The sequence below is a fragment of the Amblyomma maculatum genome, chromosome 7 (assembly GCF_055883805.1).
Source record: "Amblyomma maculatum isolate TAMU_Amacu chromosome 7, ASM5588380v1, whole genome shotgun sequence".
In the NCBI taxonomy this organism is placed as follows: domain Eukaryota; kingdom Metazoa; phylum Arthropoda; class Arachnida; order Ixodida; family Ixodidae; genus Amblyomma; species Amblyomma maculatum.
In genome coordinates, this window is record NC_139350.1 from 96,199,469 (window position 1) to 96,271,557 (window position 72,089).

Consider the following 72,089-nt stretch of genomic DNA (forward strand, 5'->3'; position numbering starts at 1 on the left):
TTTTTCGAATTCAACATAGTTGCGATGCAGACATGTACTGAATTCAGTAAAGACTCAGGAGTAGAACGCCTTTTTCACAACAGCCGATCCCAAACGAAACACACATGCTTGCGTCAGGGCGTCCGGAGAGGTCGCATGGTAGAGCTTCATGCTGAATCAGGCTGTAGAGACAATAAGCCATATGAGCATCTGCTGATTTTTGTGTACTACGCTGACTCGCGCCTAGGCCCACTCTGGCGATTGATTGACTTCACGAAAAAGTAGAGCCTTGGAATGATATAAAAACACATGACGTGCGTAGTGAGCTAATAGTGGTGCTCCTCACATCCAACTGAGCTTCCTTTCTTCGTTTTCAAGAGGCCTATGAGATCTATCATGTTGTCGTGATGATGACGTCTGCCACTGAAGCAATTGCACCCTCAAGAAAGGAAACCAAGTTAAAAGCTGCAGAGATGGGTATAAGTCAGCCAAAATTGTTCTGCATAGTGAATTCAATGCAGTCACTTTCTGCTTCGTGCTGCGATGTAAGAATCAATGCTTCCTACTCAGTGCACTTCAACGGCATGACTCACATTTTGGCAACGTAGCCACTTCTATAACGAAGTAGTCTGCAGTCGCTCCTCGTTGAGGCATAGTCGAGATCACTTCCAGCGAAAATCTGGGTGTGCTCTGTGCCCTCAGCTGCCGCTTCTCTCTTTAATTCACTAAGCATTTGCCTCTGATATACCGCTCCAGTGGGTGTCCCTGGATAGCAGCGCTGCCTTGTCGAATAGACTTGCCTTCAGAAACGCTGATCAATGTAACTAGGCTCTCAGTGAGCATCAGGAAGCCCTTAAATATAAACAATATATGCATGGCATATCCATCCAGGTTGTTCCCGGCCGTCAAATGTGACACACGGGGCTTGATTTTAGAAGCAGCCCTGCATCGGCGCTCTGCACGAATAATAAAAATCGCTGACCACGTAACTTTGTGGACGGAATGAGTGCTCCATTGCCTTCGTGAATCCGTGAGCGAATTCAGCGTTGCATAGGACAAGGAGCACGTATCACGAGCGTGTCAGCTTATCATTCTCAATGAGTGAGTGACACGTAGGACATTGCGCTAGACGAGAAATCCACGTGCCTCGTGGTTAAGACTTCGCATCCCTTAATTATGTCTCGGACAATCCAACATCACCAAATATAACTTGGATCCCAGTCGAAAAAACTGCAAAATTTTTTCTGATGTTACGACAGAATTTCTGTGCGGTTTTTGACGGGAAACCTGTTGTGACAACAGAACATTCTATAGTAACATTAAAAATTTCTGTAGTTACAACAAAGAAGTACTACAGAACTACAGACAACAGAAATATACTACAGAAAAACTACAGAACTACAAAAAAATGTGACGGTTACGACAGAACTACAGGATATTTTGTCGTATTTTTGACACAGTTCTGTAGTTTTCTTCGACGGGGATATACCAGAAAGAGCTACGAGTTTGCACGCTCAGTGACAAAAGAGTATCGGGCTTGTTGACAAGCGATGCCTGCAAATGAACTCAGTGAACTAGTTTGACAAAGCGTCATGTTAAAGCTGCAGAGATGGGTATAAGTCAGCCAAAATTGCTCTGCATAGTGAATTCAATGCAGTCACTTTCTGCTTCGTGCTGCAATGTAAGAATCAATGCTTCGTACTCAGTGCACTTCAACGGCATGACTCAGATTTTGGCAACGTAGCCACTTTTGTAACGAAGTAGTCTGCAGTCGCTCGTCGTTGAGGCATAGTCGAGATCACTTCCAACTAAAAGCTGTGTGTGCTCTGTGCCCTCAGCTGCTGCTTCTCTCTTTAATTCACTAAGCATTTGCCTCTGAGATACCGCTGCATCGGATGTCCCTGGATTCAAGAGAGTATTCAAGGTTGCTTCAACCGCGTTCCTCTTTTCTGGTGAGCGAACTGAAAAACACTTATGCAACTCATGGTCGCAAGGAACTGCTTGGGGGTTGGGTGGTCATTGCAAGCGCTGCACCAACTATCCCAAATATGTTCTCCAAGAACTCTTGACTTAGCCTTGCTGCCATTAGGTACCTGTAACCTAAGGTTGTCATGATGTAGTCCAACAAAAGGATAGGGCTTTTCATAGTAACATTTAGCCTAATGGCAGTACACTGCCCTATAAACCCTATATCAGAGTGTTTGTGTGCGCCTTCCATTCTGCAAGGTAAGCGAGGAATGCCGAAAGACAGTCAGTAGCCAGTGAGTTGCTCCGCTGCGCGTCCCTTGAGTGACGTGCAGACATGACTGCGACGACGGTGTTGACCATCCTGCATGGAGAAAGAAAACAGCAAGTGCGTCATTATGTCTTCTCGAAAAGTGTCCTTCCAGTAATATGCCTTTTGCAATATCGAAAACTAAGCTGTGTCTATTACCTACACAAATGTCCCTCTAGAGCGTTTGGCGCAAATGAGGCCGAAAGTGTTCCTTTGCCTGTATACGTACTGAAGCATATATATATATATATATATATATATATATATATATATATATATATATATATATATATATATATATGTATGTATATATGAGATCGTCGATGTGCTCTCAGTTTTATCCTGACCAGTGCCGCGTCGTATCCGTCATTTCACGTGTTGTGACACGGTCTGCTAATGACGTAATGACGCGTAAACTGCCTGGCTTGTTTTGAAAAAAAAAACTCACCAAGCTTCACTAAGCTCATTCTGTATCCCACGAATGCACAAACCTCAGGCGAAGACCGAGATGTTTCGTCGCATGCATTCAAAAACGTATTCCCGATTTACTTAAATATACGGTCACTGCGTTTATTTTATATATTTACTCGAAAACTGCAGGATGTGGCGAATACTGTCTTTCTTTCTCTGAAGAAACAAAGCCCATGTATGACTTGTGGGCCGAACAGCTGGTAGGCCATGCGCATCTTCTCGAAGTTGTTCGGGTTTAGATGGGTTTCGGTTATGCCGTGCATGACTCTCAGGGTCACCGCGCTACCGTCTATCTCGTGCACCCTCCTGCGTTTATCTTTGCGTACTAGCGTTCACATCATTTTGACTGTAATGCATTTTCCAAGGCGTTCTTATCGAAAGAATAAAGAGCACGAAATCCTTGTCAGCTGCGGAATGTTCTAATTAAGGTCGGCCGTACAGAATACGCACACACAAAAAAAAACATGGTGTATATATATGAGGTTAACGTCCCCAAGTGACTCAGGCTACATGGCACACGTCGTAGTAGAGGGCTCCGGAAGTTTCGGCGACATGGGGTTCTTTAACATGCAATAACATCGCACAACTGGGCGCGTTGCGGTAAAAACATATGACTGACGGAGGTAAACTTCAGTGATCTTAGCAGAACTCGAAAGTACCGAATTTTATCCTGCTCTGACAGCTACGGCGCCTAATATATTCTAACTTTTCTTATTTCAGACAAACGTAACAGTATGCTTTCCCCACAGCAATTGCATAGCAATCGTGCATGCCCGGCGCCTTTTTGTTTTGTAACGTGGCCCCGTACTTTTTCCTCCGATGAGAAACAAATCTAAAGTTAGGAAAGAAATACAGATATCAAAACCCAACCAAGCCATCGGGTGTATTGCAATTATGTGAGAGGGGGTTGTTGCGCGTGCACTTCACCAAGAGGGGGAAATCAGACACGAAGGGCAGGAAGCGACCGCTGTCTGTTGGATGCCTGATCCTACCTGTAATTGAGGTAGCCGTCATGCAGATTCACAGAAATGTTCACGATATTTCGATTCCACGATGCCCCGTCACACGTGACGAAGTCAACGTGGAGGCCTGCCTCATCTGCAAGTATCACGGCTTCGGCAAGAATCTTTACCAGAACTTCCCCTTTCACATTTCCATGTGTGCCGAACACAACAATCACTTGCGTTCACTTTCCAGTGAGGGGTAAAAACATAATAACCATGCCGTGGTCACGCAGCTGCTCTCGTTCACTGAGTGGCTTAAAGGGACCTAAATAAACCATGCCTTCGACGCGGCCTAATGATTTGGCCGACAACTGCTCTCAAAGTTTGAGTTCGTCCACAGAAAGGCCTCAATGTCTTTGAAAAACCTGCATCGTTCTTGTTTTTTCCTTCAAGGCGCTAAATAGATTATTCCATAAATCCTAAACTATATTTCTAGCACACTAATACTTCCGCAATGTGTTTTGACATTTCAAAACCAAAAGTTGATTTCTTCTCGTATTGTTATATAATTTAGGACTTGATTTTCATAACAACGCACTCGAGTAGCGAATTCTTACTGCACTCCATCTCACGACTGCTTTTCCTCTTTGCTGCTCTCTAGAATTGCAGCGCGGCTTCGCGGGAAGACCCACCATCCTGTTTTGAAATATCTTTTCGCTTAGGTTGCGGGCCTTTTCCGCCATTGTTCTGACTTTCTTCCCCTAATTCACCCCCTGAGCCCTGAGCCTTCGCTGTTGCTGATGCAAGTTTTTCTTTTGCTGTGGCTGTTTAGGGCGCTCTATACGGTGGCGTATGCTATCTTAATTCAGCTTGTACTTCTTTCTTATCAGAAAGATTCTTGCCTCTGTGCATGGGTGGGCACTGGGCACGTGAAACGCAACAATTACCGCCACGTTTACAACACTTTGTAAAACTTACTTTGCAGATCCGTAAATACTATGGCAGGCACATGTACTTCACTTGCTGTTTTCTATATCAAATAAAAGCATTGCAATAGGCAGCAATACCAGAAGCGTGTACGAAAACAGATGACAGCGAATTTGCACTGTAGCAAATATGAAAATATCGATATGGGAGACAAAAAATAGGTTTCCTCAACGAATTAGTAACGCCGGTAAAGAAGCTATAAGGAAGCTGCATGAACTCGCCTACTTCGATCGTGGTTGCTGCGTCATCAATAGCGTGTATCTGGTTTCTGCAGAAATGCACATCGAATCTGCCTGCATATCCATTAAGACTAGTCGGGCACGTCCATAAGCGTAGGGGGGGAGGGGGGGACGCGGGCCGCCTAATATCAAACTCTCCATTGTTCAGTCGTGTGGCTGTGCGCTAAGCTATACAAATCCACGGCGCTTCGAACTATAACATATGCCGCCTCATTAATATCCCCCCCCCCTTCACCCAAAGAAACAAAAAACACAAAGTCGTGGCTACGTGCATGACAGCCGCCAAATTTTGGGGGTTGGAGGTTGCGGATCAACGAAGACCAATAGTTTTGCTAAATCAGTGTTATAAAATTCGGTAAAAAGCCGAGTATTCTTGCTATGCAGAGCATAACTAGCTGAGTGCTGAGAACCGCGTGGTTCCACTCGGTGAAAAAAGGAAGAATATACAGCAGCCAGTGGAGAGATGTGGTGGTGGTATTGTTGCATAAGCCGTGCAAATGTATGATTTCAGGCAGGCCTTTTGACTCTTGTAGACAGGGATCACCCCCTCTCGTTCTCTTGGCTAAACACTTTTTTTTAATTATCAAAGCATAGCGCATTTAGCCGGCTCAATAGAGGCTTATGAACTGCCTATATTGGGTGCCGACACGAAGTTGTGTATAAGCGTCACAAAAAAGTTTCACGATCTTGCTACTGGGACGACTGGTACGTACACAAGTAGCGGTATAACTCGATCTCGGGTATACATCGCATACGAATTGAACTCGAACCATTTTGATATGTCGATATTCCGGGATATAAAATATGCCAACATATAAACTTCTGTGTAACCCATAAGCGCCAATGTGATGTACCTGGGAAATTAAGCAGCATGCTTCCTGCAGCGATGGACTACCCACCGGCGTACTGGCAGCTCATCCGCGAAGCGCATATGTATGTCAGGCGTCGAAAAGAGGGACGCACTGGGCGCAGTGCCGCTCCGTGGACGTGAGCCTGTCCCCCAAATATTTGATGGGTATAGGTCGATGTGTCGTAGTTCGCGCTGCTCATACCTTGCAGTAGCATCTCGGGCTGTGTGGTACCAGTGCCGTTGGATTTTGCACAAAATCTGCTGCGGACGATGCCTTTCCCCGAGATGCCTACTTCTGTTACTGGGACATCAAAGGGCAGTCATGGACACCTTTAGCAGACCGTGTTACGTTTTGCCATCAGCGTTAGCGGAGTTCGCGATCCCTCCCACCAGCAGTGCGAACGCGCTTCAATGGCCGTGACGCGTGGCAGCGTGACGCGTGGCAGATGGCGCTAGTAGCTCGTCAAATTAGCGCTTGCCCATCACGTCAGGACCAATCAATGCGGGATCACAGCCGGTGGGACGAATTTCGGAACTCTAGTAACACTGAAAACACGCAATACGAACTGCTAAAGGTGTCAAATAACTCAATTAAAATAAAGTGTAGTTGATCTCTCAGTGTTCTTCGGCAGCAAAGCAGAACAAGCGAGAGCCGTCGCAAGCCTTCGGCCTCTTGGCTGGCTTCACCGCATAGTACCTTGTGCCCTGAATGCCAGCTTCCCCGTAAGAGAGCAGTGTCGCGCTGAAAACAAGCGCAAAAGACCGCAGGCAACTTTCAAGCAGACTCGACGTCCACCTTACCAGGCGGTTTTACAGCGTTAGCGTTGCCATCAGGTGCCGAAGGCTGCCCAGCCGACTCTGATCACACAACAAAAATCGCTCAGCTCAATTAGGAGAAAGGATGTTGCAAGGCTACGGCACGAACTTCGATATATACAATAATTTTTCACTGAACAGGAGTTCGATAAACTCCAAACAACGTTCCTATGCTTTTGCATGAAGTTTTAATGGGATACTCTGAGAGTTAGCTATATGTAATATTCAACTGTACTTTGGCCTGTCGCTCAAACCGGTGCGCAAATCCGGCTATAACACCTAAACACGGTTCTTAGAAGCAATCTTTCACATCCTGTTTGCCTTCAGCTTACAGCTTATTTGTTTCGAGCTACTTTTGTAATGGCGGCCAAAGTATTATCATTTCAGCGCTATGGACTAGTAAATAAACAGTAAATGCTGGGAAAACGGCCAGACAGACTCTCAGCAATGGTGAATTCTCGAGTGCAGGTTGAATGAGGATTTGAAGTACTTCGAGAACATTTATGTACGTGTGGTTGGTGAACGAAAGCTTTTTTTTTAAAAGAATCCTCTCCAATAGCGCAACAAACTCTGCTTTCGGATAATGCAGTCCACTAGGACCTTGCCCACGCAGAAGAGTGCAAAGCGGGCTGCTTCTTTCGCTAGGGAGAAGAAGGATAGTGCAAGCGTTACACCCGAAGACACTGCTTAACTTACCAACGTAGCCAGCGACATAAGCTACACCGGAATATGTGACAATGGGTAATGGGATGACACGAGATGCAATCACTTCCTTCAGCTCCTCGGTTAGTCATTGCAGCAGAGCAGAAATGATTTTTTTCGGCGTCGACGCGAAGTGCCTTGATTTTGCTCCAAGATGAAACGTCCGTCTTGACAATGTGGTCAAGTGTCGCTGTTATGGCCCTCGTATCTAGCGTGTCGTTCTCTTCCGCACATTAGCCTTACTTTCCCGAAGAGAGCCTTTATGGGGTCGCTATTGAGTTTTTTAGTGAGAACGGAGCCGACATATCTCCGCAGGAGGTATTCTGTCACTTATACAGTAGACTTCGTGATTAAATGCAGTGCCTGAAATGTTTCTTCAGTTAAAGTGTCATTGTTTAAAGCTTTGGAAGTTACTTGGATGCTTGCGATATAGCAGGTGAACACATTTGTTAGCCACTGCAATCGAGTATCACCTGCATTATTTATTGGCCTCCTTTTGCCGCTTCCAGCACAAGTAGCGTCATGAATATCAAACCATCCTTTGATTTTTTTTCTAATAAACATAATATCATGAAAAGATTTTTTTAAAACAAAGTTTGTTTGAAATTAAAATAATGTTAATAATACAAAACTATTGCTCATTATAAATTAAAATAACAGTAAAAACTCCACCTTACAGCGTTTACACAGAATGTTATAGTAATATTTTATTATCCAAGCATTATGCAACTTGCAATACATTTGCTTAAAGCTATTTTCACCATCAGTGGTTTCCTATGTTCCTATGTGGTTTCGCATCTAGTGCCGAAAGACAGCTTTGCCGTTGCAGACGAGTTGCTGTTATGTTAGCTTAGAAAGAGTTCCGATGTGATCACTTCTCATACAATTTTGTATTCCTATTCTTGTGCAGGCTTGGGAAAAATTCGGATTAAAATGAATAAAAGTAGCTACCATGACTAGTGTGTGTCATATGCTTGTCGAACGTTTGCTGAGCGACAGTTTTTTATATAGTCTCAGCTCATGTCTGTAGTACGCTGACATGCCGCTGCAGCTCCTACCTTCTGTGTACATTTCGGGACTGCACTCAAAACGAAACACGCGGGCGACAGCGCGAAACAAGGTAAAAGCCACCCGCAGCCGCGGAAGCAGATGCGGAACAAACAATGAGCAGGTCGCGCCCCATCCGGAGACGGAGAGCCTAACTCAAGGAGAAAAGTTTCCATTGCATGATACTCTCTAACAGCATGCACTACGAGTGATCTTATTTCCGTTTCCGCTTTTCCGTGATTGCCATCAGAGCTCCTTAATACTACCAGATGCAAAACTTCCCACGGGACCCATGTATAAACAAAAACGGCGGTTTTGATTGGTCAAAATTGAGGTGTTTACGAATGGTGGCGGCACCCGCGGCCATTAAAACAGCGTCTAAATTCCAAACTGTCTGATTTTTGATAAATGCACAACCATAATGGAAAATAAAATTAGTTGAAGACTTGCAGCAGCAAACGTTATTAGGATAACAACCATATAGATAGTTAACGGGGTCGTTCGATGTATTGCCGTTTTATACTTTTTTGAATAATATATAGGCCTGTGATTCTACTCGCAAAGGTTTAGTGCCTAGCGCGAAGCGCATATTACAAAAAAAAAGAAAATGCAATAGAAATCAGAATTCGGAAGCTCTTCCCACCAAGAGCGACGGCAATTTTGAAATGCTCGTGTGACGCCACAAAGTGTATACGGAGGAGCGTATACACTTTATATACACGAGAGCGCCCGATTTCGTCGACCTCTGACTGCCGAATGGTAACCTGAGTTGTGAAGCTTCCGAAGGTAAAGCTGCGTCACCTGCCATCGCTACAATTACTCCCCTGTCCCCATGAGACATGTGAACTGTAACCGGTGAAGGCATTGTACTAGAAGCATTAATTGATACAGGCACTGCTGTTTCCGTCATGCAGCTTCACTTTTACTTACAACTACAAAAAGTGCGAACTCCTTGCACTGGCCTTACATTAGGTGTTGCCAATGGGGAGCATATCAACTCTTCTGCACTGTGCTTAGCCTGAATCACCATTGACGGCATCTTGCACTACATTGAGTTCGCTGTGCTATTATCCTGTACCCATCCACTCATACTCGGCTGGGATTTCTTCCCCTCTTACTCTTCAAGTCATTGAATGCACCACTGCTGCATATTCAGAGCCCGCTTATTCCATCTTGGTTATTGTCGCCGATCACATCCTCTATGCTGGCTGTGAAGTTATTCTTTCTGTGACTTTTGATGCCGTGACTGATGGGGACGTCTTGATTACAACCATCTCCCGTCTCCTGTCAAAGGTTATCATAAGCATCGTGTCACTACTTCGATCCTCCAGTAGTTCTTCTCTTCTCTTCGCCTTCAAAACCACATCGGAGCCCATTTTTCTGCGCCGTCACTCTACTGTTCCTTCAGTCGCTTCCGCAGAGCCTGTCATCCATCTTCTTTTTGCACCTCAGCTCGCTCCGATACATCTCCTATTTTGCTCAGTGCAGAACTTTGCAACATGATGAGCACCGACCTCACAACAGCAAACAGAAGCGCATTGCTCGGTGTATTGACCTCGCACGCAGCATCATTCGACGTGAGGTCTCGAGCATCGGGTCAAACCACTGCAGCAACGCATCGCATCCGCACCTACCGATGGGGCATCGTTTGACGCCGGCCATACCGTGTGTCTTCAACCGAGCGCAAGGTTATCAAGGAAAATATTGATGACATGCTCGCCCGCAACATTATATGCCATACGTCTAGTTCTTGGTCATCACCCGTTGTTTTAGTGAAGGATGACGGCTTGGTTTGATTCTGTGTAGATTACCGTGCTCTCATAGAATGAGCCGTAAGGATTTGTACCCCCTCCCTATAATTGACGACGCCCTCGACTGTCTACAAGGTGCCCAAATTTTCTCCAGCCTTGACTTACGATCAGGATACCTGTAAATCTCCATACATGAAGATGACAAAGAGGAGGCTGTCCTTGTCACTCCGGATGATTTATATGAATACAATGCAATGCCCTTTGGGCTCTGCAAGGCTCCTGCAACTTTCGAGCGCAAGATTGACACAGTTGTACGAGTGCTCAAATAGAAAACGAGTCTGAGTTACTTGGACGACATCGTCATTTTTTCATCGACATTTTCAGATCATCTTACTTGACTTGGCTAAGTTCTGACAGCACTGTCCAAAGCTGGCCTTCAGCTAAAATAATGAAATGCTGTTTTGCGTCAAAATGTATTAAAGTTCTTGGTCACCTCGTAAGCAGCGGCGGAATTAAGATTGACCCTGAAAAACTTGCTGCTGCACTGCACTTCCCACGTCCGACTCGGGTCAAAGATCTACGCAGTTTCCTGGTATTGGCATCCTACTTCCGGCGCTTCATCAGCGATTTCGCCTCTATTGTCTCCCCATTACATGCGTTTCTTCACATGGATACACCCTTCGTCTGGTCTCCTGCTCTGACTTCGAGTCCCGTCCTCTGCCATTTTGACAATAAAGCTCCAACCATTTTGCACACCGATAGTGACGGCATTGGCGGTGTTTTTCTGCAATGCCAAGACAGCTCTACGGAAAACGTTGTTGCCTATGCAAGCCGCGCTCTGAGTCCCGCGGTCTAAAACTATACTATTATGTAGCAGGAATGTCTGGCCGTTAAGACGTTTTGTCCATACCTGTACGGTCGTCACTGACCACCACACCCTATGTTGGTTATCCTCAATGGAAAACTTGTCTGGACGTCTCAGGCATTAGATTCTCAATCTTCAAGAGTACAACTTCACAACTACTTACAAATCGGGCAAGCAGCAGACAGACGCCAATGCTCTCTCTTGTTGCCCACTCCTTCGCCATCAAAATATATGCCTTTGCCTTCCTCACCTGCGCCTTTGAGCCGCGCCGTTCAGAGCCTACAGTAATGCAGCTTTTTATCTCCGCCTCCGTTACTCCCGCGCCAGCAATAGGCTGTCATCACCCTCACCACCTACGTGCTGACCCATACTGTGACAAGCTGGTTGATCGTCCGAGTGGCGTTATCAGAACTCCAAATGCCTGTCTCCGTCTCCAGCTCAAAAATTTAAAGCTAAGGAATGGCAAACTATTTTGGCACAAATACAGCCCGCTAGGCCACGCCTGGGTTTCCGTAATTCCCCGCTCTCCACCTTCTCAAATTCTGCAAGCCTTTCACGACGATCCGAACGCTGGCCATCTTGGCTACATGAAAACCTACGACCGCATCCAGATCCTTTTCGTATTGCCTGGCCTCTCAACCTCTGTATTGAAATACGTCGCGTCTTGCATCCCTTGCTAACAATCCAAATGATCCACGTCACTTCCGGCCGGTCTCTTGCTGCCTCCCCCGTGTCCTTTCACGCCTTTCGAAATGGTTGGAATCGACTTGTATGGACCCCTGCCTTTGACACTAGCGGTCAACCGCTGTGTCGTTACTGCGGTCGACCACCTCACCTGATACGTTTAAACCACAGCTCTTGCTTCCGGCTCTGCTTCTCAAATCGCCAAATTTTTTCTCCCAACCAGACTTCTTCGCCATGGCGTCCCGCGTATCCTCCTCAGTGATAGTGGAAAGTCGTTCCTCTCCTCAGTGCTCGCAGCAGTGCTTCATGCTATGGCACGGTGCACAAAAGTACATCCACTTACTAGCCACAGACCAATGGCCTCACAGAACGCTTTCATCGCACCCTTTCCGACAAGCTGTCCACATACATGCACCCCCGTCACAACAACTGGACCCTACTCCCCTGTAACCTTTGCCTACAACACTGCCGTTCAACGAACCACCACCTATTCTCCGTTTTTTTTGTTTATGGCCGCCCCTACTTTCTTGCTCGAAGCACCTTTCTTCTCAGCTACCACACCTTCTGACGCACCTTCCCCCGAATAATTCGTTTCTCGCATTACTCACAGCCGTGAGCTTGCCCGCCTCCAATCTTAAGCCACTCAAGCTACCAGAAAATGCCCTTAATATTCGACCCCCCTCTGAGTTCCCTCGCATCCGTGGCTTTTGTGCGGAAAATTGATTAGCCGATTTATTACGACGAAATGCATCGAAATGCCTTTAATGCCTCATCGTTGTCGACAGAAGGTTGTCAGCAGAGGTGTCACGCTTTTGAGAGCGAGAGTTAAAAATAAATTAATAAACCTTGTCGCCGCCGGAATCGAACCTCCATTCCTTAGATACCCAGCCGGGCGCTTTACCAATAGCGCCACGCTAGGATTTTTTTTTCAACATTCGAACACATTTTTTATTCGCTCAGTGCTGAGGTAAGTAGTGTCAATCCATTGCGCCACTGATGGTTTTTTTTCCTTGCCACCGTTTTAGTGAAGTTGAGCTAAGTCGTATTCTAGTTGTGTCGTATGTTCCAAAGGGACTTTTCGCCTACAGGCTGATTACTCTGTAAATAATGTATATAACTCTACGCTGAATTTAAAAGCATGTAATAAATATCATGCTGAAAAAAAAATGCGCCACGTTCGGATCGTACACCGCTCTTCATAATTCTCCTTGTCTACCGTGAGGATGAACGCGGGATTTCGCGAGTGACCGATGCTACTGCGACTTTCCTTTCCTGTAAACGAATTATAGAACGCCGGTGAACTTTGATGCGTTTCATTAAATGCTGGTTGTGTTCGACAAGAGAGCGATCGATGTACTGTCACGACACGTCATGATGTCACCGGGTGATTCATGCATATGCAAAGCTGATCCCGCCGGGCGTCCAATCCAGGCGTCCGTGTGGCGCCTTTAATTTGTCGCTTTTTCGGACGCAGCACCACAAAGCTAATAGAAGCAGACCAAGATGTCTAGGAGGCCTTAGTACAGCAGGCATGAGCGACGTTTGAAATTGATTTACAGGATAGAAATGGCGCAGTATCTGTCACAAATCTCCGCTGACACATGTACGACGCCATTAAGGAACGGCGGAAGGTGGGAGTGAAAGAAGAGAGGGAGATAGAAGTGTCGTAGTTTAGGGCTACGATCCACAGCGCTCTAATGGATTTCGCCTCATCGCACTTTATTGGTCCAAAGTGCCCTCTAGAATTGCTTTGGTCCTTACACGGTTCTAAAGCAAACATCACGTGTGAACTATCTAAACGCCCCTGCATCGCCTGTTCGTGACCGTCATATCTAACCGCTGACCATCTGTAACCTGCGACCACAATGATCGCTTTCGTCCGGGAGGGGGAAGAGTGTAAGCACTGTGCGTGCACGTCATCTTCATCTGTACATATTCATCATCATCGTTGGTCATCTCGTCGGAGAGAAGACGAAGCGTGAATGAAACGCTGCTGGTTTGTAGCTGCTGCTTCAGCTGGGCTGGCAATAGAAAAGAGATCATGCCGGTGCTTCCTGCTGTCTCAGAATGTAATAAATTGATGTGGTATATATTTTGAAATTATGCAAATGTAAAAAATAAATAAAAATGACGAAAAATAAAAAAAAGCCGCTGTTGGCTCTATGAAAGCTTCATGCTTCGGTGGTAGACGAGGAAGACATTGCACAGCGCGTGAGGACAGCTTTGGATTCTTGATTCGCCTTGAGTCTGCCGTCATTTGCAGCTTGGGAGTTCTTTAAGCAACAAGTTTGGAACATAGCTATAGAGATTGGTTGAGTCAGGTCTTCAAATTCGGTGAAGGAAAACGGCTGCTGCTGAGCCTTCGTAATTAGCACGAGCTTGAATGTGAGGCTCCTGGCTTATACACTGAGGAAATTCCTATTGTAAATTACCACCTTAAAGAGTTCGATGCAGAGCGCTTTCGAGCGGGCCGAGTGCGGTCTCGTAGCGATCATGCTTTGCAGTCTAAGGAGGCAACTAGACAACCATTGCTTAATGAGCGTCGCCATGCAGCTGTCAAACGAGTGTCTGAATTCTATTGTAGTGGTGGTGGTAGTTTGTGGGGTTTAACGTCAGAAAGCGACTCATGCTATCAGAGACGCCGTAATGAAGGAATCCGGAAATTTCGACCACCTGGGGTTCTTTAACGTGCACTGACATCGTGCAGCACACGGGCGCCTTGCTTTTCGCCCTCATCGAAAAGTGGCCGCCGAGGCCGGAATTCGATCCCGCGTCCTTGGGAACAGTAGTCGAGGTCCGTAACCATTTCGCCACCCAGGCGGGGGTTATTGTAGCGGTGCCTTGCTCACTAATTTTGATGCAATAGTAACCGAGTTTGCAAGTCGCTACACCTGTCTTTCTTCTGCCACTACAGGTAATGGTGTTGATGTTCATGTAGAGTGTCTTGTTTTAATGATTAATCCCCTTCATGAGGATGAATGAAGGCGATAAGTCCTCCATTAACCTTTACTAAAATGGAAGACGCAGTTGACCGTTCGCTGCTTTCCAAAGCTCCGGGTCCTGATTGTCTATCCGGTGAATTTTAGAAAACAAAATCTGCTCTCTGCCCTGCCCTACTCCAAATTTTTGAGACTACCCTACTGAAAAACCAAAAGTTCTACGTGGTAATAACCTCATAAAATCTCATCGAATCGCATAGACTCTACGACGGTGCACATCGTTATAATAAAATATCGTACATAATTTCTGATAATGTACAAGAAGCTATGAGACCTCATGCAATTATATGCGACTTGTACGTGATTTCTTATGAGAATTGAGTGAGATAGTGTGAGAAAATGTGGTTATTGTCTCATACAATTTTTTCAGTAGGGCAGTAATCACCCAAACTTTAAAGACGCTATTTTTAATACAAGGATAGGCCAAGGTACACATCAAACGGGATCACACCTGCTGGCGAAGTCGGGCGATTCGTGCTTGTGTCGGATCAAAGTTGACAACAGGCTTGGTTTTGATCCTTCTAGCCCTGCCCGCGTAGCGTAATGTGCTGAGGGTCTCCTCCAGGTTGCTGTCTGCCGGGCAGATGCAGGCAATCATCACAGTGTGGCTGTTGCCCCCAAAGGAATCTAGAGAAATAAAAATGAACGCGGAAGAGGAAACTCAGTGCTAGGAAGTGACGCATCTGTAACGTAGTTACCATAAACCACGTATAATGCTACCTCCAAAAGATAGGTTGCCTAGCCCACGAACATACAAGGGACATCAAGAACCACGTGTTTAAATTACTTTTAGCAAATATTGTCCTCCAAGTCTTTCTGGCTATATTGGCAATAGTTCAGTGGCAAAAATATAACTGTCGCTCTGAGCAGATCAATCAAGGGGAAATCAGGGTGCTCGTTAATACATGAAGGAAAGAAGCCAACAGTCGGCGAGGCCAAGGAAAGCGTTGGGGATGGTACTTTCTTTTTTAATATTTACTTGGATATATATTTATCCAAGTAAACATTAAAAAAAAAAGTGCCATCCCCAGCGCTTTCCTTGGCCTCGCCGACTGTTGGCTTCTTTCCTTCATGTATTAACGAGCACCCTCATTTCCCCTTGATTGATCTGCTTGTAGCTTACGGGGGTCTCGGTTCTGGCAGTCTTGAGGCCATAGGTAGCGTAAGAGGGTTCTAGCACAGCTTTCGCCCTCGCTCTTGATCACGTTCTACGTGACGCTGGCGGTAACAAAGGACGTCCCACTTCCGCCGCTATGGCTGAGGGTGGCGCTGGTGAACACTCTCAAGGTTTGTATACAGACAAATAAATACCCAAAAAAGTAGCAGGGGGGACAGCGGCCGATGTAGCTCAGTTGGAAGAGCACCGGACGCGTTATTCGGAGGTCGTGGGTTCGGATCCCACCATCGGCACGTTGTTTTTTCTTCTACTTTGTGTCTAATTATCTTTCCCTTAAACAGATTACATTACTAATTTCTGTAATTATCCAAGTAAACATTAAAAAAAAAAGTACCATCCCCAACGCTTTCCTTGGCCTCGCCGACTGTTGGCTTCTGTCGCTCTGAAAGCTAAACCTAGAAATATCCCATAAAAAGCGTCCTTGGAAACCAAAGGACAGACCGCTGCCGTCTAGAACTCAATTTCTGCGCACCATGACCTCGCGTATTCGTTTCTGAATTGTTTATTGACGCATGCATTTTGCTCGTAAAATTGGCTGGCACTATAGTTTCACCGATATCCCTTTTCTTGACTTCTAGCTTTAGAAATCTCCGAATTTGTCAACTGTGACTAGAATTTGGAATTATTTCGACGCAGACCAATGCGTACTAAGCGTCCTTTTAATCACTGTAGAGCCTCCCCACTTTGTAGTCGCCTTATTTTAGTTAAACCCTCGTGGCAATTAAATGCTTGTTATCAGAAATGGTTCCCATTTTTGAGCCAGCTAGGATTTACTTATCCCTTCAAACTTACAATGTGCAAAATGAAGGGGCATAAACAATAAAATATGCTTTATCAGCCATAGTCTAAAACTCACAGCACCTTGTTAGAGGGTCAGAAAACTTTCTGCATATTTCGAACAGTCCCTAATACATCGAGGGAAACATACGTGGTGATCCCATAAAAATGTTACCTGTCCCGTATCAGCCGAAATTTACGGTTGTTTATTGGTACTCAGAGACTCAGACGGCACTAACAAATTGTCTTATCACTGTGCTCTCACCATGGCACGGGTGATGATGCACAGTTTTGCTCCTGAGTGTACTGTCACACACATTAGAGCGTAGCTGATGTGTATACCATGTTTAAGCAACAGCGCAAAATGAGAGAGACGAGTGGAAGGAGGTACACAACGACGGCGGAGGTGCACAAAGCATTTGTGTACATCCTTCCACTCGTCTCTCTCCTTTTGCACTGTTACTTAAACATGGATGATCACCAACTAGCCTTAACCTCCGTTTTTCTACAGCTGATGTGTAACCCCTCCCATATTGATCGCATGCTCAGACTCGCATGATTTTACCATTGCTGTTCGTCGTCTGAAAATTTCTAACACCGGCTTCAACCCTTTCAGAATATAGTGTTTCCTCTTTCTCCGTATACTCAGTCACTGGCAAAACCCTTCCCTGTTACCTTGGTACTTTCGTAATATGCATCTTCTAGGAATGCAATTCCACAAACGCCAAGAGTAGATCGGTGAGCTTTCACCACGGCGCAGCTTTTAGACACACACACAGACAGGCAGCTCTCAGTTGTAAAAAGAGCACATGGTGGGCGCATGGTCAAACCCGCCTAATCTGGAGCAGAACAGTGGAGTTTGCATTGGCGAGTCTCTCATGGACAACACTACCAAGCTGACGTCTCGCACCAGTCAACTGCTATGCCAGTTTGAGAAATACTGTACGCGCACTAATTTAGTATAGGTACTGCCACTTCCCTCACGGCGAAGTGTGAACAATTATAGACATTTAGTATAGTAAACTATTGATTCCGGATCTAAGCGGAAATAGGTTAGTGTACCGTAACTAATCATCCGAGTTTCATCATCCACAATCCCACTATAGTAAACTGGAATATATTAAAGTGAAACTCAGCTCTTATTTTTTATTGCATAAGCGACTCTACATTTTTTCATTTACACTAAAGCCGTTTGTATTTAGACATGAGTATAGTAAAAGGGCACCAAAACAAATACCTCAGGAGATAGGACACCAGGGCTCCAGGGGAGCCCCAAATAACAAAATTTTATTCACCAATATCACGTCAATGTCGTGGGATAAACTTCTGTCTTCCATATTTCCCCTTTATGTGTAGCCCTGCCTGTACGGTGAATATGTTGCTCTCGTCATTCTTACTCTGATTTAGCAATGTGCACATATAAAAATAACTAACAAATCAAATACGCTAAGAGTATGGTGGGGTACAATATAGTCGTAAGCAGCAGAGGTGCAGATTGAATGTTTCCTAATATCATGTGTGTGAATTAACGCCGTTCGAGGAAAATAAAAAGGTTGGGCATTACTATTAGAACACCGTTACTAAACACTGACTAACAATACCTCAATCCCACAACACGCAATTCTCGAAGTACTTTTGAAAATTTTAGATCAGATGTCATTCTAAATTACAAAAACAAAGCTCTATGAGAAAACCTGACACCGACAATATTAAATTCTGGGCAGTTCAATACGGTTGCAGCGCAGCTGATTGCTGCAGAATCGAGAGCTTCTCAATACTTGGGCCAAACTACAGCTATAACCCAAAGCAAGGACACAGCGAAAGATGGTGGTGAAGAAAGCAATTATTGTGCGCATTGCACAGTAAAGTACACAGTATGTGCCACATTCCCAATGCGCAACCGTGCAACCCAGGCATGATCCCAGCCAAAAAATGTTTGTACGTACCCTGAAGCAGCCTCGTCAGTTTAGAGTCTCGGCATGGTACGTGGGGGTCGCCCTCGCATAGAGCGCTGATGACATTGCCAAGTGACGAGTGGCCTCTGTTGATTTTGATTCCTGTGAACAAATTAGGAGTACACACTCATCCATCTTTTGACACTGATAATGAAATGTCAGCTAAGGGACAACCAAACAGCTAAAACCTAAAACACGATATGATTTGATATCAAGCGCTGTATCTTTGAAAATGAAGTACTAAATTACAACCGTGTGCTGTGAGCGCAATGAATAATTTGCTATTACACGTAATTCGCTTATCACAAAAGCCATGTAGGACACTGGTTAAGACGTCCTGAGTCACTTGCGTGAGCAATGAAGTAAAGTATTGAACCTCGTAGAGAAATATTCAACCCAACATGTAGTGTATGAAATCTGGCTTTCAAACCAAATTATCGAAACGTCGGCTATAAAAGCTGCATGGAGAACATTGCGGACTACAAGCTGCACAAAAACTGTACATTCTCGACCAAAAAGTTTGAAATCACTGGATATGTTACGGAGCGTAACAGTAGCGCACCCTCATCTGAACTATTCTGCCGCAGTTTGACTACTGTGCCTTTTTACCTTCCAGCTGCTCGCCCTTTCCCAGCATTAGAGCCATCCACCAACAACTAGTAGCTTAAACATTGAAACGTTGGCAACAAACCTTCCTTGAGCCTTTCGCCAACTGCCTTAGTTTTTCCAGCTCGTTCAAATCCAGCGAGATCCACTATATGGAACTTGGCTAGCCTTATGGAGCCACCATCTCCTTTGTCCCGCTGCTGTACAATCATGGTGGATATTGCGTGAGACCGAGATGACCGCAAGTTCATGTTGGTCGAAGCTGTGCTTCGAGATGCTGAGGCATTCTCGAGGAGCTGGATTGTCTCTTCGGGAGTGGTCACACTTACTTCCGTCAGGTTGGTCGCCTGTTCATACAAGTTGAAACAAAAGCACAGAAAGTGTATCAGCAAGCGTTCGCGCTCAACGTGAAAGCTGAAAATGGGATCAAAAGAAAGAGCGAACATTTCTAGTACCACCTTTTTTTCGTCTGAGAATAAGCATGCAAGGAACATTGCACTGTTTAAAAATACCAAGTATAGAGATTTCATCATTAGGTCAACTTGCGAAACCAAACACGGGCACAAGAAAGGCAACGGGAAGGAGCGCTTCGTCCCGTTGCATTTCTTGTGTCCAAGTGCGTTTTCGCGCCTTTAACATGAACTCTCACCAACTAGCCCGACAAAACGTTATTTCAAGGTAGATATTTGGTCACAGCCCTTTTATAAGTTTAGGAGAAGGAAGAGAATACATTTATTGTGAGGCTGAAATGATTTGCGAAAGGAAAGTGGGGATTCCAAGACGCCATTGGCACCTGCCACTGCTCGAGCTCTCTGGATCCGGGGCCGCTCCTCCAGGTCTGAGCTGGACAGGGCCGCCTTCCAGCCCTCCCTAGTTGGATGTTATAACTGCTATATTTGTGTTTTGCTGGCAAGCCTAGACCATGTGGGATAGGTCAGCATACTGCCCGCAGAATTTGCACCTACCCGTGAATGCCGGATCAACGTACGTAATTTAGTATGGCGAGATTTATAAAACACCCGGTTTGAAGCCGTCTAAGGTGGCATTCCTTATATCTGTCGAGACCCTTGGCGGGTCACGGGAGCTCCCCTCTGCAGAGACGGAAATGAGTTTCAATCTTCGCATGAATTATGAGCGGGATTGTTATAGTTGCTGCGGTGGAACCGGATTATTTTAGCGGAACCACGGGTAGGAAAGCTCGGGAACCGCGCGAGCGGTCTCGTTCCCCTCCACCATCTGGCGACCGTACACCCACATTATCTGTTTTTTTTTTTTACAAGTAGCTGAATCTGAATTGCTCGTATGTGCCAATAATATTCTGCAGGTGTGTGGCGCTATCGTACCCCTCACGTAATTTCGGCAAACCTGTTGCGAGTCCGACATTATAAACGCTGCGTCGGAGTGGGTGGAGGCCAGTGCAATCGCCACTTCCTCCAACATTATCGCGTCACTAGTTTTTACCGAGAGCCCGTTCACCTGTCTTTCTTCGTGCACAACAGTGATAGTGCAGATGCCGTCCTCGCGGCGGACCCGCTGCATCCACGTAATATATGTGCCTCTCTTACTGCCATAGTTATTTTGCATAAATGTGGCTCTGCAGGCTTGCAGCTTCCCCTTATTATGCTCCCAATTCATGTTTTTAGAGAGCGGCTTTACTGTAAAAATATTTTTCACATATCCCAGATGTCCACTTTGTTTTCGATGATGGGGAGATGATGGGGAAAAGCCCGAGAATTAGGTCTCAGAGGTTTTGCCAGCCGATGCTGGTCACGGACAGTTTAGAAATATGCTTTGTTCTGCGGGCCTCAATCTGCTCCCGTATGCTATTATGGATCCCGATTTGGAGCAGGCACTCCGCATAGGTCCTGGCCGGGAGTCCTAGCGCCTTTTTAACCGCCGCCCGAATCACCGCGTCAAGGGTTCCACGGTCGCTCTTCCTCAGCTTGAGGCAGGGCTCCACGTATTCCCCACGAGTGACGCCGAACGCCTAAACCAGGCAAACCGTTTCTTGTTCAAGACGTACACCGTTCTTGCCGGCGATCCTGCCAATCATCCTACTAATTTCTCCGCAGGTGGACTTTCATTTTTCAGGGTCTTGTAAGTGTTACCCAGGTTATCAATTTGCAATCCCAATACCCGAAGTATGTCCATTTCTGGTATCGGATTGCCGCTAACGTAAATGTGTATGTTTTGTCCTAGATCTTTAGGTTTTGCAATGTGCAAGAGTTCTGATTTATTCGGAGCGCACTCCTCTTGGAACGCTCCCACCATCTGCCCTAAGTTACCCATGGAACGACCAGATGGTAACGTCGTACGCGTAGATGGCGTGGCGTACGCCATTCACTGGCGTTTAGCCTCTCTGGGAGCGCTATGAGGGCAACGTTAAAGAACAGCGGAAAAGAACAGCTTCTTGAGGCGTTCCCCGTGTTCCCATATCGATTGGCCCGAATTTTTATTGCCTAAGCAATACTACGCCAGGTTTCAACCCGTAGCGTAAACCTGGCCGGTAGCCACGTCTGACCTTTACAGCGACCGTAGATGGGGCCCTTCTTCAAGCCGTCGGGTAAACCCGGTCGGCAGCCTGGCGCGCCGCGGAAGCAGAAGAAGAAGAAAGAAGAAGGAAGAAGAATAAGAACAGAAAGAGAAGCTACGTCGGCTTTGCTTACGCAACCTACTGGATTGAACTAAAGCTGAACCTCAGCTAATTTTTCTATTGCCCAATCTGATATAGGATTTCTGATTTTCTAAGTTTTTATGTAGCTAAAATATTTCTCGCCGCAATTGTTGCCGTTTGAAATTTTCACTTTTACAATATTTAACGTTTTCAAAGACCATCATCAGGTCCAGGGTCGAAATCGCCCTGTCTCTGAACTCCCTAAAAGGAGATCGATAACTTCCCTATTGATTTGGTGCAGTACATCCTGCGCTGATAAATGTGGCCTGAAGCCGAACATGGAGGGCGGCAGCAGCCCATGTTGTTCCAAATAGTCGGACAGCCTTTGCCTTACTGCCACCTCCATGAGCTTACCGGTGCAGAACGTGAGAGTGATTGGTCTTAAATTTTCTTTTTTATCTTTATGCCCGGCTTTGGGATGAACATTACTATGGATATTTTCCAGTCATTTGGTAACATCCCGAGTCCCAGCAATCATTACTGGCCGTAAAATCGTCCAGGGTTTGATCGTTGAGGTTGGCCAGAAGGCCGACCGTTATCAGGTCTTCTTCCGGTGTCGTATCTCGCCTCATACTCATTAATGCGGTTTTTATTTCTACGACGGGGAATTCTACATCCTAATTGTGGCGTTTTTTCTCTAGTGTATGTTCTAAATTCCTCATCTTCATCTACGGTCGTACATGAGTATGTTTCTTTTAGTTTGCCGGCGAGCTGTGATCCGTGCCTTTGAAGTCATTGAGTACCCTCCTCAAGTTACTGCTTTGTTTGCCTTTGGATTTATTAGGTTCAATGAAGCACCTCCCTACCCTACTGAAATAACTGTATGGGGCAATAACCTCACATTTTCTCACAGAATCTCATTCAGTTCACATAAGAAATCACATACAAGTCGTATATAATTGCATCAGGTCTCACAGCTTGTTCTACATTATCATAAATTATGTAGGATATTTTATGATAATTATGTGAACCGTATGAGAGTCGATGCGATTAGATGAGATTTTATGAGGTTATTGCGACGTAGAATTTTTGGTTTTTCAGTAGGTTACTGAAAACATGTGAGGCAATATCCTCACATTTTCTCACACGATCTCACTTAATTCCATAAACAATCACATACAAGTCGCATATAATTGCATAAGATCTCATAGTCTCTTGTATATTATTATAAATTATGCGAAATATTTTATGATAATGATGTCCACCGTATGAGAGCTTAGGCGATTAGGCGAGATTGTGTGAAACTATTGCCTCGTAGAACTTTTGGTTTTTCCGTAGGGCTGAGAAGGCTCCATGTACTCTTCCTGCTGAGGGTGCCTCAGATGGAATCGCATCTGGATATCCAGATGGTTTTTGCTTGAGATCACGCTTATGTTTGTGCCTGTTTGGTTAGCTGGGAAATTCGAATTTTAAGCTTACAGTTCTGTATTAAGGTTTACGATCGCAGCACAATGCATAAGCACTACATCATTGCTAATGCGGGTACCCCAAAATAGGAGCAGCCTATTATAATCACGTAACTATATAATCATAGCCGACGTACTTCGAGCTGCACGCTCCTAATCATGCTGTTAGCCCAAAACAATTTAATGCACTAGTGAAGTCTTACCCTTATCGTGCCAGCGTGATCCTCCCGTATCGTCAATGGTTCTCGGAATGAACTTTTGGAGAATAAATCAAAAATATTTTCTTTGTATATCTGCGAGAAAGTAGAAATGACATTAAATCCATGACAAGCCAGTTGTACAACTACAAACCTGATGCCTACGACATTTAGGTTCACTCTGTATCTCAAAGGCATGAAAGAAAATTCAGTTGCACTCGAATATTCGCCTGCTTATTCAAGGAATTTGCAGTAAAATAAAGAAAAAACCCTTGATGTAGGTATTACATACAGGGTTACTTCAAGAGAAATAGGCATATACACTCAAAGCAGAGCATAGACAAGTAAAAGCTTGAAGGGTCAAGACTTCAAGCAAATGATTCATCAGCCAGAAGTTGATGACTGTACTTGGTTTGCCCACAAAGTCTACTACGATCGCGCTCGAATCGAAACAGAGCTGCATCTTTTTGCCACTCAGATTGCTAAAATAAAATAAACGCCGGTTATTCCGCCTATGTGGTGGTTGTGTAAAAGTTTAAAATCAATAATTCCTTCAGAAGCAGCATTCATGTCTTTTGACGACAAGCGCAATGGCGCAATCTTGTTGTGCGATGCTTAGAAAATGGTCGAATTGTGCAACACATTAGGGAACAAAGCTTCTCTATTTATAGGGGAACTCGTTCAAGAAGCACCACTTGGGAATGAACTCTTCATCGCAACAAATATATCGGTGGCGTTTCACTCATGACCTGATTATCGACAGTCATATATACCTACAGCAGAATAGCTCTCACAGTTTGGCTCTTTAAACTTTATTGGCCATATTTAGTACATTTTCGCGAATTACACGTCTCGTATTTGCTGTCTTGCGTACAATGCACTCACCTCGAGGAAAGTAGCACGCACAAGGAATATTTCCTCTGTGCTTGTCGTGATATGCTTGAAAATATTGTCAACTATCCTGGCGATAATGCCCGCATCGTCACAGCCGGTGTCATTGGACGACGAGCGCGTTCCCATAGTGAACGTTTTTCCAGAGCCCGTTTGGCCATAGGCGAGAACGGTGCCGTTGTAGCCTTGAACATAAAAGATACATTCTTGGTTTCAAACATAATCGCTGACGTGAACTCATTGAAAATGTAAAATTGGATCTATCAAGTATAAGCGGATGGGGGCCTCATAGAAAATTAGCAAAACGCACAAACCGTACCTACAACTAAGAGATGAAAAGGGGGCGCCTCATTTCCTGACAAATTTGGGTACGACAACAATACGGACACGAAGTTAAAAAATTTATAACGTGAATCTGCTCAAAATCAAAGTCCGAGACAGCCACTGCCTTAGCTTAGGCGTGCATGCGACGTGTGATGGATGTGCACTGTCTGGATGCGATGTAGAGGGCTTGGAACCAATGGCAGCAGTAAGGCTTTCTCTTTTTGAGAGCACTCCTGATGCAAAAATGATTACAGAATGCGCATTCTTCAAAGAAAGCACCAAAAAGAATAGAAAATCACTTTTACCTAGGCCCTCTTGGTTTTCAATGCCATACGTGTTCTCTCGTGCACACACCTCGATCACTGCGATTTCAGCTCACAGACGCCTAAGAGAAATGTGCAACACGTACTAAACTGTTCAGTTTTGGTGCACAATATGATGCATATTGTTGCTACTTGAGAAGCGCATTACAGTGCCAGTGTTTTTGCTGTCTCCAGTTTGAACTCGTGCTGCATGTTGCACTTACGGTAGTTCACCAACTATAAGCAAATGAAATAGTTATGTGGGCAGAGGAAAAAAAGGTATTCAATCATTTATGACTTTTTTGTGTCTGCTGTAATTTCATTTCTGGCATGAGAGAAATCGAACATTTTTATTGCAAATGCTTAACCACACGCAATCTTCAAATTTGCTTGGCTGGCTCAATACCTCGCTACGTGTGGCTTTCAAACCAGCCCCAGGACAAGCTTTGGACGCCATCTCGGTAGCCGGTTTCTTCTCATGCTAAGCTGCCAGACTTTCGTGCTGCGCTTCGGATGTCGCCGCCTTCATACGTTTTGACAAGGTTGGACTAAATACGTTAATTAGGCCTCCATCCTAAGCAAAGCCTAAATCAGCCGTTACAAACTTCGCTAAACCTAACCATACGTACAAAATACGCGAATTAAAATTTAATTCAATGAACGCTAGATCATATATTTATATCCATTTATGCTCTGAGCCAACCTAAATCACCACTAAATGTTTTAGCTGCTACGTAGAACGTCCCCTGAATGAACGAATCTGGCTCCAAGATCACACCAGGGGCCCTCCTTTCGGCATGGATTGAGAGAAACTGTAACTACATAATTTATAGGCTTAGTTTGACATTCGATGACACTAGAGAAGCAGATAAATGACGCTGTTCAGCAGATAATATGCGGCAGCGATATAGTGCCATGGCAAGTTCTACACCGTAAAATGCACCAGAGGTATTTATAGTGAGTTAATAATCCTGGCATGCAGGACATTTACTCTTCCGTTCGCCTGCCAAGGCCTGCTAAGGTACAGAATTTGACTAGTTTGAGATGTTTCAGCTATCAAAGAGCCCATTTCATCTCTTCCATCAATAGATGGGTTTATTGAAATGGAAGGCAGAGAGGCTGGCCGGAATGTTTAAAATCTGGCCTGCTACTCTGCCCTGAGGAAGGGGAGAAGAGAGAGGATCAGATGGGTGACGATGTGGGAGAATGCCTATGGAAAAATTATGCAGGCACCATAGTTCGCTTTACAAGCTCGAATCGAGTCTGGTGGCGCACCAAAAAGGGCAGACATCCCGCACTGCCTGGACACCCTTCCCCTTGTCCTTCCAAGCGAACAGCAGCAGCTCCTCCGACAGAGGCCTCTTATCCAAACGCTTCGAAGAAACGGAGAGAACAGTTCTTTCACGCCCATACATCAAAATATGTTCTGGGTCTGTACCGTTCTTTTAAGACAAAAACCTTTCAAGGATCACGTTGAAAATCTCACACCCGCGAGATTGGTTTCCCAGATGTGTCCGGCAGACGTCGCAATTGGTTCTAAAGTCGACATAATTTATCCGGCCCTGGACGCCGAAATACGTTTTGACGTAGACATAATTTCCCGATTCGGCTACTTAAGACTGGTTCCTATAAAAGCCCAGTATGGTCCATGTAAATCCTTTCAGTCTCGCGTGTCAAGCAGAGGAGTCCTAAGATGCCGATGTCACCGACCACGACACCAAAGGAAAGAGAGAAACGAAATTATAACGAGTACACAAAGACAATATACAGGTAGAAGAGAAGAGGTAGAAGAAAAGAAGGTGCAAACGCTCTCGCCATTAAGCTCTTAAGTGAAATTAAATGCAATCCTGTAATTTGTAACTGTGTTTTTGTTGTATCTGAATGTCCATTGAATTTACTGGATAAGAAGCCTCACTGTCTGACGATCGTCTTTGACTCTCTTCACCTCTCAAAACAATAATACATGTACAGGTGCTGTTAAATTTCGTATCCATTGAAATTCAGCCATTGTGCAGTCATTTCAAGCCACAAAAATTTGGTTGTTGAGAAAGTGTTTGCTACGGCTGTAAATACATTACAATGATTAAATAAGGTAGAAAATGTTTTATTCTGCATCTGGAGATAATTTAAACCAGTGTAATGTGCATGCATGGAACCACTTCTGTTTGCTGTGCGTGTTTCGGAGCTACTCACAAGAAGATATTATTGAAAAATTCCCACCGATTTTAATAAAGCAACTTCTTCACGCATTACTGTTGTTAAGCGCCTTTGTCAGCCGTTTCTTTACTCGTGGATTAGGAGCGCGCTGGCACACATTGGCCATCTTACGCCTTGTGTTGTTGCGCTGCTTCATCATGCTCTACACAGCACCAGAAGAACAGATAAGTGGTGCGGGAACACTGCGGTCTATCATTGCTTTTCGGAGCAAGACTGCAGTGACCAGCGTTTTGTTCATTACCCTTAAATAACGTTTAGCGTGCAAAGGTTCATTTTCTAATTCATCGTGCTAGGCAACAAAATAATTCAGCCTAATTTAGCTATACTATGTTACTACCTTAATAACGTCTTCTAGAAAATCAACCACCTATACGTCACTACCATACCTAGCCACCAAGGCAAGGGAAACCAGGAATACTGGTTTAACAAGATTTGTAGGCGCTTGAAAAATGGCGCTAATCTCTCATTTCAAAAAGGTAGCGAGTTCGCCAGAACCTGACATGATGACAAACGTTGTCACAATTTTGGCACTACAACAATGCACCAACACCGTTGTTCTCTTTAACGGCCATGCAAGAAAGGTAAATAACGATGCTGCTACATTTTCGTGTCTCCAGAACCAAGTTTACCCGTGGGATAGAAATGAAAACTTTTAATCGTTATTTTTGTGGGCAGGCTCTATACGCTCACCTTCAAATATCCTGGGCAGCAGGCTGGAGACGCATGCCTCGTAGACCTCAGCCTGGCTCGATTCTTCACCGAAAACGTAGTCAAATTTGAACATTTTTTCACCACGTGAAACCATAGTCTGTTCATTCGGCACTGTCCGTGTGCAAACTTGGCACCCTTCCAGTACTTCATTGGACACTAGTGGGCGGCAGCGCAGCGCCACTTTCACGGGGATAGTTTTCTCCATTCCGGTTTTGATTGAGCAAGAGGTCTGCAGAGAAAAATGATAATCAAAGGATAAAACTTTGTCCGAAAGCAGCTAACGAGGAAATGAAAGAGAAACTTTGGAGGTACAGCAGTAGCTTGAAACATTACTACAAAGAGGTGTGCTGCGCATCTGGCATTGCAATGAGTTGCCGCAATTCACTGCAAATTCAAAAATGAGCCGACGCATTCATTCAAGAGCCTCACAAATCCGGTACGCTTAAATTCATCAAGCTTCTCCAGCGCTTAAAAGCAGATGAATGCGGAAAAAACAACAACAGAGAATTGCTTAAAGAATACATCTATGCTCGATTTAAATAAACAGGAACAGAGAGAGTGGTTCAAAGCAGCAACCAGCTCACGAATCTGCCCGTGCACAACTATGGCGTCCCTTTCATGAATTTAAAGTGAAAGCTTTACTGGCTTAGTTCCGCGAGTTTCGCCGTGGTCGGCCAAGGCTTTAATTGCGCATGCGCCATCGCTATGGCAACCAGCTGCGTCGGCTCTCCACGCCGGATCACCACAGCGGCTCCGGGCTCCCGCATAACAACGTGACTAGCTGCGGAGCTTAATATACGCAGAAGCCTGCGCGCTTGGTAGGCAGACGTGCCATGGGGGTGAACGTGGAGCGCATGTGGAAGGGCAAATCTAATCTGTTTAAGTTAGGCTTTGGAGAAGGAAGGCGAAGAATCTTGGCTAGGCATCTCGGAATCAGGGACAACCAATCTTAATTAGGTCAAGGACCCTTGCAGGCCAAACTCCCGGCCACAGCAGCCTTGGCTTTGCTAGCGCATTGAAGCTCTCGCGTCTCTTAGATGTCAATCATAAGAGAAGAACGGCGAAAGCCTACCCCTCATCTCCTATCATTTGCCTCCCATCGCTAAGCATTGTTACTTCTTTTTAGTATGTTGCGGACACTCAAATCGTCGTTTGAAGTATTGGTCGTTTCGTAGTCATGACGAGTCTTGTCTAGTCATTTTAGTGCTTACCATTCATAGCTAAGCATTTTTACTCATTTCCAATTAGTTACGGTCATTACGATCGTATACTTTTGCATATTCACCATTAGAAGTCATTTTTATTCGTCATTAATTATCATTATTAGTCGATAGGAATAGCCATACTCTATCGGTGCCTATAATTTTTATTATTTACCTACCACCAGTAGTCGCTTTAATTCATAACCTCCCTGATCGTGCGCCCGCTATTTGCGAGTGACACATCAGTGCACAGTTGAGATACACAGGCTACGCGCATAGCTTATTCATTTTTAAAACTGCTGGAATAAAATAAGGACCGAGCGAGAACACGGAAACACACACAAGAGCTGCTTTTGCGCAGCTTTTCACTTCATGAGCCTAGAAAGGTTTTCGCATGCTGTCAAGACGTCAGTGACCGCTAGATCCCCAGGTGTTCGAAATGATTCGGTAGTATTCCACTATGGCACAACTTTCAGTAGCTCCTACCTCTCTTCCCTTAAGGCGAGGTTCCGGAGTGCACCGAGAAGTGTGACAAATACGCCGCCTTTACGTCTTATAATCTGTATGCTGTGCGATCTCAGTGCACGTCAAAGATCCGCAGGTGGTCAAAATTACTCCGTAGCCCTCTACTACTGCTCCCATTGGTGTTTTCGTTCCCACATTTCTTCTTTCTCTTACGATGCAGTCAGCTGTCCAAGGAGAAAAGTCACCGATACGGTGCCTTTTACGCTAAAGCGTAAGAGCCCCGTGTCGCAGAAAAGCCGGTACCGGCGTTGTTTTTCTTCTTCGTTGTAACGCGAAAATCCAAAATGAAAGAAAGAAATAAAAGTAAATGAAAGTACTCCGAACATACCGGGATTCTTTCTCCTGTGCTTCTTACTGTGAGACGAGCATGCCACAGATACATCAAAGATCCTGACTATTTCGTTTGAGTAAAGGGGTGTTTTGTGTAAGCTTTGTCACACACTATGTCATAAGAAATGATCTGTTACGGAACTAAAAAGAAATTAAGCAAGTAACCGTACATTTCCGTAAATTTTGCGCATTGCTAACATACAATTTGATGGCGATATCATGCCGGCGAAAACCAGAACTCTATCTAGTACGACTTCTTTAGTGCTGGTGGCGCCACCACGTAGCTAATGCTAGATTTCTTTGAGCGACACGATCTAGTTATAGTAAATAGAGAAACAAAATGTGAAGCCCAAATCGCGTGGGAATTCTGCAACAGGCAAACGACCATTGACTATTCTATAATGTCGCAGGAAATTTATAGCAAGGTCACAAAATTGGAAATAGACGAAGAAGGGGAGTATAGTCTGGGAAGTGATCACAAACGTATTAGTCTGCAGATGGTGCCCTCGATGAAAAGAGAAATGGAACATAGAAAAAACGTAAACGCAGAATTAAACGACGATCAAATAGCGCAGATAGCAGCAGACATAGAGGAAGCAATAGAGAAAAGCCCCATGGAAGACTGCGATTATGAGCCGGTGGAACTACTCATAAGGAGGAAAATTCAGGAGGTTAAAGTAGCAAACCGCTGGAATGGAAAGAGGAAGCCACGCAGCTGGTGGAATAAGGAAATCAGGGAAGCTATTGAACAACGACGGGCTGCTTGAAGAGAACATCGAATGGCAAATAATGCACAGGTATCTCAGGAGGAAATCGACCAAAAATGGGGATCATATCGACAAAAGAAGCTTCAGGTGCAGGTCCACGTCCAAAGTAAAATAAGGCAGTGCACCGATCGCTGGATGGCTGACATACACGATGCCTCTAGAGGCGAAGCAAGAAAATTCTGGAACCATATAAGCTGGCTTGGGAAGAAGAATCAAAGAAAGCAGGATCGGATTCAAGATAACGCGGGAAATTGTTTAAAGGGAGACAACGCAGTGAACTACATTACATCAGTTATAGCCGAGTCATTTGAGAGCGACGATAGGGTAATCTCCGCAAATCAGGATGCAACACAAGGTAGCGGAATACAAAGCAGCTTAGAACTGACCAATCTAAACTGAATAAAGGCAGAAAAAAATATTCCTAAAAACACATCTCCAGGAATAGATGGAATTCCGATCAAGCTGATTAATGAACTCGGTCCAAAAATTAAGGAAACGTTGTTAAAAGCTCTGGAAACAGTCATAACGAATACGCAAATTCCGGACAGCTGGCGGCAGAGTAAAATGAATTTAATTTATAAAGGAAAAGGAGACAGGATGTACATAAAATCCTACAGGCCGATTATCATAACATCTGTTATGTACAGGTTAGCCATGCAGGCGGTGAAGTTAAAGGTGCAAGCATGGGTAGAAAGTAACAAGATACTCGGAGAACTTCAGAACGGCTTTAGAAATGGTAGGCGCTTAGATGATAGTCTGTTCTTCCTTACCCAATGCATCGAAATATCTAGAGTGGAAAACAGACCTTTGTAAATAGACATAAACGGGGCATACGACAACGTAAGCATGTAACTCCTGTGGAACATATTAAAAGAAGAAGGCATCGGTTATGAGATAATAGAGTTCCTACAGAAAATATACCGGGATAATAAAGTAGAAATTACGTGGGAAGGGATAAGAAGTACGGATGATGTCAAAGTATGCAAAGAATTAAGACAAGGCCGTCCTCTATCACCGGTGCTGTTCATGCTTTATATGATAAACCTGGAACGGAGGATACAAGACAGTAACCTAGGTTTTAACCTGTCATATAGATTAGGTGGAAAGGCGGTAGAGCAGCGCCTCCCCGGTTTGATGTATGCAGACGATATTTTGCTGCTAGCTGAGAGTCTGGAAGAATTGCAAACTCTAGTTAAGTATTGCGGAGACGAAGGGGACGCTCTAGGCTTCAGTTTCAGCGCAATTTAGTCGGGTCTGATGATTTTCAACGGCTCAACTGATCAGGGTCTTAAAATACAAGGCCACGAAATACCTAGAGTAGAAGAATATAAATATCTGGGGGTATGGGTAAACGAAGGATTGAAAAGCATGAGCAATCACTTAAGGCCAAAGGGCGAAGGAATGCCGGGATAATGAAGCATAAGGCATTGTGGGGATACAATAGGTATGAGGTTTTGAGGGGTATTTGGAAAGGAATTATGGTGCCCGGACTTTCGGAAATGCGGTTTTGTGCCTACAATCAGAGGTACAGTAGACATTAGAAATAAATCAGGGATCCCTTGGACGATTAGCACTAGGTGCCCACGGCAAAAGTACAAATGAGGCGGTACAGGGAGATATGGGCTGGGCATCTTTCGAAGTACGGGAATTTCAGAGTAAAATATTATATGATCAACGCCTGAGTAAATTGGACAGTAACAGATGGACAGCTAAAGTATTTAAATACCTGTACTTAAAAAGCGTTGACTCACAATGGAGGAACAGAGCTAGGAAACTAACTAGTAAGTATGCTAGACACAAGGAGGGAGAAATATAGAGCATTAAGCAACAGGTGAAAAGCACAGAAGGTAAAAATTGGATAAATTCGATGGAAAAGAAACAGAGTATGGAATTATACCGAAAGTGGAAAATGCAGATCAGGAAGGAAGATTTCTTTGATAACTCAAGAGGCAGTGCCCTACTTTTTGAAGCTAGATCAGGGTGCCTTAGAACACGCAGCTACAAAAAGAAATTTAACAATGGTGATGACGCATGTGCTCTATGTGGAAACTCCAGGGAACCAATTGACCATATTATACTCGAATGTAATGGTATCCATCCGGAAGTTGATGCAGTCGAAATCACTGTTCCTGAAGGTCTGGGGTTTTAGAGATAACAGTGGCCGGGTGAATAAACCGGCGGTGGAATCTAGCAAAAAACGACTGGAAGATTGGTGGCTTAAAAGCAGAGAAGTGACATAATGCTAGTAATGTAGGAACAAAAATTTAATAAATAGAATGATGGTTTAGTTAACCATTCTAAATCAATATTTAAGATATAGGGAGAAAAGTGAGCATGATAGCCACCCCGTTTCAAAGGGGACGCTTTCATATTCCATCCATCTATCCATTCCATCCGAGACGCGCTTCGCACTCTTTCCGTAGTGTGGTGCCACCAGCTCACTATCACAACTATCACCAGCCGGCCGGCCAAGCGCAGGCGCTGTATGCCGCCTCTGTATGCCTGCTCCTGATCGGAGCCTTCTACGAGTGCGGACGGTGCATGTACTGGTGCGGACATAAATAAACGAAGCACTCTTTGCCGTTCAAGTTGCAATCACGCTTTCTGTATTTGAGATAATAAAACATTATTTGTCTAAGTAAATGCGCACTGGTGTCTACTACAAGTATGCACATACTATGACTCTCAATTTCAATTATGCACCACGCGAAGTTTTACAAATAGCGTGCTCCATTTACTTTTGTCCGCACTGGTACGTCCGGTCATCGGCGGCGTAGTCGGCAAAGTCTGAAGCCGAGGACGTGGAGACGAACGCTACGCGAGCAGAGGCGATGCGTGTTAGGCGGCGCGAAAATGCCGAGATGCGCGCACGAGACGCGGAGGCAGAGAGACAGAAGCGTACCCGAGAGGCGGAAGCAAAGCGGCGCAATCGGGCCGAAGATGTTGACTACCGAGCGAGGGAGGCGGACGCCATGCTGTTTTTGAATCAATAAAGATCAGTCTGAGAGTGGGTGAGGAGACTGTTAAGGAAATTGCGGCTTCATCTGCTTTTAAAGAGAATGTAGCTTTAATCTAACCAGAAAGTGAAGTGTGTTGGAAACTACGCTCAAGGCATAGCCTTAATGAGTAGCATATTCTGCGGCGTCCACATAAACTGCACTGGTATCTACGTGATAGTGTTTGCTCAGCGCTGCGGCGTTGGCTCCTCGGCGAGCTAGGTGATGGACCAGGTGGACGTTTCTAGGGAGTGGATGGATTGTTAAAAGTTGGAGTACATGGGTCTGAGGGAGCTAATAGTGTTATCGCCTAGGGAAAAGAGAATATGCCTCCGTATTGCGGTGCATGATAGGCTTTCAACTTGTGCTGTGCGAGTAGCTTCGATAAGCTCATCTAAGGTATTGTGAATCCCTATAATGAGCAGACGGGTATTTGACGTGTATCTGGGGAGATTGAGGGCCGTTTTATAGTCTTGCGTGAGTAGTGAATTTACTTTTTCTTCCTCCACCTTGGAAAGAAACAAGTATAGAAGGAAGTACACCACTCGACTCACCACGAACGCTTGTATAAGGTGGCGGAGGTCATGCTCCCACATTCCCTGATGATGGTTCGCAATTCGTCTAATCAGTCTCATGGTCTGGTGGACTGTGTTTGTGAGCCTAGTAATAATGGCAGTATTCTTGCCGTTGTACTGAATAATTCTGTTCTGAACCCTCGGGAAATTGTTGGATATCAATGTTGACTCAAATGTTTTGCACAAGGCAGGATTTACATGCCTGCTTTCAACATTTTCAATTCTGTTCAACCTTTGACCAGATCAGTTGAACTCCTATGGGTACCTGCTCATGCGGGCAACCCTGGGATTGAAGCTGCCCAAAATACAGCTTGAGCGCACGTCAACCGACCAGAACCATCTACAGACTCAGGTAGTGTACGCGAATGCCCGGTTACCTATAACGAAATTATCCCCCACTACATGGAGCGACGACTCAATCCTTCTAAACTCGAGCAGGTGACCTTGAGCCAGCTGCAGTCTTGTACGTTTCTATCTCCAGCACACCTTGCCCATATCCACCCCGGCCTTTTCTCCCCTGTATGCACCCTCTGCGGAGCACCCAAAGCAGTCATCCACCAAATATCCTCTACATTTGTTCTTAGCTCCAGCCACCCAGCAATTGGCAACTAACAGATATAGAGCGATGGGAGATCGCGGTGTCCAGCTCGGACCCAGCTGCACAAAAGGAGCTGATGGGCTGTGCTCTAACAGTCGCTGAAAGCCACAAGCTCCCGGCAACTCTACGCGATATTGAGCAGACATATCAGTGAAGACAATAATAAGGCTCAAGAATCAATACACGTTCTCACCACCACCACCACCACCACCACCAGGGAAGCCATGTGCCAAAAGCGGGCCTAAGACGCTTGCAACAAAACGCATGAAACGCAATGCGAGCGGTGTTCACTAACGCTATCGCATACCACTCTTAAAGGTGGAGGTGAAGCGTCCTACCGATTTTCATTCTAGTAAACTAATTATTGTATATCACATTTCATGAGCCTCCTTTCAAGACGCATTTGAGGTGTCCTTCCAGAAATGGATAGTTATGCGGATTTCATTATTGCGGCTCGAACAGTACGCAATCGGTAATCACTCGCTTGGACAGCACTGAGGGTTAGTATGCCGGCATGGACGAAGTAAAGAACTTAGGAGAGGCCCTGACGTCACTTTTTTGAAGCCGGCGCGGCCGGACGCTGCAACGTCTCTCCTCCTCCATTACCCTCCGCATTTTTTTCTCCGCGACCCTCACGTACCTAGGGCCCATAGCAACGCTGTTGCTAGTGGCCAGAGATTTCATAGCAACAGCGTCGCCGTTGCTAATGGCCCGACTTGGCTAACCCTAAATTTTGACGTCACTTCCGCCACACTTTCTTCAATTGAATGGCAAGGGCCTCTCCTAAGTTGTTTCCTTCCTCCATGTATGCCGGAGCCATACGAGGGATGAGAGCGAACTCTTCTCTTTACATCTCGTTCGGAACTGAGAGGATCTCGTTTTCATGCCTGGATTAATGGAAATGTTTGCCAAAATCTTACTACGAAGTGGCTGACTTCTTGGTCAATCATTTTAAGCACTACAGTGTGTTGTCATAAAACTGACGTCAATATAAGCCAGTTGAAGACATTTTTGTTAGCGCCCATGTTTGCATCCGTCTCTTGTTCTATCCGTGTCGCTACTGCGCTGTAGTCTCCGAAATCTTAGCTTCCGCTTTTACTTCCCTTTCCGCTTTTACGTCGCCTAAAAGTCGCTGACATAGGAGGTAAAAGTATTCCATGCCTAATAGGAAAAGCTCTTGCCGAGGCGCCTTCATACGCTAACAGGATTATAGGCAGGGTACGTTTGGCGCCATTGCCCCAAAGTCAAAATCGGACTGACCTGCTTTGCTTCATTTAATGAGCAGGGAACACCCGCCGCAGCTGACGTAGCACAGCGCCGCCAGGCCATATCGTGATTTTGAATGTGAACCTCTTCTTCGTTGAACGTGGCGACCATTTAATAGGCCGGATACATCAGAGACACTGACGAAGAAGTGGTTCGTGGCACATTACGTCGCTACAAAACCAACAAATTACGGTAATGGTTAGTGTGTACCGGGCGGCTTCATACGCTAGAGCAGTCACAAGCAGAATATCTTCAGCGCCACTGCCACGGAAGCCAAATTCAGACTGACCTGTCTGGCACCTTTCAGTGAGCAGTGGAGAGGATCAACCGCCGCAGCCGACGTGGCCCAGCGTCGCCAGGATCGAACGAACGCAACGGGTTTCATCGTGATGTTGGATGTAAACTTGCTCGCTGAACGCGGGAACAGTTTATAGCCGGGGAACAACAGTGACGCAGATAGAGAAGTAGTTCGTGGCAGATGACGTTGCTGCAGAATCAAAAAAGGTTTGTAATCGTAAAATGTCGCCCGGTAGGCTTGATACGCTAGCAAGGCCGTAAACAGAGTATATCCGGCGCTACTGCAACCGTAGTCAAATTCGGACTTACCCGTTTGGTTCTGTCCAGTGATCAGTGGAGGGGAACCCCGCTGCAACCGACGAGGCCTAGCGCTGCCAGGGTTGAAAGAAGGCAGCGGGCTCCATTGTGATTTTGACTGTGAACCTCTCTTTCGCTGAACGTGGCGACAGTTTCAAGCCTGCGAAAAGCAGTGACACTGACGGAGAAGTGGTTCGTGGCATAAGACGTTGCTACAAAGTCAATACAGGCCGGTAACGGTAAAATGTTGCCCAGGTGCATCCATAGGCTATAGGGGAGCCGTAAGTAGAATACCTTCGGCGCCACCGCAACTGAAGTCAAATTCAGGCTTACCTGTTTGGGGCCGTTCAGTTATCAGTACAAGGGAGCACCCGAAGCAACCTATGTGGCCTAGCGCAGCCACGGGCGAACGAACGCAGCACGCACCCTCGCGATTCTGTTTCTTCTTCTACCTTGATAAATGGCGCATACCCACAAAGGGGGATTGACCATAGTTCAGTGTGGACTGCCAAATGTCCACAGATAATGAATTAGTTTATTAAATAATTACCAACTAAACAAAAAGCTTAAGATTTAAGATCACAGAATTGAAAGAAAGGAAAAAAATATGGAGCAAAAATTTGTAAGTTTGTAAATTTGGAATAAAATTAGCAAGGGAATTTGTCCGTAGCTGTGATGGTAGGAATGTAAACAGTAACAAATTTGAGGCAACGCAAATCTTTTTTGCACTCGCACCGAATAAGAGTAGAAACGGGACCGACAACGTAAATCCTAATTGTGCTATTGGAATATATAAAAGTACCCTTCTGTGACGTGGAAACCATCGGCAAGTGAGAAGGAAATGTTCAATATTTTCAATCTCACCGCAAGTCTCTCAAAGGGTTGTGGGGCTGAAACCGCATCTACAAAAGTAGAGATTTAGGCGGGGAATCCTGCATCGCATGAGAGTCAGCGTTACCTCACACTGCCGTGATTGATATCAACGAACTTTCTATCATTTCATTTCATTTCATTTATTAATACTGTCAGCCACCATAAGGGGCTGTAACAGGAGTGGAAAATACAAAACGAAATATGAGCAATATAGAACGCGATGAAAATCAACAGTCAATCAAAAATTGTCTCGGAATGCACACACAAACAAAACAACAATGAATTACGCAGAAATCGGAACGACAGCCATCCCACACAAGCAATAGAACCTCATCACCCTGTGGTAGTGCCATAGATGAAATTTTCTAAATGGCGTACAAATTCAGATAATGATGATGATCGAACAGCAGAATCTGGAAGAGAGTTCCAGTCCTTACAAGTTCGCGGGAAATAAGTAAACTTGAAGCAATTATTTTTTATAGCCGGCAATGGAATGAACCTACTATGACGATGCCTAGATGTCTCATTAGTTTTGATCTGAAAGTAGTCTGGTTTATTAATTTTTAGATAATAATCAGTACATTAGATGTTGGTATCCTGCTGTAGATAGCAAGGGATCATTCCATGAGGCTGCTATGTATTGATAACGCTGAAAACGGGACATTCAAAGAATGATGATATTAGGGATGGTACATGGAGCAGATGCATCAAGAGCTGATATAGCTCTTTCCGAGCCTTTTGCTATTGCCTCCTGTGCCAATTTTTACTGAATTGTCTCAAATAAAGATGAAAGAAAAAAAGTCTGCCGCTTCATTCTGGAAAATACCGCACTGACCGGGAACCCAGATGAAGCGTATTTCTTTCACCCATCCCGGTATGAAATAGTACAGTATTTCACATCGGGATGGGTGAAGGTTACAGGTACGGTCACAGGGGGTGGCCGTACATTATCGCTGGTAGTACGGCTTCAGCCGCTGTGCTGTTTTGAGCACAGCGGCTCAAAAAAGCATCCTGTGCTGACTCCAGTAACAATAAAACAGAAAGAGTGTCGGATAGAAAAATTATTTTTGGCTGATCGCAAAGGCTTTTTAAAAGTGCAAGCCCAATTGCCATAAACTCTGCTAAAAACATCGGCGTGTAATCGGGTATGCGCACCGAAAAACTCCATGAAAGAAACTGAAAACATTCTAATCGCTGCCTTCTGCGCAGTCACCAACATATCAGGGGTGATTACAGTGTGATCAGGGACCTTTTCAAGGTGACCCGGTAGAAGAGATATTAGACTTGAAGGTAAGTGCTTCATATTAGATGGAAATATAGAATCAAAATTGATATCCACAATGAACATTGTCTAACCAATAGGACTTATAGAACCGAGGTTCATACCAATAGCTGTCTCCTGTCAGATGAAATCTTTTAGCCTGCTGTATTTGCTTGTTTGAAATCGCGCATTGGCCTCTTCGTTTTTCAAAAGTGACACTTACTTAAATAAGAGAGAAAGCATTTGGCCATTGAAGATTCAGTAATGATCGCATTCCTGAAGAGGTATCACTTGTCAGCTAAGGCATACATTGAGTTACATGAGCTTGAGTGAGTACGCCTTCAGGCCTTTACAGAAGAAATCAATTATGTTAAAGCAGACCTTCAACAATTAAAAACTGACAAATATAAGGGGGCCTTAAATAAAGTTCCAATAAGTTTCTTGAAGAACAGTCGTCTTGACGGGCCCTAGGTGATGACAGATAGACTGCTCTTTCCAAGAAGATATCGGAAATTCGGTATGACGGTTTCACCTACAGTGTTGCACCTGTAATTCTGGATTCTTTCTTCGGCTATTATCGCAAGCTCTTTGGGAGCTGTGAGGGCCAAAAGAGGAGATCATATTTCAATCGCCTGTTCAAAGCTTTTCCTAAACTTATGATGAGTAGCATGCTGTAGTAGAGGGACCTCACACTTTAGAAGAGGTTATATCTTCTATTTCTGAATTTAAGGGTCAGAAATGCCCTGGAGAGGATGATATTATTGGCGAGTTTTATAAAACATTTTTGTTTTGCCTTGCACCTGTTTTGCTGAACGTTTTCCAAGCATCTTATAATGGTAGTTTTCTTCCTCCCACTTTCTATTCTGAATATACTATATTTGTGTCTAAAAGTAGACAGAAATAGCTTGAAAACTGTTGAAAGGTATCGTCCAATTTTCATCTGTAATGAAGACTACAATGTTTTCGTTAAGACTCTTTGTGGCCTTAATATGAATGCACCAGGTCTGTTGCAGTAGAGGCCGCTGTATACAAACCCATATCCATATTTCTCGTTTGGTATTATAGTATCAGATGGAACTGGCCAGGTACCTGTAATTCATATTGGCTTCGCTACTGCGTTTGATAAAGGTCGTAACGATTTCTTGTTCGCGATCTTGCAGCATGCAAATGTGTGTCATCTTTTACTCCAGAGCATAAGACTGTGCTATAAGAAGCCCAAACACAAGGCTAATCGTAAACCGAAAGCTAACCAAACAAATTCCACTGAAATCATGTGTTCGCCAAGGGTGTCCATTGTCACCTTTGCTGTTCGTCGTATATATTGAACCCCTTTGTCTCAGAATTATCGCTAATAAGGCTCAATGCAGGGCTGCTATTCGAGGTTCATCCCTGACTCAATGTGAAATTCAGATTTTCCCTATGCTAGTGACGTCGTTTTTTTGTTGTGACGATAAGGGTGTGCTTGAGGCTCGGCTTTAACTGAACAGTTCTTGCGCGGTATCGGTGTGGCACTTTGGACAAATCTAAAAGATTCTGGTTTGATCAATGGGGCACGAGATCGAGTCTTTAGGGACATAATTTTGGCCACCTACACTACCTAGGGGTTCCTCTGCATCAGGTCCGTAACAGTGGGGCATATTGGTTTGGTTTGGTTTGTGGAGTTTAACGTCCCAAAGCGACTCAGGCTTTGAGAGACGCCGTAGTAAAGGACTCCGGAAATTTCGACCACCTGGGGTTCTTTAATGTGCACTGACATCGCTCAGCACACGGGCGTCTTGCTTTTCGCCTCCATCGAAAAGCGGCCGCCGAGGCCGGGATTCGATCCCGCGTCCTTCAGCACAATAGTCGAACGCCGTAACCACTGCGCCACCCCGGTGGGGCGTGGGGCATATTGAGATTCAGAAATCGTAGTTATTATGTGACTAACTCTGGCGGGAATACATCGGGAACTTTCGATGTTCACTCGAACGAAAATATCTACAACATTCTTGTTTGCAAAGCTCGCCTGCGTCCTACAAGTTCTGCACTTCGCGAGACAGAAGGTGCAGGCAATAGACAGTATATTCACAACTTTAGTATGGTGTTCTCAGTGAGAACCCATGCGTCGTAATAACCTGTTACTTCCAAAAAAGTTTGGCGGTTTTGGTCTCGTTCACGTATTCGTAACCAGCTAGTTTCGCGTTGTTTTTCCTTTTGAAATTAGCAAACCTCATAAAATATCGTACATAATGTATGATGATGTTCAAGAAATTATGAGACCTTATGCAATTATATGCGACTTGTATGTGATTTGTATGTGAATTGAGTGAGATTCTGTGAGAAAATTTGAGGTTATTATTGCCTCATACAATTTTTTCAGTAGGGTAGTATTGACGTCGGGTTAGTGCCATAGTCGTTTACCAAAAGTTATATTGTGCAAATACCAAAAATTGATGATAAAGCACTCCGGTTTATCGACAGACCGATCACGCTTTCAAATGATGATTATAAATATTTCGCTAAAATAATCTCCAATCGTCTATAGATTATAATGTATATTTTTATTGGACATCATCAAACATGCGGCTTGAGAGGCCGCGGTCAATACAGTCTAATTTACATGTGGCGCGTACGGTGTTGCAATATTGCAGTGGCGCTCACGAGCAGCTGGCACTGCTGAAAATTGATCTGGCAAAGGCGTTTGATCGTGTGGCTCATTCCCCCCCCCTCCCCCCCATCCCTTTTTTCTCTCTTAGATCGCGCCAGCCTTGGTTCAATTTCTACTACTAGGGTACGCCTCTGTTACAAAAAGAATCTTCCGCACGATTGATTGCAAATTATTGTCGATCACAACCTGGCCCATCGAGTCCTCTGTTAAACAAAGATGCCAATTGTCATCGCCCTTGTTCGCTCTATACTTGCAGCTTCTTTGAATAAGTGTCATAAACAGCAGAAAAGTTAGTGGTTTTGATAATATGGGAAACGAACTAAATTTTTTACCTTATGCAGATGACCTCGTATTTTTCTGCGTTGACAAATCAAGTATTGATGACGTTATTTGCTTAACGGGAGACTTCGGTTCAGTGTCAGGTGTTCGAATCAACCGATCAAAGAGTCGCGGTCTCTGGTTAGGAATCTGGGGATCGATGCCCGCTGAATATGCTGGTGTGGCAAGGACATCTAGGCCACTCATGTACCTTGGAGTTTCTTTGAGTGCCTATAAGAATAGTGCCCCTTACTGGAAAGACTGCGTGCTGACTCTTCAGCTCTACGCTCTAACTTTTATCCCTGATCGACTCTAATTTTGGCAGAGCTACCGCCTATTTCTCTGGTTCTGGACAATAAAATTTATTATGTACAGCAAAGTAATTCTCTTTGCAAGTCTATATCCAGCGTTTCCACAAAGTGTTCGCTACTTTTGTGTGAAATTCATCTGTTGAACCAATGAGGCGTGATAACCTTTTCCGGCCTGTAAGCGCCGGCGGCCTTGTCCACCTGTATGTCCGGCAGATAGTTTCGCGTTTCGTGTTTTTATTGCGAAAGCAATACTACGCGCATTTTCAAGGCCTTCGCGTGACACGGCAGTTGACACGCGCCGCGCTTAGCCCGCCGCTCACCAGTGGCGCTACTGTCGGTGTGACGTCATACCAGGTGCAGAGAAAAGGGGCCCCCGCCAACACCACCTAGACTACTACAAGGCTGTGCAAGCTTATGTAACGTCATCGTAGAGATATCATACTGAATATCAGCTTCCCCCTACGCCGTTTCGTTTTTTTTTATTCAACGTTGCTCTGGAGCTACCTATTGAAATATTTAGTGCTAGCGATGAAGAGCGTTATACTTGTGCTATCTGTGTTATCTAATATTGCCTATCTTTTGAAGTATATGAGAAGTTTGACACAATACACCTGGCATTTATTTCAATGGCAGAAATGAAGTTGCGAGAAAATTTTCACCTTCATTCACAGTTACTGGAATAAACTTTAAGACAGGCACGAAATTAATCTGAGAGCACATTTATTGTTAGATGGATAGATAAAGCTAAGAATGGTAGGCAAAGATATTACTCAGAACGGTGACCTTCACGACAGTCCGTGTAGCTTGTGAATACGAGGTCAATTTCACGGACGTGCTGGTCACAAAGCTGTAACCTAAATATAAAAAAGCTGCTTAATCTGGGAGCAGCGATTGCCATGACTATATTAGCGCAGCGAGCAGCTAACTTGGCTTTAAACAAGTCATTTACTACAGCAACTATAATCACGTAGCCACTAGCCAAATAAAATTGTTTCCATAAATAAAATAATTTAGACTGCAAAACTATTTTGTTCCGCACTCAAAACAGGGCGAATGCTACTCGATTATTAGTAGCTGTGCTGTCCAAATTGTGTGCTCGATATGGGCGCGCCTACGCTTTAATACACTGTGCTCAATCAAATTGTGGTGAATAGCAGCACGAGTATAGGAAGCAAACAGGAACGCTTTCTTACCACAGTGCACTTCATCGGTAATAAGTTTTTCCACGACACAGCATTTGTCCTCGCTGCATTTTGAGCCGAGTCCGACGGAAACTTGTACACTTGCGCTTTGGATCCTTTGGCATAGTTAGAGCGACGGTTTAGCGCACAACACCCGGACATTGCAGATACCTTGCTTGCAAGCGCTATGGAGCGCGGATTAGGAACGCAGCAAACACAGGGTCAAAACACGCACACTCAGGCCGAGTCATTCCCGATCGCCTTGCTTTCGTACGCTTGGGCTCGGTGCCGCCGATCTATCCCCAGATCTCACTGTCGTGACGTAGGACTAGTGGAAAGGGGGACTTGCGCCGGCCTTATCTTAGTCTAGGGGGTGTTGCCCCAGCTCGGCTCGTCGGAGAACGCCGCTCGCCAGTGGGGCTACTGTTGGTGTGACGTCATACCAGTTATAGAGAAAATGCATAGAGCCTCAGCTCGACTCGTCGGAAAACACGGCAGGGGACACAGGCCGCGCTTGGTCATGCCATCGACTAGTAAGCAGAAGGAGAAGACTGCTCGCTTATACAAGGCCAGGAAGAGACGAAGGACTGCGGAAACTGCTGAAGAACGGGAACAACGGCTTTCTGAACGCCGGGCGCAAGATGCAGCTCGTCGAACGCGTTCTAGCTCTATGGAGTCTGAAACCAGTTTAATGAGTGCACTTAACTCTCGTGAGGACCCAAGTGTTTCCAGTGCTGAACGTTGGAATGAAACTAAGCGGTTGCGACGCGCTCAAGACACTTCACAAGAACGAGAGAAACGTCTCGAAAAGGAGCGCGTACATTGGACCAAGTTTGCTGTGGCTCAACTTGAGTAAGCCCGAGGAATTGCGAAAGAAATACCGCCTGGCTACGCTTGGCACAACTAGGCATAGCTTGAATGTTTAGCTGAACTGTTTGGTCTATGTATAAGCAGGACAAATTGCTTTCGCAGTTCCCCGGGCTTAACCAAGCTGAGCAACATAAAACTTTTTTTTTTCGTGACATTTCCCATCCGATAGTACGTGCATTTTTGCAAGGTAATCTCGTTCGTGTTTTGGCAAATGTTTGTGTGTCTTATAACGTTTCTGAACGCCCGTGCTTATGTGGTGTAATGCATAAGGCGTATTATCTCCTCGATTTCAACCCGTTCGTTTCTCCCCTGAGTTCCTGTTTTTCTGTATCGTGGAAGCGTATGTAGAAAGATTTAATTTCTATGCTCTTTCTTCCTCCCATACACGTTATATGTATTTTGGTTCACTGGGACATGATGTGCTCAAAAGAGTACGGAAAATGCCGCTTTCGCCATATACGAATGCTTCGTTTTTATTAGTTACACGCTGAGACCCTGCCTGTTAAAACGTGGTTAAGGAAAAGGGCATTTTCGTTACAGTAAATTAGCGCCTTTGTGATTGTCCGGAAACCACTGAGCACTGTTTTATCAATTGTAAAGCTGCAATATTATTCTGGGATTTTTGCATTGGACATTTAAAAAAAGACTTGATTTGACACCGCATTCTCTACGATATCTCACTGTATTGCCATTTGTTGATAAGCCTCTAGACACGTTATTTCTTACTGGGTTACACAGCCTCTGAAAAAAGCGCATGATAGACAGAAAGTGTCAGCCTGTTGTTTCGACAAAACACCATTTCTGTAGGATGATTGTCCTTTTAACGGAATTGTATGCACAGGGTGACTTTTAACTAAAAGTGGCACTCACTATTTGTGAATGTGCTTTACATTGACTCTTGTTTAGAGTTCTGTTGAATTGGTGCATCAATTGCGTATCGTGATGATTTGATGCTCTTTTCTGAACCATTTGTACATAGTATATGTATATAGGACATTGTTTCAATGTAATCAGTATCATGTTAAAAAAAATATGTTACAGCGGTCAGAACACTTCGACTCTCAGTTCGTGACATCGGTAAAAGTTTATTGACTTTCGTGCAAAGCCGTGTAGCGAAGTACTGCAGATGAGTCGAATTGTGTCGGCATACATTTGAAAAAAAAAAAAAAGACCTGCATAGCTGAAGATTATGGGGGGTCACCTGGCGACTGGAACAAGCTTCACGCGCTCAACGTAATCTCCGGGATCTGCAGCCCCACCAAGGCGCCAGATTCAAAGAAGCCGTCTGAGAACTGCTTGAAGTTATTGCTCTAGCAACCTTTTAAACTTGAATACAGCAATAGTGGAGGAGGAGGAGGATAAAAGGAGGGCGTAAGGCAGTGATGTTAAATATAAAGATTGAATTCCGGTTATCTACCCTGCACTGGGGAAGAGAAATAGGGGAATGAAGGGGGAGGGTAGAAGAGGAGAGGAGGTGAGAAAGCAATAGTGGATCAATGAACTATCATTACGGATTGCATGTCCATGGCACTACTTCTTGTCTGTTCCGCTTTGAGGAGGGAATGAAAGCTAGCGCATGTTGTCTTTTTGAAGGCTCGTTCTATTCGCATTTTGGCAATGGTTGCGAAGCCATATTTTCCGGGGCCACATGTTAAACAGGGCGGCCGAGTGATGCACTGGCTGCATGACTGCAAAGCATGAATCGATTTGCACCTCGTGTTTTTGGACGTCAGGGAAATTTCGGAGTATCACAGTATAATAATAACAATCGACACCAGCTAACCCGACCCACCGAAGAGGTCGACTAAGTGGAGACGAAGCCCGGTTGACACTTGAAAGCTGGTTCGAGTGACACTCAGTCACTCTGTACACCGTCATCGCATACCGTGCTGACGTTCTAATAAACACCTTGCAACTGCTCCATTCTTTTCAACTTACTCAGAAGCAGTGTAGACTATGATAGAAGGGTAAGCACTTGCGTAGTTCTCCTAGCGCCAATGCATATCCAATGTATATCGGTTGTAAGGATATAGGTGGTTTTCTGAAACACGGAGCGTACACATGTCTATGCCCAGTAGGAATGAGAGAATATGTGCTGCAAATAGATATCGCTCACAGCTCGAAATTCTACACTAAAGGAGACGGACATAAATGTTATTTATTGTTTTTCTAAGAACCGTCAATAGCAGGAAGGAAAAATTAGCCGGGGCAATCTCTATAGGACATATGCCGCGTGAGAAAGGTTTTTGTGGCGAGTAACAAGAAGCGCTTTAAATAAAAGTAACTAAAAAGAAAATCATTTGTTTGTAATGTCATCCTGTAATTTTATATGTGTAAATGTTAGAAGCCAAGATTGCATTCTGATCCCTTTTCCGCGTCAACATTGTGCGTGTAATTGCAAGGGTATCGGTTGCTATCTTAGTCGCTTAGCTGGTGCGTTGGCTCCAAAGCAGAACTTGTATGGTAGATAGGGTAAATATGTTGTATGATAGATACGCTAAATGCAGTAACCGTACGGCCATTCGGCAAATGGGGCAACTGCATACCTGCAGGAACGCATTACCATATCGTCCATGCTGCGCTGAACTCTGATGATAGCCACACTGGCGCACATCTGTTTTGGTGTGTGACGCCAATGCAAAGCCGCACTTCAAAAAATGAAGGATAACGCAACTTCTTTCCTTTGTTTTATTTCTGTTTTTCTGACAACGATCTAACGTTCCTGAAGAAATTAGGCAATATTTATTCGTTACATTTTTTTTGCATTCGATGTGCATGCTTCTCGATTCATTTGAGACACCATCATGCAGTGGGTCGACAAAACGCAGCCCCAAGCAATCGTTGACCTTTTGCTTTGCTATGACAACAACGAAGCACATTAGAAACGAACATTATGTGACATGTCAACACTAATAAAAAAAACACCTGTTGAGAGAAATTGGCATCTCAATCATCAGGAATTATTTTGAGCTTTGTTTATAAAAAAATGTGTCAGTGTAGTCATTACAACATTTTTGCTCAGAAAAGGCAGTCGCCGTCTTCTGCCAATTCCCCGAACATTAGAATCTCTGTTTTAAAAAAAAGGGGAATACAGATCTATTTCGGACTATACGCAAGAGTTCGCTAAAAATAGAACATCGTGTGAAATTTCGCCTCGGTGTGCCAGGCAAATAGTTTAAATTTGATGTCAAGGGGGCATACAAAAGTGCATAACTTTCCGTTTATTCACTGGAATATCGGCCCGTGGGATAGGATAACTCAAAATAAAAACGCTAATAAGAGCAATAATATTGCAAATTGTGTATACGTGGCGTCGTCATCAAACTTGTTCCGTCACACGTACACTGTTGCACCGCTGAAACCAAACTGAACAAAAGAGGTATTTTAATAACTAAGCGTTTGTTTTTTATAATGGTGCAGGGAAGGTAGCTTGGAGTCGATATATGTCAATTGAATGCTCTCGGTGTGGCCAATAAGGCAGCAGGCCGAACGTCGATCCCCTTCCCTTTTCGCATCTTCGCTCTAACAGTCTTCCTCACGTCTTTAAAATGTTCTGGATGACATCCGGAGCTCCCCAGGAGAAACGTCATCTCCACGAGAGTGGTAGGGTTTTATGCGGGCCACATCGGCGACTGCTTGCAGTTCTAGTGTGGCTACCTCTTACCTTTTATTATTCCGCTCAGAATATGACGAAAATAAAAATGTAAAAAAAGAGAGAGGGAGCCCGGACCAGCAAAGCTTTGCCAGGCTTAATCCAATTTAAGATAAAAGAAAAGGAGCTACGCCCAGTACACTGCTATCGAATCAGGCGAGTCTATATACTCGCTGACTTCTTCGGTACATAGACAACAAGGTACCTAAGGTGCAGAGTTGCGGCGCAACATTTTCTGGCCACAGCTCCTGAGTGTTCACAGAAACTACGCTAAAGCATCAGGATGGATCTCGCGATATGCCGGGCTAGTGTGGTGTGCCTTGTGCCCTGAACCACCTAAGCCCCCAACCACGTAACCATATCCCCTGTGTAATCCTAGTTAGTGCGAGTAAAAATATTCTCTTCATATAACCTCTCTCCTTCGCGGCTGTTGGAAGTAAACACGAGGTAGAAGTTTGGCAGTCGGTCCAGTGCCATCAGTGCACGTCCAGCACCTTTCATGACATATAATTCGAATAGTGGTCTCCGGCTTCAAACTAAACAGAAATGATGCCGGAATATTTACGGAAATGTTACGCTAGCAACGTTTCCCAAATAAATCCACAAAAGCAGATAATTTGAATGAGTTTCGGCATAGTCTCGGCCGGTGCCTGCTCTCCGCGCTCGCTGAGATTGGTGCGTATGACACGGGGCTTGCCGCCGTGAGGTTTTCCCGGACGATGATGAGTAATTCGGGACTGCATGAGAGGTGTCCCAGCATGAGTGACGGCAATAAAGGGCACTCCACATTCAGTTCATGGAATATGAACCTGACCATGGCACTGAACTGTGTGGTGCAATAGGCAGTGCTCTGCTGCGTTCTGCGTCGCAGGGTATATAAGGCCCGAGTCCCCATTATTTTTGTTGCCCCGCCGACGTTGGGTACTGAGCGCATTGGTTTCGTTCGTGTGACCGCTAAGAAATTGTTCTGCATAGTGAATTCAATGCAGTCACTTTCTGCTTCGTGCTGCAATGTAAGAATCAATGATTCGTACTCAGTCCACTTCAACGGCATGACTCACATTTTGGCAACGTAGCCACTTTTATAACGAAGTAGTCTGCAGTCGCTCCTCGTTGAGGCATAGTCGAGATCACTTCCAGCGAAAAGCTGGGTGTGCTCTGTGCCCTCAGCTGCTGCTTCTCTCTTTAATTCACTAAGCATTTGCCTCTGAGATACCGCTCCAGTGTGTGTCCCTGGATAGCAGCGCTGCCTTGTCGAATAGACTTGCCTTCAGAAACGCTGATCAATGTAACTAGGCTCTCAGTGAGCATCAGGAAGCCCTTAAATATAAACAATATATGCATGGAATATTCATCCAGGTTGTTCCCGGCCGTCCAATTTCACCGACGGGGCTTGATTTTAGAAGCAGCCCTGCATCGGCGCTCTGCACGAATAATAAAAATCGCTGACCACGTATCTTTGTGGACGGAATGAGTGCTCCATTGCCTTCGTGAATCCGTGAGCGAATTCAGCGTTGCATAGGACAAGGAGCACGTATCACGAGCGTGTCAGCTTATCATTCTCAATGAGTGAGTGACACGTAGGACATTGCGCTAGACGAGAAATCCACGTGCCTCGTGGTTAAGACTTTCTCGTCCCTTCATTATGTCTCGTATAATCCAATATCACCAATTATAACATGGATATGCCAGAAAGAGCTACGAGTTTGCACGCTCAGTGACAAAAGAGTATTGGGCTTGTTGACAAGCGATGCCTGCAAATGAACTCAGTGAACTAGTTTGACAAAGCGTTATGTTAAACCAGCGTTAGAACAGGGGCAGATATAAAGAGACAAACACACATCTATCCGTGTTCTGGCGCTGTTTTAACATAACTTTCAACCAACTCGCCTAACAAACCAATCTGCTTGACAAAGCGGTTGAGTGAAATAAAAAACTATTAATACGACAAAGCCGTTAGAAGATGCATATGAAAGCTGGAAGAGCACAGCAAGTTCGTGAGGAATAAGGTCAAGCTTCACTACTAGGTATCGCACCAGGCACAGTTAAGCAATTGTGAACAATAGGGTGTGTTATTTGAGGCCTAATTGCAAGCAAGCGACACCTTGGGCTTTAACGATGAGATCTACGTGCCCAGACACGTCCCACCCCTGATTTTTCGAATTGAACATGGTTGCGATGCAGACATGTAGTGAATTCAGTAAAGCCTCAGGTGTACAACGCCTTTTTCACAACAGCCGATCCCAAACGAAACACACGTGCTTGCGTCAGGGCGTCCGGAGAGGTGGCATGGTAGAGCTTCATGCTGAATCAGGCTGTGCAGACAATAAGCCCTATGAGCATCTGCTGATTTTTTTGTACTGCGCTGACTCGCGCCTAGACACTCTTTGGCGATTGATTGACTTCACGAAATTAGAGCCTTGTAATGATGTAAAAACACATGACGTGCGTAGTGAGCTCATAGTGGTGTTCCTCACATCAAACTGAGGTTCCTTTCTTCGTTTTCAAGAGGCCTATGAGATCTATCATGCTTTCGTGATGATGACGTCTGCCACTGAAGCATTCGCACCCTCAAGAAAGGAAACCAAGTTAAAAGCTGCAGAGATGGGTATAAGTCAGCCAAAATTGCTCTGCATAGTGAATTCAATGCAGTCACTTTCTGCTTCGTGCTGCGATGTAAGAATCAATGCTTCGTACTCTGTGCACTTCAACGGCATGACTCACATTTTGGCAACGTAGCCACTTATATAACGAAGTAGTCTGCAGTCGCTCCTCGTTGAGGCATAGTCGAGATCACTTCCAGCGAAAAGCTGGGTGTGCTCTGTGCCCTCAGCTGCTGCTTCTCTCTTTAATTCACTAAGCATTTGCCTCTGAGATACCGCTGCAGCGGATGTCCCTGGATTCAATAGAGTATTCAAGGTTGCTTCAACCGCGTTCCTTTTATCTGGTGAGCGAACTGAAAAAAACTTATGCAACTCATGGTCGCAAGGAACTGCTTGGGGTTTGGGTGGTCATTGCAAGCGCTGCACTAACTATCCCAAATATGTTCTCCAAGAACTCTTGACTTAACCATGCTGTCATTAGGTACCTGTAGCCTAAGGTTGTCGTGATGTAGTTCAACAAAAGGATAGGGCTTTTGATAGTAACCTTTAGCCTAATGGCAGTAGACTGCCCTAGAAACCCTATATCAGACTGTTTGTGTGCGCATTCCATTCTGCAAGGTAAGCGAGGAATGCCGAAAGACAGTCAGCAGCCAGTGAGTTGCTCCGCTGCGCGTCCCTTGAGTGACGTGCAGACATGACTGCGACGATGGTGTTGACCATCCTGCATGGAGAAAGAAAACAGGAAGTGCGTCATTATGTCTTGTCGAAAAGTGTCCTTCGAAGAATATGCCTTTTGCAATATCGAAAACTGAGCTGTGTCTATTACCTACACAAATGTCATTCCCGAGCATTTGGCGCAAATGAGGCCGAAAGTCTTCCTTTGCCTGTATACGTACTTAAGCATATATATATATATATATATATATATATATATATATATATATATATATATATATATATATATATATATATATATATGAGAACGGCGAAGTGCTCTCAGTTTTATCCTGACCAGTGCCGTGTCGTGTGTTGTGACACGGTCTGCTATGACGCGTAAACTACCTGGCTTGTTTTGAAAAAAAAAGATCTCACCAAGCTTCACTAAGCTCATTCTGTATCCACGAATGCGCAAACCTCAGGCGAAGACCGAGATGTTTCGTCGCATGCATTCAAAAACGTATTCCCGGTTTGCTTAAAACTACGGTCACTGCGTTTATTTTATATATTTACTCGAAAACTGCAGGATACGGCGAATACTGTCTTTCTTTCTCTGAAGAAACAAAGCCCATGTATGACTTGTGCGCCGAACAGCTGGTAGGCCATGCGCATCTTCTCGAAGTTGTTCGGGTTTAGATGGGTTTCGGTTATGCCGTGCATGACTCTCAGGGTCACCGCGCTACCGTCTATCTCGTGCACCCTCCTGCGTTTATCTTTGCGTACACGCGTTCACATCATTTTCACTGTAATGCATTTCCCAGGCGTTCTTATCGAAAAGATTAAAGAGCACAAAATCCTTGTCAGCTGCGGAATGTTCTAATTAAGGTCGGCCGTACAGAATACGCACACAAAAAAAAAACATGGTGTTAATTTATGAGGTTAACGTCCCCAAGTGACTCAGGCTACATGGGAGACGTCGTAGTAGAGGGCTCCGGAAGTTTCGGCGACATGGGGTTCTTAAACATGCAATAACATCGCACAACTGGGCGCGTTGCGGTAAAAACATATGACTGACGGAGGTGAACTTCTGTGATCTTAGCAGAACTCGAAAGTACAGAATTTTATCCTGCTCAGACCGCTACGGCGCCTAATATAGTCTAACTTCTGTTATTTCAGACAAACGTAACTGTATGCTTTCCCCACAGCAATTGCATAGCAATCGGGCATGCCCGGCACCTTTTTGTTTTGTAACGAGGCCCCGTACACTTTCCTCCCATGAGAAACAAATCTATAGTTAGGAAGGAAATACAGATATGAAAACCCAACCAAGCCATCGGGTGTATTGCAATTATGTGAGAGGGGGTTGTTGCGCGTGCACTTCACCAAGTGGGGGAAATCAGACGCGAAGTGCAGGAAGCGACCGCTGTCTGTTGGATGCCTGATCCTACCTGTAATTGAGGTAGCCGTTATGCAGATTCACAGAAATGTTCACGATCTTTGGATTCCACGATGCCCCGTCACACGTGACGAAGTCAACGTCGAGGCCTGCCTCATCTGCAAGTATCACGGCTTCGACAAGAATCTTTACCAGAACTTCCCCTTTCACATTTCCATGTGTGCCGAACACAACAATCACTTGCGTTCACTTTCCCGCGAGCGGTAAAAACATAATAACCATGCCGTGGTCACGCAGCTGCTCTCGTTCACTGAGTGGCTTAAAGGGACCGAAATAAACCATGCCTTCGATGCGGCCCAATGACTTGGCCGACAACTGCTCTCAAAGTTTCAGTTCGTCCACAAAAAGGCCTCAATGTCTTCGAAAAACCTGCATAGTTCTTGTTTTTTCCTTCAAGGTGCTAAAAACATTATTCGATAAATCCTAAACTATATTTCTAGCACACTAATACTTCCGCAATATGTTTCACATTTCAAAACCAAAAGTTGATTTCTTCTCATATTGTTATATAATTTAGGACTTGATTTTCATAACAACGCACTCGATTAGCGAATTCTTACTGAACTCCATCTCACGAGTGCTTTCCCCTTTTGCTGCTCTGTAGAATTGCAGCGCGGCTTCGCGGGAAGACCCACCATCCTGTTTTGAAATATCTTTTCGCTTAGGTTGCGGGACTTTTCCGCCATTGTTCTGACTTTCTTCCCCAAATTCACCTCCTGAGGCCTGAGCCTTCGCTGTTGCTGGTGCAAGTTTTTCTTTTGCTGTGGCTGTTTAGGGCGCTCTATACGGCGGCGTATGCTATCTTAATTCAGCTTGTACTTCTTTCTTATCAGAAAGAGTCTTGCCTCCCTGCATGGGTGACACTGGGCACGTGCAAAAGAAGCGCAACAGTTACGGCAACGTTTACAACACTTTGTAAAACCTACTTTGTAGATCCGTAAATACTATGGCAGGCACATGTACTTCACTTGCTGTTTTCTTCGATCGTTGTTGCTGCGTCATCAATAGCGTGTATCTGGTTTCTGCAGAAATGCACATCGAATCTGCCTGCATATCCATTAAGACTAGTCGGGCACGTCCATAAGCGTAGGGGGGGAGGGGGGGGACGCGGGCCGCCTAATATCAAACTCTCCATTGTTCAGTCGTGTGGCTGTGCGCTAAGCTATACAAATCCACGGCGCTTCGAACTATAACATATGCCGCCTCATTAATATCCCCCCCCCTTCACCCAAAGAAACAAAAAACACAAAGTCGTGGCTACGTGCATGACAGCCGACAAATTTTAGCGGTTGGAGGTGGCGGCTCAATGAAGACCAATAGTTTTGCTAAATCAGTGTTAGAAATTCGGTAAAAAGTCGAGTATTCTTGCTATGCAGAGCATAACTAGCTGGGTGCTGAGCACCGCGTGGTTCCACTCGGTGAAAAAAGGAAGGAAGAAATTACAGCAGCCAGTGGAGAGATGTGGTGGTGGTATTGTTGCATAAGCCGTGCAAATGTATGATTTCAGGCAGGCCTTTTGACTCTTGTAGACAGGGATCACCCCATCTCGTTCTCTTGGCTAAGCACTTTTTTTTTAAATTATCAAAGCATAGCGCATTTAGCCGGCTCAGTAGAGGCTTATGAACTGCCTATATTGGTGGCCGACACGAAATTGAGTATAAGCGTCACAAAAACGTTTCACGACCTTGCTACTACGGCGACTGGTACGTCTCCCCAATACATGCGTTTCTCCACATGGATACCTCTTCGTCTGGTCTCCTGCTCTGACTTCGAGTCTCGTTCTCTCCCATTCTGTCAATAAAGCTCCAACCATTTTGCACACAGATAGTCACGGCATTGGCGCTGTTCTTCTGCAACGCAAAGACAGCTCTACGGAAAACGTTGTTGCCTGTGCAAGCCGCGCTCTGAGTCCCGCGGACTAAACCTATACTATTATGTAGCAGGAATGTCTGGCCGTTAAGACGTTTTGTCCATACCTGTACGGTCGTCACTGACCACCACACCCTATGTTGGTTATCCTCAATGGAAAACTTGTCTGGACGTCTCGGGCGTTGGATTCTCCATCTTCAAGAGTACAACTTCACAATTACTTACAAATCGGGCAAGCAGCACAAAGACGTCAACGCTCTCTCTTGTTGCCCACTGCTTCGCCATCAAAATATATGCCTTCGCCTTCCTCACCTGCGCCTTTGAGCCGCGCCGTTCAGAGCCTACAGTCATGCAGCTTTTTATCTCCGCCTCCGTTACTCCCGCGCCAGCAATAGGCTGTCATCACCCTCACCACCTACGTGCTGACCCATACTGTCCCAAGCTGATTGATCGTGTGAGTGGCATTATCAGAACTCCAAATGCCTGTCTCCGTCTACAGCTCAAAAATTTAAAGCTAAGGAATGGCAAACTATTTTGGCACAACTGCAGCCCGCTAGGCCACGCCTGGGTTCCCGTAATTCCCCGCTCTCCACCTTCTAAAATTCTGCAAGCCATTCACGACGATCCCAACGCTGGCCATCTTGGCTACATGAAAACCTACGACCGCATCCAGATCTTTTTCGTATGGCCTGGCCTCTCAACCTCTGTATTGAAGTACGTCGCGTCTTGCATCCCTTGCTAACGATCCAAATGGTCCACGTCACTTCCGGCCGGTCTCTTGCTGCCTCGCCCGTGTCCTTTCACGCCTTTCGAAAAGGTTGGAATCGACTTGTATGGACCCCTGCCTTTGACACTAGCGGTCAACCGCTGTGTCATTACTGCGGTCGACCACATCACCTGATCCGTTTAAACCACAGCTCTTTCTTCCGGCTGTGCTTCTCAAATCGCCAACTTTTTTCTCTCCACCAGACTTCTTCGCCATGGTGCCCCGCGTCTCCTCCTCAGTGATAGTGGAAAGTCGTTCCTCTCCTCAGTGCTCGCAGCAATGCTTCATGCTATGGCACGGTGCACAAAAGTACATCCACTTACTAGCCACAGACCAATGGCCTCACTGAACGCTTTCATCGCACCCTTTCCGACAAGCTATCCACATACATTCACCCCCGTCACAACAACTGGACCCTACTCCCCTGTCACCTTTGCCCACAACACTGCCGTTCAACGAACCACCTATTCTCCGTTTTTTTTTTTTTGTTTATGGCCGCCCATACTTTCTCGCTCGAAGCATCTTTCTTCTCAGCTACCACACCTTCTGACGCACCTTCCCCCGAATAATTTGTATCTCGCATTACTCACTGCCGTGAGCTTGCCCGCCTCCAAACTTAAGCCACTCAAGCTACCAGAAAATTCCCTTAATATTCGACCCCCCTCTGAGTGACCTCGCATCCGTGGCATTCGTGCGAAAAACTGATTAGCCGATTTATTACGACGAAATGCATCGAAATGCCTTTAATGCCTCATCGTTGTCGACAGAAGGTTGTCAGCAGACTTGTCACGCTTTTGAGAGCGAGAGTTAAAAATAAATTAATAAACCTTGTCGCCGCCGGAATCGAACCTCCATTCCTTAGATACCCAGCCGGGCGCTTTACCAATAGCGCCGCGCTAGGATTTTTTTTTTTCAACATTCGAACACATTTTTCATTCGCTCAGTGCTGAGGTAAGTAGTGTCAATCCATTGCGCCACCGATGGTTTTTTTTTTCCTTGCCACGGTTTTAGTGAAGTTAGTTATTCTAGTTATGTTGTGTTGTATGTTCCAAATGGACTTTTCGCCTACAGGCTGATTACTCTGTAAATAATGTATATAACTCTATGCTGAAATTAAAAGCATGTAATAAATACCATGCTGAAAAAAAAAATGCGCCACGCTCGGATCGTACAGCGCTCTTCATAATTCTCCTTGTCTACCGTGAGGATGAACGCGGGATTCCGCGAGTGACAGATGCTACTGCGACTTTCCTTTCCTGTAAACGAATTATAGAGCGCCGGTGAACTTTGATGCGTTTCATTAAATGCTGGTTGTGTTCGACAAGGGAGCGATCGACGTACTGTCACGACAGGTCATGACGTCACCGGGTGATTCATGCATATGCAAAGCTGATCCCGCCGGGCGTCCAATCCAGGCGTCCGTGTGGCGCCTTTAATTTGTCGCTTTTTCGGACGCAGCACCACAAAGCTAATCGGAGCAGACCAAGATGTTTAGGAGGCCTTAGTACAGCAGGCATGAGCGACGTTTGAAATTGATTTACAGGATAGAAATGGCGCAGTATCTGTCACAACTCTCCGCTGACACATGTACGACGCCATAAAGGAACGGCGGAAGGTGGGAGTGAAAGAAGAGAGGGAGATAGAGGTGTCGTAGTGGAGGGCTACGATCCCCCGCGCTCTAATGGATTTCGCCTCATCGCACTTTATTGGTCCAAAGTGCCCTCTAGAATTGCTTTGGTCCTTACACGGTTCTAAAGCAAGCATCACGTGTGAACTATCTAAACGACCCTGCATTGCCTGTTCGTGACCGTCGTCTCTAACCGCTGACCATCTGTAACCTGCGACCACAATGATCGCTTTCGTCCGGGAGGGGGAAGAGTGTAAGCACCTTGCGTGCACGTCATCTTCATCTGTACATATTCATCATCATCGTTGGTCATCTCGTCGGAGAGAAGACGAAGCGTGAATGAAACGCTGTTGGTTTGTAGCTGCTGCTTCAGCTGGGCTGGCAATAGAAAAGAGAACCTGCCGGTGCTTCCTGCTGTCTCAGAATGTAATAAATATAAGTGGTATATATTTTGAAATTATGCACATTTATAAAATAAATAAAAATGACGAAAAAATAAAGCAGCAGTTGGCTCAATAGAAGCTTCATGCTTCGCTGGTAGACGAGGAAGACATTGCACAGCGCGTGAGGACAGCTTTGGATTCTTGGTTCGCCTCGAGTCTGCAGTCATTTGCAGCTTGGGAGTTTTTTAAGCAACAAGTTTGGAACATAGCTATAGAGATTGGTTGAGTCAGGTCTTCAAATTCGGTGAAGGAAAGCGGCTGCTGCTGAGACTTCGTAATTAGAACGAGCTTGAATGTGAGGCTCCTGGCTTATACACTGAGGAAATTCCTATTGTAAATTACCACCTTAAAGTGTTCGATGCAGAGCGCTTTCGAGCGGGCCGTGTGCGGTCTCGTAGCGATCTTGCTTTGCAGTCTGAGGAGCCAACTAGACAAGCATTGCTTAATGAGCATCGCCATGCAGCTGTCAAACGAGTATTTGAATTCTATTGTAGTGGTGGTGGTAGTTTATGGGGTTTAACGTCCCAAAGCGATTCTCGCTATCAGAGACGCCGTAATGAAGGAATCCGGAAATTTCGACCACCTGGGGTTCTTTAACGTGCACTGATATCATGCAGCGCACGGGCGCCTTGCTTTTCGCCCCTATTGAAAAGTGGTCGCCGAGGCCGGAATTCGATCCCGCGTCCTTGGGAACAGTAGTCGAGTGTCGTAACCACTGCGCCACCCCGGCGGGGGTTATTGTAGCGGTGCCTTGCTCACTACTTTTGATGCAATGGTAACCGAGTTTGCAAGTCGCTACACCTGTCTTTCTTCTGCCACTACAGGTAATGCTGTTGATGTTCATGTAGAGTGTCTTGCTTTAATGATTAAGCAGCTTCATGAGGATGAATGAAGGCGATAAGTCCTCCATTAACCTTAACTAAAATGGAAGACGCAGATGACCGTTTGCTGCTTTCCAAAGCTCCGGGTCCTGATTGTCTATCCGGTGAATTTTAGAAAACAAAATCTGCTCTCTGCCCTGCCCTACTCCAAACTTTTGAGACTACCCTACTGAAAAACCAAAAGTTCTACGTGGCAATAACCTCATAAAATCTCATCGAATCGCATAGACTCTCATACGGTGCACATCGTTATAATAAAATATCGTACATAATTTATGATAATGTACAAGAAGCTATGAGACCTTATGCAATTATATGCGACTTGTATGTGATTTCTTATGAGAATTGAGTGAGATAGTAAGAGAAAATGGGGTTATTGTCTCATACAATTTTTTCAGTAGGGCAGTAATCACCCAAACTTTAAAGATGCTATTTATAATACAAGGATAGGCCACAGTACACATCAAACGGGATCACACCTGCTGGCGACGTCGGGCGATTCGTGCTTGTGTGGGATCAAAGTTGACAGCAGGCTTGTTTTTGATCCTTCTAGCCCTGCCCGCGTAGCGTAATGTGCTGAGGGTCTCCTCCATGTTGCTGTCTGCCGGGCAGATGCAGGCAATCATCACAGTGTGGCTGTTGCCCCCCAAGGAATCTAGAGAAATAAAAATGAACGCGGAAGAGGAAACTCAGTGCTAGAAAGTGACGCATCTGTAACGTAGTTACCATAAACCACGTATAATGCTACCTCCAAACGATAGGTTGCCTAGTCCACGAACATACAAGAGACACCGAGAACAACGTTTGAAAATAACTTTTTTGCAAATATTGGTCTTCCAAGTCTTTCTGCCTATATTGGCAATAGTTCAGTGGCAAAAATATAACTGTCGCTCTGAAAGCCAAACTTAGAAATATCCCATAAAAAGCGTCCTTGAAAAACAAAGAACAGACCGCCGCCGTCTAGAACTGAATTTCAGCGCACCATGACCTCGCGTATCGTTTCTGAAATGTTTATTGACGCACGCATTTTGCTCGTAAAATTGGCTGGCACTATAGTTTCACCGATATCCCTTTTCTTGTCTTCTAGCTTTAGAAATCTCCGAATTTGGCAAGGCTTGCCTTAGTGTGACTAGAATTTGGAATTATTTCGACGCAGACCAGTACGTACTCAGCCTCCTTTTAATTACTGTAGAGCCTCCCCACTTTGTAGTCGCCTTATTTTAGTTAAACCCTCGTGGCAATTAAATGCTTCTTATCAGAAATGGTTCCCATTTTTGAGCCAGCTAGGATTTACTTATACCTCCAAACTTACAATGTGCAAAATGAAGGGGCATAAACAATAAAATATGCTTTATCAGCCACAGTCTAAAACACACAGCACCTTGTTAGAGGGTCAGAAAACTTTCTACATATTTCGTACAGTCCCTAATAGATCGAGGGAAACGTACGTGGTGATCCCATAAAAATGTTACTTGGCCCATATCAGCCGAAATTTACGGTTGTTTAATGGTACTCAGAGACTCAGACGGCACTAACAAAATGCCTTATCACTGTGCTCTCACCATGGCACGGGTGATTCTGCACAGTTTTCCTCCTGAGTGTACTGTCACACACATTAGAGCGCAGCTGATGTGTATACCATGTTTAGGCATCAGCGCAAAAGGACAGAGACGAGTGGAAGGAGATACACAACGACGGTGGAGGTGCACGAAGCATTTGTGTACATCCTTCCACTCGTCTCTCTCCTTTTGCACTGTTACTTAAACATGGACGATCACCAACTAGCCCAAACCTCCGTTCTTCTACAGCTAATGTGTAACCCCTCCCACATTGGTCGCATTCTCAGACTCGCATGATTTTACCATTGCTGTTCGTCGTCTGAAAATTTCCAACACCGGCTTCAACCCTTTCAGAATATAGTGTTTCCTCTTTCTCCGTACACTCAGTCACTGGCAAAACCCTTCCCTGTTACCCTGGTACTTTCGTAATATGCATCTTCTAAGAATGCAATGCCACAAACGCGAAGAGTAGATCAGTGAGCTTTCACAAAGGCGCAGCTTTTAGACACACACACAGACAGGCAGCTGTCTGCTGTAAAAAGAGCACATGGTGGGCGCATGGTAAAGCGCGCCTAATCTGGAGCAGAACAGTGCAGTTTGCATTGGCGAGTCTCTCATGGACAACACTACCAAGCTAACGTCTCGCACCAGTCAACTGCTATGCCTTGCAACTGCAACGCGCACTGGAATATATAAAGTGAAACTCAGGTCTTATTTTTTATTGCATAAGCGACTCGACATTTTTTCATTTATACTAAAGCCGTTTGTATTTTAGAGATGAGTATAGTAAAAGGGCACCAAAACATAAATACCTCAGGAGATAGGACACCAGGCCTCCAGGGGAGCCCCAAATAGCAAAATTTTATTCACCAATATCACGTCAATGTGGTAGGATAACCTTCTGTCTTCCATATTTCCCATTTATGTGCAGCCCTGTCTGTACGGTGAATATGTTTCTCTGGTCATTCTTACTCTGATTTAGCAATGTGCACATATAAAAATCACTAACAAATCAAATACGCTAAGAGTATGGTGCGGTACAATATAGTCGTAAGCAGCAGAGGTGCACAGTGAATGTTTCTTAATATCATATGTGTGTGAATTAACGCCGTTCGAGGAAAATAAAAAGGTTGGGCATTACTATTAGGACACCTTTACTAAAGACTGACTAACAATACCTCAATCACGCAACACGTAATTCTCGAAATATTTTGAAAATTTTAGGTCAAATGTCATTCTAAATTACAAAAACAAAGCTCTATGAGAAAACCTGACACCGACAATATTAAATTCTGGGCAGTTCAATACGGTTGCAGCTCAGCTGATTGCTGCAGAATCGAGAGCTTCTCAATACCTGGGCCAAAGGACACAGCGAAAGGAAATAACATCAGTAGTCGCTAGTATAAGTCAAGTTATGTGAAATGAAAGGCCTGAACTGGGATAAAAATATCCGTTCGCAGTCAGTGCACTTTACTTAACGATGTTTAAGTGGACTGAGAAAAACAACGTGAAAAATAAAAATTTTTGTGATCCTCGTTAAGGCACCCACGTGTGTCCTGCAGAGTTTTGTGGATGGAGCCATGACAGACAAAGGAAGTCGAAAATGTAGTCGTTAAATGCAATCCGCATTATTAATTCCAAGTATTGGTCAAAGCTGAGCTCTCTAAAACATGAGATGGTGGTGAAGAAAGCAATTATTGTGCGCTGTGCACAGTAAAGTACACAGTATGTGCCACATTCCAATGCTCAACCGTGCAACCCAGGCATGATCCCAGCCAAACAATGTTTGTACGTACCCTGAAGCAGCCTCGTCAGTTTAGAGTCTCGGCATGGTACGTGGGGGTCGCCATCGCATAGAGCGCTGATGACATTGCCATGTGACGAGTGGCCTCTGTTCATTTTGATTCCTGTGAACAAATTAGGAGTACACACTCATCCATCTTTTGACACTGATAATGATATGTCAGCTAAGGGCCAACCAAACAGCTAAACCCTAGAACACGATATGATTTGATATCAAGCGCTGTATCTTTGAAAATGAAGCACTAAATTACAACCGTGTGCTGTGATCGCAATGGATAATTTACTATTACGCGTAATTCGCTTATCACAAAAGCCATGTAGGACACTGGTTAAGACGTCCTGAGTCACTTGCGTGAGCAATGAAGCAAAGTATTGAACCTCGTAGAGAAATATTCAACCCTACATGTTGTGTATGAAATCTGGCTTTCAAACCAAATTATCGAAACGTCGACTATAAAGGCTGCATGGAGAACATGGCGGACTACAAGCTGCACAAAAACTGTACATTCTCGTCCAAAAATTTCGATATCACTGGATGTGTTACGGAGCGTAACAGTAGCGCACCCTCATCTGAACTATTCTGCCTCAGTTTGACTGCTGTGCCTTTTTACCTTCCAGCTGCTCGCCCTTTCCCTGCATTAGAGCCATCCACCAACAACTAGCAGCTTAAACATTGAAACGTTGGCAACAAACCTTCCTTGAGCCTTTCGCCAAATGTCTTAGTTTTTCCAGCTCGTTCAGATCCAGCGAGATCCACTGTATGGAACTTGGCTAGCCTTATGGAGCCACCATCTCCTTTGTCCCGCTGCTCTACAATCATGGTGAAGATTGCGTGAGACCGAGATGACCGCAAGTTTATGTTGGTCGAAGCTGTGCTTCGAGATGCAGAGGCATTCTCGAGGAGCTGGATTGTCTCTTCGGGAGTGGTCACACTTACTTCCGTCAGGTTGGTCACCTGTTCATACAAGTTAAACAAAAGCACAGACAGTGTATCAGCAAGCGTTCGCGCTCAACGTGAAAGCTGAACATGGGATTAAAAGAGCGAACATTTTTAGTACCACCCTTTTTTCATCTGAGAATAAGCATGTAAGGAACATTGTACTCTGTTAAAAAATACCAAGGATAGAGATTTCATCATAAGTTCAAGGCGCGAAACTAAACACGAGCACAAGAAAGGCAACGGGAAAAGGGGCTTCGTCCCTTTGCATTTCTTGTGTCCATGTGCGTTTTCAGGCCTTGAACATGAACTCTTACACACTAGCCCCACAAAACGTTATTTCAAGGTAGATATTTGGTCACAGCCCTTTTATAAGTTTAGGAGAAGAAAGAGAATACATTTATTGTGAGGCTGAAATGATTTGTGAAAGGAAAGTGGGGATGGCTATAGCGCTGGGTGGCAGACCCGATTCCAAGACGCCATTGGCCGCTGCCACTGCTCGAGCTCTCTGGATCTGGGCCCGCTCCCCCAGGTCCGAGCTGGACAGGGCCGCCTTCCAGCCCTCCCTAGTTGGATGTTATAACTGCTATATTTGTGTTTTTCTGGCAAGCCTAGACCATGTGGGATGGGTCAGCATACTTCCCGCAGAATTTTCACCTACCCGTGAATGCCGGATCCATGTACGTATTTTAGTATGGCGAGATTTATAAAACACCCGGTTTGAAGCCGTCTAAGGAGGCATTCCTTATATCTGTCGAGACCCTTGGCGGGTAACGGGAGCTCCCTCCCGCAGAGGCGGAAATAAGTTTCAATCTTCGCATAAATTATGAGCGGGATTGTTATAGTTGCTGCGGTGGAACCGGATTATTTTAGCGGAACCACGGGTAGGAAAGCTCGGGAACCGCGTGAGCGGTCTCGTTCCCCTCCACCATCTGGCGACCGTACACCCACATTATCTGTTGTTTTTTACAAGTAGCTGAATCTGAATTGCTTGTATGTGCCAATAATATTCTGCAGGTGAGTGGCGCTATCGTAACCCGCACGTAATTTCGGCAAACCTGTTGCGAGTCCGACATTATATACGCTGTGTCGGAGTGGGTGGAGGCCAGTGCAATCGCCACTTCCTCCAACATCAGCGCGTCACTAGTTTTTACTGAGAGCCCGTTGACCTGTCTTTCTTCGTGCACAACAGTGATGGTGCAGATGCCGTCCTCGCGGGGGACCCGCTGCATCCACGTAATATATGTGCCTCTCTTACTACCGTAGTTATTTTGCATAAATGTTGCTCTGCAGGCTTGCAGCTTCCCCTTATTATGCTCCCAATTCATGTTTTTAGAGAGCGGCTTAACCGTAAAAATATTTTTCACATATCCCAGATGTCCACTTTGTTTTCGATGATGGGGAGATGATGGGGAAAAGCCCGAGAATTAGGTCTCAGAGGTTTTGCCTGCCGATGCTGGACGCGGACAGATTAGAAATATGCTTTGTTCAGCGGGCCTCAATCTGCTCCCGTATGCTATTATGGATCCCGATTTGGAGCAGGCACTCCGCATAGGTTCTGGCCGGTTGTCCTAGCGCCTTTTTAACCGCCGCCCGAATCCCCGCGTCAAGGGTTCCACGGTCGCTCTTCCTCAGCTTGAGATAGGGCGCCACTTACTCCCCACGAGTGTCGCCAAACGCCTAAACCAGGCAAACGGTTTCTTGTTCAAGACGTACACCGTTCTTGCCGGAGATCCTGCCAATCATCCTACTAATTTCTCCGAAGGTGGACTTTAATTTTTCAGGGTCTTGTAAGTGTTACAGAGGTTATCAATTTGCAATCCCGATACCGGAAGTATGTCCATTTCTGGTATCGGATTGCCTTTAACGTAAATGTGTATGTTTTGTCCTAGATATTTTGGTTTTGCAATGTGCAAGAGTTCTGATTTATTTGGAGCGCACTCCTCTCGGAAGGCTCCCACCATCTGCCCTAAGTTACCCATGCAACGACCAGATGGTAACGTCGTACGCGTAGATGGCGTGGCGTACGCCATTCACTGGCGTTAAGCGTCTCTGGGAGCGCTATGAGGGCAACGTTAAAGAGCAGCGGAAAAGAACAGCTCCTTGAGGCGTTCCCCGTGTTCCCATATCGATTGGCCCGAATTTTTTTTGCCTAAGCAATACTACGCTAGGTTTCAACCCGTAGCGTAAACCTGGCCGGTAGCCACGTCTGACCTTTACAGCGACCGTAGATGGGGCCCTTCTTCAAGCCGTCGGGTAAACCCGGTCGGTAGCCCGCCGCGCCGCTGAAGCAGAAGAAGAAGAAGAAGAATAAGAACAGAAAGAGAAGCTACGTCGGCTTTGCTTACGCAACCTACCGGATTGAACTAAAGCTAAACCTAGCTAATTTTTTTATTGCCCAATCTGATATAAGATTATGCAGCTAAAATATTTCTCGCCGCAATTGTTGCCGTTTGAAATTTTCACTTTTACAATACTTAACGTTTTCAAAGTCCATCATCAGGTCCAGGGTCAAAATCGCCCTGTCTCTGAACTCCCTAAAAGGAGATTAATAACTTCCCTATTGATTTGGTGCAGAACATCCTGCGCTAATAAAAGTGGCCGGAAGCCGAACATGGAGGGCGGCAGCAGCCCATGCTGTTCCAAATAGTCGGACAGCCTTTGCCTGACTTTCCACCGCCATGAGCTTATCGGTGCAGGACGTGAGAGTGATTGGTCTTAAATTTTCTTTTTAACTTTATGCGCGGCTTTGAGATGAACATTACTATAGATGTTTTCCAGTCATTTGGTACATTCCCTGGTCCCAGCAATCATTACTGGCCGTAAAATCTTCCAGGGTTTGATCGTTGCGGTTGGCCAGAAGGCAGACCGTTATCAGGTCGTCTTCCTGTGTCGTTCCTCGCCTCATAGTCATTAATGCGGTTTTTATTTCTACAACGGGGAATTTTACATCCTAATTATGGTGTTTTTTCGCTAGTGTATGTTCTAAATTCCTCATCTTCATCTACGGTCGTACATGAATATGTTTCTTTTAGTTTGCCGGCGAGCTGTCATCCGTGCCTTTGAAGTTATTGAGTACCCTCCTCAAGTTACTGCTTTGTTTGCCTTTAGATTTATTAGGTTCAATGAAGCACCTCCCTACCCTACTGAAATAACTGTATGGGGCAATAACCTCACATTTTGTCACACAATCTCATTCAGTTCTCATAAGAAATCATAAGAGCATATAATTGCATCAGGTCTCACAGCTTCTTCTACATTATCATAAATTATGTAAGATCTTTTTTGATAATTATGTGAACCGTATGAGAGTCGATGCGATTAGATGAGATTTTATGAGGTTATTGCCACGTAGAATTTTTGGTTTTTCAGTAGGGTACTGAAAACATATGAGGCAATATCCTCACATTTTCTCACACGAACTGACTTAATTCGCATAAACAATCACATACAAATCCAATATAATTGCATAAGATCTCATAGTCTCTTGTATATTATTATAAATTATGCGAAATATTTTATGATAATGATGTCCACCGTATGAGAGTCTATGCGATTAGGCGAGATTGTGTGAAGTTATTGCCACGAAGAACTTTTGGTTTTTCAGTAGGGCTGAGAAGGCTCCATGTACTTTTCCTGCTGAGGGTGCCTCAGATGGATTCGCATCTGGATATCCAGATGGTTTTTGCTTGAGATCACGCTTATGTTTCTGCCTGTTTGGTTAGCTGGGAAATTCTAATTTTAAGCTTACAGTTCTGTAATAAGGTTTAAGAGCGCAGCACAATGCATAAGCACTGCATCATTGCTAATGCGGGTACCCCAAGATAGGAGCGGCCTATTATAATCACGTAACTATATAATCATAGCCGACGTACTTCGAGCTGCACGCTCCTAATCATGCTGTTAGCCCAAAACAATTTATTGCACTAGTGAAGCCTTACCCTTATCGTGCCAGCGTGGTCCTCCCGTATCGTCAATGGTTCTCGGAATGAACTTTTGGAGAATAAATCAAAAATATTTTCCTTGTATATCTGCGAGAAAGTAGAAATGACATTAAATCCATGACAAGCCAGTTGTACAACTACAAACCTGATGCCTGCTATATTTAGGTTCAGTTTGTATCTCAAAGGCATGAAAGAAAATTCAGTTGCACTCGAATATTCGCCTGCTTATTCATGAATTTGCAGTAAATAAAGAAAAATCCCTTAATGTAGGTATAACATGCAGGGTTACTTCAAGAGAAATAGGCACAAAGCAGAGCATAGACAAGTAAAAGCTTGAAGGGTCAAGACTTCAAGCAAATGATTCATCAGCCAGAGGTTGATGACTGTGCTTGGTTTGCCCACAAAGTCTACTACGATGGCACTCGAATCGAAACAGAGCTGCATCTTTTTTCCACTCAGATTGCTAAAATAAAATAAACGCCGCTTATTCCGCCTATGTGGTGGTTGTGTAAAAGGTTAAAATCAATAATTAATTCAGAAGCCGCATTCATGTCTTTTGACGACAAGCGCAATGGCGCAATCTCGTTGTGCGATGCTTAGGAAATGGTCGAATTGTTCAACACATTAGGGAACAAAGCTTCTCTATTTATAGGGGAACTCGTTCAAGAAGCACCACTTGGGAATGAAGTCTTCATCTCAACAAATATATCGGTGGCGTTTCACTCATGACCTGATTATCGACAGTCATATATACATACAGCAGAATAGCTCTCACAGCTTGGCTCTTTAAACTTTATTAGCCATATTTAGTACATTTTCGCGAAATACACGTCTAGTATTTGCTGTCTTGCATACAATGCACTCACCTCGAGGAAAGTAGCTCGCACAAGGAATATTTTCTCTGTGCTTGTCGTGATATGCTTGAAAATATCGTCAACTATCCTGGCGATAATGCCCGCATCGTCACCGCCGGTGTCGGTGGACGACGAGCTCGTTCCCATAGTGAACGTTTTTCCAGAGCCCGTTTGGCCATAGGCGAGAACGGTGCCGTTGCAGCCTTGAACATAGAAGATACATTCTTGGTTTCAAACATATTTGCTGACGTGAACTCATTGAAAATGTAAAATTGGATCTAGCAAGTATAAGCGGACGGGGGCCTCATAGAAAATTAGCAAAACGCACAAACTATACCTACAACTAAGAGATGCAAAGGCGGCGCCTCATTTCCTGACAAATTTCGGTATGACGACCATACGGACACGAAGTTAAAAAATTTATAACGTGAATCTGCTCAAAATCAGTCCGAGACAGCCACTGCCTTAGCTTAGGCGTGCATGCGACGTGTGATGGATGTGCACGGTCTGGATGCGATGTAGAGGGCTTGGAACCAATGGCAGCAGTAAGGCTTTCTCTCTTCTTTGAGAGCACTCCTGATGCAAAAATGATTACAGAATGCGCATTCCTCAAAAAAGCCCCAAAAGGAATAGAAAATCACTTTTGCCTAGGCCCTCTTAGTTTTCAATGGCATACGTCTTCACTCGTGCACACACCTCGATCACTGCGATTTCAGCTTACAGACGCCTAAGAGAAATGTGGAACACGTGCTAAGCTGTTCAGTTTTGGTGCACAATATGATGCATATTGTTGCTACTTGAGAAGCGCATTACAGTGCCAGTGTCTTTGCTGTCTCCAGTTTGAACTCTTGCTGCATGTTGCACTTACGGTAGTTCACCAACTATAGGCAAATGAAACAGTTATGTGGGCAGAGGAAAAAAGGTATTCAATCCTTTATGACTTTTTTGTGTCTGCTGTAATTTCATTTCTGGCATAAGAGAAATCGAACATTTTTATTGCAAACGCTTAACCACACGCACTCTTTAAATTTGCTGGGCTGGCTCAATACCTCGCTACGTGTGGCTTTCAAACCAGCCCCAGGACAAGCTTTGCACGCCATCTCGGTAGCCGGTTTCTTCTCATGCTCAGTTGCCAGACTTTCGTGCTGCTCTTCGGATGTCGCCGCCTTCATACGTTTTGACAAGGTTGGACTAAATACTTTAATTAGGCCTCCACCCTAAGCAAAGCCTAAATCACCCGTTACATACTTCGCTAAACCTAACCATACGTACAAAATACGCGAATTAAAATTTAATTCAATTAACGCTACATCATATATTTATATCCATTTATGCTCTGAGCCAAGCCAAATCACCACTAAATGCTTTAGCTGCTACGCAGAACGTCCCCTAAATGAACGAATCTGGCTCCAAGATCACACCAGGGGCCCTTCTTTCGGCATGGATTTAGAGAAAATGTAACAACTGTGGAAGAAGGCCAGGTCGAGACGGCAAGGTCGAGACGGCAAAGCAAGGGATGCCGTGTCTGGCGTTTTATTCCGATGACAAAGCCCAGGCGCGCGCCCTGAGCCGGCGCCGCGGGACGATGATGATGGTATGTACAAATGAAAGAGGAAGATCATGGAATGAATAAATTAAAGAACATCCACGGAAGGCTCACACAATCTGCCCGGGGGTTCGGAAGCGGCCAGCCTGGCCGCTCTTAACTAAGCGATGCATCGCGGCGCACAAACGGTTTCAAGCGAGACACGTGAACAATTTCAGTTCCACGGTGGCGTCGATCAGCTGGGGTATCAACAGGCGTCACTTTGTAATTCACTGGGGAAGTTTGGTTTATGACCTCATAGGGACCTATGTAGCGGTGGTGGAATTTGTCACTAAGGCCAGGGGTGCGCAACGGTGTATAAAGCAGTACTTCGTCGCCAGGACGGAAAGAGACCACTCGATGTGTAGAATCATAGCGAGTCTTGCGGTCTTCCTGGCACACTGCCGTGTTGAGGCGGGCAAGATGACGGCATCTGGCCACACGAGATAAAAAATGGGTAGGTACTGATGTGGAGTAGTCGGGCGGAGAGAAGAAGGAAGCGTCGAGAATTGTAGTGGGAGGACGGCCATAAACGAGGAAAAACGGAGAATAACCGGTAGTCCGCTGTACTGCTGTGTTATAGGCGAAAGTGACGAATGGTAGAATAATGTCCCAATTTCGATGATCCGGTGAGATGTACATGGAGATCATATCCGATAAGGTGCGGTGAAATCGCTCAGTCAGCCCGTTAGTCTGGGGATGGTAGCTCGAGGTTGTCTTATGAAGGGTGGATGACGCTTGAAGAACTTCGGCAACGACTTTCGATAAGAAGGCTGTACCGCGGTCACTTAGGAGCACCCGAGGAGCGCCATGACGTAATACAATTGATCGCAAAAAGAAATTTGCTACTTCTTCAGCGGAACCAGTCGGTACAGGTGCTGTCTCAGCGTAGCGTGTGAGGTGGTCGACAGCTGTTATAATCCAATGGTTACCCCCATCGGAGAGAGGTAGGGGACCATATAAGTCGATGCCGACTACGTCGAATGGCGTGGCAGGACAAGGAAGAGGTTGTAGAAGGCCAGCGGGCGAAGAAGTCAGTCGTTTGCGACGTTGGCACAGAGGGCAGGATGCGACGTATTTGGCAACGGTGGAAGATAAGCCAGGCCAAAAGAATCGTTTTCTCACGCGGTCGTAGGTTTTGTCAAAACCAAGGTGGCCTGCAGTAGCGTCATCGTGGAGAGCCGCCAGAATACGTGGGCGAAGCACACGCGGCACGACTGGGATCCAGCGAGTTCCATCAGGGCAATACACGAAGCGGAGTAGGATGCCATCTTCGAGCTTGAAATTGCGAAGCTGTCGGCGAAGCCTAGCATTGGGCGGGTCCGAAGCGCCGATAAGGCGGTCGATGATAGGACGGCAGTAGGCGTCAGCTAATTGCTGCGAGCGGAGTGCGTGTTTGTGCTCAGAATCGTCAAATGAAACTGTTGTGATATGCGTCGGGGGAAGAGATGGCCGGCTGTGGTCAGAGGTAGAAATGCGTTGCGAAGAAAAACAGCAGGCTGATTCCGTAAGTGGGCAGCGAGAGAGAGCGTCGGCGTCTTGGTGTTGGCGACCAGATTTATAAGTGACGTCGAAATTGTATTCTTGCAGGCGCAGAATCCAGCGGCCAAGTCGGCCTGTCAAATTTTTGAGTGAAGACAACCAGCAAAGAGCATGGTGGTCGGTCACAACTGTGAAGTGCCGACCGTATAGATACGGGCGAAATTTTTGGACAGCCCAGACGACGGCAAGACACTCCTGCTCGGTAATGGTGTAGTTTTTCTCAGCTGGAGTCAGAGTCCGACTGGCAAAGGCAATCACTTTCTCACGCGATGTTGCATCACGCTGCAGAAGTACAGCGCCAAGACCGTGACCACTGGCATCGGTGTGCAGGATAGTTGGAGCGCTGTCACTGAAGTGGGCAAGAACAGGATCTGATGTGAGGGCGTGGTTTAGGTCATTAAAAGCAGTTTCGCACTGTTCTGTCCATACGAAAGGGCTGCGTGCTTTAAGTAGCTCATGAAGTGGTGCAGCAATAGTTGCAAAATGCCTTATAAAACGCCGGAAATAAGAGGCGAGGCCGAGGAAACTGCGCAAATCTGTAGTCCGTCGTGGACGAGGAAAGTTCAAGACCGCGATTGTTTTTTCAGGATCTGGGCGAATGCCGTCATGACTGACCAGATGTCCCAATATTCTAATTTCCTTCTGTGCAAAGTGGCATTTCTTGGTGTTGAGCTGAAGGCCTGCCGAAGCGAGACAGGTGAGGACTTCATTCAGGCGCGTGAGATGGTCATTAAAGGTTGTCGAAAAGACAACAATGTCGTCCAAGTAGCACAAACAGGTTCTCCATTTTAGGCCACGAAGCACAGTATCGATCATTCTTTCAAATGTCGCTGGTGCGTTACAAAGTCCGAAAGGCATAACATTAAATTCGTAAAGGCCATCGGGTGTTGCGAAAGCGGTTTTTTCTTTGTCGTCCTCGTGCATAGGTATTTGCCAATAACCTGAGCGAAGGTCCAAGGTCGAGAAATATTCTGAGCCTTGGAGAGAGTCAAGGGCGTCATCAATTTTTGGCATCGGATATACATCTTTGCGGGTAATTTTGTTGAGGGCGCGGTAATCAACACAAAAGCGTACCGAGCCGTCCTTTTTTTTAACTAGCACTACTGGGGAGGACCATGGGCTTGTTGAGGGACGAATTATATTGCGATGGAGCATGTCATTTACATTTTCTTCAATTACTTTTCGTTCAGAGAGGGAAACCCGATAAGGCCGTCGGCGAACGATAGAGTTACCTTCAGTAATGATGCGATGGTGCGCAACACTAGTCTGTCCCAGTGGTGTGGAAGTGGCATCAAAAATGGCTTGGTGGTGTCGAAGCAATGCCAGCAGTTCTTGGCGTTGGCTCGGCGTAAGTTTAGGATTAATAGTCTTTGCGAGAACAGAAAGAGAGACGTCTGAGGAAACACGTTGCTGAGGCGGAGGGGCGGTGAGCACCATCAGGGAAAAAGGTTGAACATCCACCATGCAATGCAGAGAAGTTCCTTTTGGGAGCACGAGGGATTCACGTGAAGTGTTAGTGGCCACTACTGTCGCTGAGCCGTTGTGGAATCGGACAAGACTTGACGGGAAGGCGATGCCGCGTGCAAGATGACTATATGATGGTGCTATTAGTACGTCCCCGTCAGTTATGTGGTCAGAAACAACAGTAAGCAGTTTTTCGCACTGAGGAGGCAAAACAGTATCAGCGGCGGCAACGAGGGGATGATGTCGTTCAGGAAAGTCAGATGAGAAATCGCTGTCTGTCATATGGA

General features: G+C 45.2%; 2 protein-coding genes across 2 annotated transcripts in view; both read right to left on the reverse strand.

Moving 5' to 3' along the window:
• Window positions 1-15,054: 15,054 nt before the first annotated feature.
• Window positions 15,055-28,051, reverse strand: LOC146184000 (chromosome-associated kinesin KIF4-like). The gene is made up of 5 exons (XM_084608466.1): window positions 27,826-28,051; window positions 24,287-24,477; window positions 19,210-19,471; window positions 18,510-18,620; window positions 15,055-15,236 (listed from the first exon to the last, which is right to left on the reverse strand). Exons 1-5 carry the CDS (start codon window positions 28,049-28,051, stop codon window positions 15,055-15,057), a joined length of 972 nt encoding a protein of 323 aa, XP_084464592.1.
• Window positions 28,052-58,587: 30,536 nt separating this feature from the next.
• The window catches only part of LOC146184001 (chromosome-associated kinesin KIF4A-like), a 16,316-nt gene continuing 2,814 nt past the window's right edge, over window positions 58,588-72,089 (reverse strand). The window contains exons 2-6 of the mRNA XM_084608467.1: window positions 67,224-67,414; window positions 66,355-66,444; window positions 62,170-62,431; window positions 61,470-61,580; window positions 58,588-58,769 (exon numbers count right to left, since the gene is read on the reverse strand). Coding sequence (XP_084464593.1) covers window positions 58,588-58,769; window positions 61,470-61,580; window positions 62,170-62,431; window positions 66,355-66,444; window positions 67,224-67,414 — 836 coding nt within the window. The remainder of the gene's footprint in view (window positions 58,770-61,469; window positions 61,581-62,169; window positions 62,432-66,354; window positions 66,445-67,223; window positions 67,415-72,089) is intronic.

Bases quoted from the DNA above. Each gene is read 5' to 3' on its own strand.
- LOC146184000 (XM_084608466.1), bottom strand. From the start codon at position 28,051: ATGGAGAAAACTATCCCCGTGAAAGTGGCGCTGCGCTGCCGCCCACTA. The intron at 19,472-24,286 runs GTGAGTGCATTG...TTGTATGAACAG, and splicing joins TGCGTGCTACTTTCCTCGAG to GCGACCAACCTGACGGAAGT. The intron at 18,621-19,209 runs GTTTGTTGCCAA...ATTTGTTCACAG, and splicing joins TGGCGAAAGGCTCAAGGAAG to GAATCAAAATCAACAGAGGC.